Consider the following 72089-nt stretch of genomic DNA (forward strand, 5'->3'; position numbering starts at 1 on the left):
ACATAATAATGACAAACTACAAATAACACTAATAAAAAAAAAACAGAAAACACACTCCTCCACTATTACTACACACAACACATCAAACACACACACACACACACACACACACACACACACACTCACAAACAATGACAATAGACTGTAACTAAAATGCACAAACACTAAAAATGACACAAACTTTAAAGAGACTACACAACAATTATCACAAGACTACTTACACACACTATACAGCACTCAACAATCGCAAGAAACCTCCAAAACCGACCAACAAATCACCAACTCCAAAACACCAACTTCCTCTCACCTCTCCACTAGCTAAACCCACGAGGTGCGGCTGGTTGGGGGCGTTTTTATACTAATGAGCACAGACACTCATCCATGACAAACACAACCAATCACGGACTAGTGACGAAAACGAAAGTTAGAAAATAACGCGGCCGGGAAGGGACAAAAACACTGCCGTGGAAATTTAATTTACGAATCCGTAAAAAATCCACCAAAATATGACTTCAAATACAAGATTCGGCTGCATTCACATAAAAAAATATACGAATGACATCGACATCGAAAAATACGAAAACACAAAATACGAAAGCTTAGTAAATGAGTCGTAAAAAAAGTTGCAAATTAACACTACCGATGTCAGTCATGTTTAAACTTCAACCAAATTCTGAACATTACAAATCTTAGTAAATATACCCCTGTATGTTATAATGTGAATTGGGGGTGCTGTGTTGCATCAAGTGTACTGACAACCCACACCTTTGGCAAACTCTGACACTATTACATATGCCCCAGTGTGAGATAGGACACTACTGGTGCATTAATGGTTCATAAAATAAACTGGGGCATAAAATTAACAGCTGCTGCGGAGAGGTGTCTCTCTACAAGCATTGGGAAAGGGGCCCCTTCAAGATGTTGCTATTGGGACACAAAGTTTTGTCTACGCCCCTGGGGGAGGCCATACATTATTTACATTTTTTTAACACTTTTATTGCTTTTAAACCTATTGAAGCCTTCAAAGATCATAGTTATCTGTGCAGTGCTTCTTCCAAACTTGCCTGCCACAGACAGGTCTATTGGTGGGTTGGGTCTCCCATCATTTTTTTGTTGGTGTTTGGTCGGTTGAAAACTGACCTTTAGCAAATCTGTGGATCCTATTCTTTTCTATGTTTACAAATGGTCTGATATTCTAAAGTGTTCTACAGTTAGGGGTTTTGGTTGGTTTTCCATCACTTTTGACTTTAGTAAATGGTCAGTTTAAAGGGCCTAAGTTCCTCCCAGTAGCCTGGAGACAAGTTGGAGTTTGTTGCCGCCCCCTTAAAAAAAAAGGAAAAACAAGTGTAATAAAGTCTGAGTTCAGCAGCCGTGCGGGATGCCTGCTGAACCTGAATGTTTTTTTAAAAGGGCAGTCATTTACAAGGCTAAGCCATGCGTTGTAAATGATTACCCCTTAAAAAAAACATCTATCTATCTATCTATCTATCTATCTGTCTGTCTGTCTGTCTGTCTGTCTGTCTGTCTGTCTAGATAGATAGATAGATAGATAGATATTGGTTTTGACTCTTTTTCTCCTTCATGTTTTGGAACTAGATTTTTTTTTAAATAATAAACACAGCTAAAATCACAGAATTTGGGCCTATTTTTGATCCTACACTATTACTAACCTCAATAACATTTATTTAAAGTCAGCCCCTCTCTATTCTGACTATTTCAAAGCTTACAATTTTAATTTCATCCAGTTTAAGCCAAATGGTTGTTTTGAGCTAGCTGGCTGACTAAGCTAAGCAACAGCAGTTGGCATGAATAACGTGGACGTTAACAATGTTTTTTGATACTGTAATAATCTGTTAAAATTATTTTCAGCTTTAACAAGGAACTGAACAACTTTTCTCAAGTTGTTTAGTTCCTGATAAACATTTTTGACCAGAAGAAATTTTGCTAATCACCTGTTAAAATTATTTCAACCTCAATGTAGGATCAAGTTGTTCAATTCCTGAAAGACATCTTTGACCTGGAGAAGGTACACTGTTCAAGTGTGGAGAATTTGGCAGAAGATATTCTTCAGTGTTTGTACCATTGCACAGAGATGTTTGGGGCATATATGGGAGCAGGCTCACTGAAACCCACTTGTGTCCAATCCTATGTGAACAAAGTTCAACCAACCATCTTAAATCTGATCATCTAAGTGAAATCTACAGAGCACCTGTCACTAACACATAGTGCGTACAGACATTTTGTGCCACATCCTTCTGAATATTGATACCCATAGGGATTAGACCATAAATTGCAGCACCCAGGGGCCCAAGGGAAGTAGAGTATGTATGTTTGTATGTATGTATGTATGTATGTATGTATATATGTATATATGTATGTATGTATGTATGTATGTATGTATGTATGTAGTGGAAGGAATAATTGATTATTCATTTAATTTAATTTGATTCTTAACATTTTAATTAATCATTTGATGATGGCCTTTATTGCATAGTCAAAAAATTTTATTGTTTAGTGCAATAATCTGACTATTACTAATTTGCAACACATTTTTCATAACTAAAAAAGAATACAATTTTTATAGGCAAACATACCTGACAAGGCTTACAAAGCCAAGAAAAAGAATAGCTGCACAACAGAGCTGCAAATATTCCAAAATTCACCAAAAAACAGCCCATAATTCAAAGGAAGGTGCTGCAAAATGGAATTGTCTTTGGGCCCTCCCACCCACCCTTATGTTGTACATATGAAACAGGATATGCAGAGTTTAACAAACCAATCACTTCAGTGACAGGGACTGCCACTTGTGGCCAAAATTATTGGTTTAGGCCCCCATAAAACAAGCTGCCAATGCACAGTGGACAATGGTGGCAAAGATCTCTGCATACACAAACTGGCTCTACATTTGCAAGATGTCATCATTGTCATCATCATCCCCATCAGTGTGTACATCCTCTTCTTCACACAATATTAATTTGTCCCCACAGGAATCCACCATTAAAGGTGCCTCTGTATTTTTTTTATGCAATTGTCAATAAAGGTCTTCCTCTGGAAATTTTTATTTAATTTTGATCAACATCATCTTTTCCACATTTTGGAGAAGTAACCTCCTATGCCAATCACTGACAAGGTTCCCAGCTGCACTGAAGATGCCTATTTGGATGCTATCAGTAAAATAATCATTCACCATTCTTTGAATGGTTACCATATCAGATGGAGTGACATATACATGTCACTAATTGTAGGCAGTTCTTTTAGACCCGACCAGATGTCAGAATGTTTTGCTGACTGATCTGCATCACCACCAGTGTGTCTCTAAGGAAAATTTAGTTTTTTCCTAGCAGCCACAGTTGACGGAGAAACTGAAGGAGGAGATGTTGCCGTGTCACATGCCACATGTGCTGACAATTTGTTCACCAACAGCTGTTTGCACCTCTTCAGATTTGTACCCATTGGAAAGAAAGATACAACACATGACTTAAGCCCAGAATCAAGTATTGTTGCCAAAATATAATGATCTGATTTTAAGATATTGACTACACTTGGATCCTGGTTAAGTAAATGAAGGGCTTGATCTACAAGTCTGACATACTTAATGGAATCTCTATTTCCACTCCTCCTTAAGTTTCTCAAGCTGTTTTTCCAAAATTCTAATATGTGGAATGACCTGACTCAAGCTGGCAGTGTCTGAGATCACATCACATGTGGCAGCTTCGAAGGGTTTGAGAACCTTGCACAAGATGGAAAGTATTCTCCACTGTGCTTGAAGTAAAATCTAGATGGGATTTGGTGGCGGAGACACAGGACCTCAGTTGCCTGTCTAAAACCCACTGCATTAATGGGCAATACTGGATGCACTTCTAATACCAGCAATGCTGTTATGGCTTCAGTAATCCACTGTACTGAGTGACTGCTCCCCCTTGAAAAGGACTGTTTAACAGTTAATTGTTTTGTTAAACTACTACAAGTAGTCTTCCTGATCCCCTTCTGGGTTGAAGATCCACTCACAGCAGCAGCAGTAACAGGCATAGCACTCAAGGATCCTTTTCAGGAATCCCGCATAGTAGCGTTGTCATTCATGCTTATGAAATTGGATGCAGGACTACTGTACTTCTGATCACGATTGAGGATGTTGATAATGAAGGTATTGGTGGTGGAGATTGCAGGCACCTGGATCTAACAGAGAGAAGGGAGCTAGGTGATGCTGAACTGATTTTTACATTTTTAGTCAAAGTTTCTGAATGTGACAAAAACATTTGGTGAATACACTGCAAGTGATGTAACGGAGGAAGTTACAGATGGCTAAGGTCCCTACCTCTACTTACTATTGCTTTACAAATGGTACAGATGGCTTGAGAATTGTTGTCTGGATTTGGGTAAAAATAATTCCACACATAAAGATGGCTTTTTTTATGTTTTTTGCCCCGGCATGACAATGGGCTTTTTCATATTATGGGCAACAACTGTTTCCACCGATTTACACAATCAACATCCTTGGCATCAACATCACCATCCACATCATTATCATTATCATCATCATCATCATCATCATCAAAATCCTCATCATCCTTATTAGCACAAGCTATAAAAATATACTCCTCTTCCTGGTTTATACAATCATTCTGGTGATCACTGGATACAGGAAATCCCTACCACACAGAAATCCGGACGAGGTGGTAATACATAACTTTAGAAGCACAGGCTATGTCTGAAGAATGATGGGTCCAGCCATATAGGGTTTTAGCAGATGAATGCGGGCCTAGATATGACCGTGAGGTTGTTGCTCCAGTCATACAGGGTTCTGGCAGATGTCAGCAGGCCAGGATTATAGTATATGACTGTGAGGTTGCAGCTCCAGCAGCAGAAAATTTTGATTGGCTTCCTCACCATTTATCTAGCAGCACCACAGGGACACACCATCTTTACATGTGGCCATGCTTACGTTCCTGTTTTGTACCAGTTTCCTACTCTGCGATGTTGGATGATATATTTCACAATTCTTGGACTTCCTGCAATAGCATTTTGTTTCAACTCAATTGACATTCTGTATTTAAAAGATACCATATCTTTTCTCAACCTATTTAAAACTCATGTGGACCTCCATTCAGAAACCATTATGTGTGTCTTGGATGTAAAAAGCCTGTACACCTGTATCTACCACATATGTGGATGATAGCCATGTGCAATCTCTTACAGAGTGTATCTCAGGAATTCACATTTGACAAAAACCTATACCTCCTTCTTCTTGAACTAAAACTTACAGTACAAGAAATTACTTTCTTTTTGACGAGGCATATTATTTTCAAGTTTCTGGATGTGCCATGGGGTAAGCAGTAGCACCCTCTTATGCTAACATATTCACATTTCAGCAAGAAAATCTACTATTTTTTCATAATCCAGATATTGCTAAACATATTGGAATGTACACGATAGATGATTTATTTGTTCTCTGGTATGGAGGGGTCAAGGCATTTGAAGATTTCATGGTCTCAATTAACAGCTAACCTTCACCAATTAAATTCACTTTAAGATATAGTTTCAGTGAAGTGGAATTCTTGTATGGTTCTATACAGTTGAAGGATGACCAATTAGTGATATCTCTATACAAAAACATGACACAGATAGAAATACACTTCTTTCAGCCAACAGCCAGCATCCACCTCCTCTGAAACATGGATTGCCATTAAGATCTTAGGCATCAATTCGATCACGGTGATTATGCCTCAGCAAATTGGGATAGGAATTTGGAGGATGCTGCCAAGAAGGTGGAGGCCTGGAGAAAATGCAAGCTTTCTCAGAAGGAAAGGGTTGACTTATGTAAGACTTATCTGATTCCAATATTTTTATATGTCAGTTATGTATGTTTTTTGCTGCAATCAAGGTGGTTTTAAAATATGTTTCTTGTTTTTCATGTTGTTATGGGGGAACAAGATGAACATAGTAAAGAGAGGCATAACCTACAAACCGAGGGAGGAAGGGGGACTCGGGATGATAAATCCTGTGGTTTTCTTCATAACAACCTTTTTGAAAATGCATTTTGGAGGTCTCTTTTTAGGGACCCCCCCTCGGTGGGTATCTGGTTTCAGGAAATGGGGGTCCCATTTCTTTGGACCATGGCTGGATGGAGGTCATTTGAAAAGTCTTCGGGCTAGAAATGGCTACCTCCTGATCTATGTGATTCAGTGCCTGAAAGTAATAGGGCAGTGGGGCTTGGGAGTGGGGGAGCTAAGAGACCTTGGGAGGACAGAGTTGGAAAGAGGATCTTGCAAACCCATTTTCATGTTCTGCTGGCCTTGAGGGATTGTCCAGGTGATGTTTGTTCAGAGGGAATCTCTCTGATCATTTCAAAAATAATTCCGCTAAAATTCAGGGACATTGCATGGCTCTCCTTTCAGAGGAAGCTCTATGTTGGGGAGAACGTAAGATTTAGAAGTTCCTATGAACGCAGGTGTCCGCGGGAGGAATGTCTCGGAGAAGAAGAGAACATGGACCACTTCTTGCTGTCCCTTTAACAGAAATTTATGAGGAGGTTTTAAAAGCTTTAGGTATCCCTTGCCTATCGGGGCTTAATTACCCAGAATGGGTTTATGGGCCATTCAAATGGTATGAGGCTTGAGCACTATTTTTTTTAGTTAGTTTAGCGGTCAGGTATCACATATGGCTTGCATGGTGTCAGGTATCTCTTCTAAAGGCAAAGTCCTTCCCTGAAGAGAGTTGATGGTTTTAATTCTGCATGAGGTGAGATGAATGATGGAGTTGGAGAGGGGGAGGTCATACATTGTCAACTTGTCCCATTTGTGGGGCCAGTTAAAGCCCCATTAGTGGGTGGCGGATGACTTCCCTCTCTTCAGCCTTTGGCTAAGCTTTCTTTTACTAGAATCTGTAGCTTTAGATTTGGCATGGTTTGTTTTGTGAAATGGTTTACATGCGTCTGAAGTGCTACAAAAATCCCTTGTTCTTTCTTGTCAAATGTCGGTAGTCCTGGTTTGAGTGAGGGATGTTTGGGACTGTGTGGGACAGTGGCTGGAGTATGGATAGGTGTGAATGGGGAGGGATGTTTGGTGGTGGAGAAGGTATGAATAGCTGTGAGTTTAAGTATGTCTGGGCTCCTATAAGATAAGGGACAGGAAGATGATGCTTTAAAGGTTATAAGAGGGAACTTGTTTGAGTAAAGAATTTTTATTTTTTTACTTGGTTTGGAAATACCACAGAAATAAATGGAGAGGGTTCTGTCATTGCAATATTTTCTTTGTTGATTATGTATTTTTATTTTTAATTAATTTATTGTAAAAATGTATATATGTATAATTTGATGCAATTTTATAATAAAAACATACTCACAAATGCTCAGAGTATCTTGCATCAATAGCAACCCATTGAATTTGCCTTTCCAATTGAACAGGATCATACACAAATGAGTCGTACCTCAGTGCCTCATTAGTCAAATTGTGGAGTTTTTTTGTTTCACCTTTTTGCTTAGTAAATAAGTATATTACCACAAGGTGGCACTCATAATGTTTTTTTACACCATTAAGCACTTTAGCACTTTTTTTGCATGCAAGCACAGAGTCACTTTATATTATGAAGTGCACTTTATTGATACATTGTCTTCATCCTCTACTTATGTGAAATATCATACAACGTCTGAATGACTGTGAGTGGAGTAGGTCACTAAGGAAGATTTTACAAAGACACTACTACAAGTTAATATTCTTCTTCTGTCCGGTACGCATATCTGATTGCCACTGCTGGATAGTATGAACAGTCACTTTTTTTGATTTGTAAACACTGAAGGTGCGGCTGATTTACCACCAAAGTACATGTGTATATATATATATATATATATATACCCCTTCACAAATCACGGCACTGGAGACAGGTTTCAAATGCAATAAAAAGCTTGTAATATCGGTAGACGCACGTTTGAGAGCTTCCGCTCCGTCCTCAGTACCATACAAGATAAACACAACTTGACAATACACACATTTAAATACCTGTGTAGGTCCCGCCGAGCACCGCCGCCGTCCCCCTGGTTCCCGTTCACCGCCGCTGCTCTCACTTCCGCTTCCGCTCCCGACCTCATGTTGCCAGGCAACGCTCTGCTTGCGCGTCCCCAGCCCCACAGTCTGTAGAGCGGGACGTCACTGATGTTGCAGCTCCGGAACTGGTTCCCCCGGGGTCTGCAGCACAAGCCTGACAGACACTAAAAGAGAAAAACATTACATTAAACATACATACTTATCATACCCAGAAGCATCTTCCCACTACTAAATGCGGATCAATATATATGCATATACTTGTATATCCTATGGCTAGATACCACTACTACTGGGCTATCAACTATAAAGAACAGCACTATTCCCCAATCGATCACCCCCACAAAGAACAATATAACCCCAGTGCGTCCTACACTAGGGGCATGTCATCCCTCAGTCATCCAGTACTATACTCACTGCCACCCCATCTACATAACATTCCAGTTGATCTTGTCATTTAGACCAAAGGGGGTGAATGTGTTTAGCCTCATGATCCACCTTGATTCCTTTTCCAGCAAGCATTTAGCCCTGTCACCTCCCCGCAATGTGAGTGGTACGTGGTCAATGCCAAAGTAGCTCAGATCACTTAATTTATGGCCAGCTTGTTTAAAGTGGCGCGCAACTGGTTGGTCCACTGTCTTACCCTCGAGCATCAACTTAATGGCTGACCGATGGGCTGCCATCCTTTCACTAAGCTTGCGCACCGTCTGGCCTATATAGTAAAGGCCACAGGGGCAGACTATGACATATACCACGAAAGAAGTGTTGCATGTAATTACATATCTAATGCCGTACTTTTTATCATTATTATGTGGGTGCTTAAAATCTTTGCACACCACCGTATAACGGCATGTGGTACATTTCGGGCATCTATAACAACCAGGGGCCTTGCGATAGACATTGGGTGCGTCTCCCTTGCCCATGCCTGTAATATCTGTACGCACCAGATGGTCCCTCAAGTTCCGACCTCTCCTAAACGCTGCAACAGGTCTGATCTCCTTGAGCCCAGGAAGTTCAGGATCTGATGCCACGATGGGCCAAAGAGCCTTAGAGGCCCTGTGTATAATAGGACTAGCTACCGAGTAATCACTACTCCAAGGTAAAATGGTACTCTCTTTGTTCCTATTAGATGTGAGCAAGTCACCACGGGACATACCCAATACTTTCTGTTTTTGTGTCTGAAGGAGCTGCCTATCATACCCTCGGTGCTCAAATTTGGAAATCATTTCATCCAAAAGTTGAGGTACTTTAGTCTGATCGCTGGTAATGCGGGCAACTCGCATCATTTGTGATGTCGGTAAACCCCTCTTTAATGCGGGAGGGTGGTGGCTGGAAGCCATCAACAATGTGTTGCGATCAGTAGGTTTAGAGTATATTTCTGACTGTAAGACCCCATCCACTAACATCACTTTGACATCCAAAAAGTTAGCTACATTGTTGTCACATGAATATGTGAACTTAATCGGAGATGTTGAGTTGTTAATCTCCAACATTAAGGCCTCAAAGGTTTCTAGGTCACCCCCCCATAATAGGAACACGTCGTCAATATATTGAGTGTACATAAGTAACTTACTTCTCACCGCAGGGTTATTAAAGAACATTTTCTGTTCTTGATCGAACATATAAACATTAGCATACGAGGGTGCTACCGATGATCCCATCGCGCACCCTCGCAGCTGTAGGTAAAATTCCCCATCGAACAAGAAGTAGTTGCGATATAAAGTAAGCTCTAACAGGGTCAGGAAAAAATCATGATTGAATACACTGGAAGCAAGGTTCCTGTCTAGAAATGCTTTCATGGCCCGCATTCCCTCATGGTGCGGAATTGAAGTATAGAGGCTCTGAACGTCAAGACAACATAGCCACGTATTAGGAGGAATGTCCCGAAGAGCTTCCAGCTTGAGTAGAAATGAGGTGGTGTCTTTTAGAAACGTCTCTTGGGTCAGCAATAGAGGTTGCAGGATGCTATCCAGCAATTGTGCCACTGGCTGGTACAAAGAATCCCTTGCGGAAATTATCGGTCTGCCGGGCGGCTGGGTGTCATGTTTATGAAGTTTGGGCAGTGTGTACAGCACTGGATTCTTGGGATGATTTATACATAGTGCTTTATACACTTTATCAGGAAGTAAGCCTTCATCTTTTGCTCTTACTAAGATATCCATCAGCTCTTTCTGATATTCCAGGACCGGGTTGCTTCTGAGTTTTTGATAAACTCCTACCTCCGCCAGTTGTGCTTGAATTTCCTTTCTATAGTAGTCCAAGTCTAGAATCACTATAGCCCCGCCTTTATCGGCGGGCCTGATCACAATGTCCTGATACGAAGATAGCTGATTGATCGCTTCACGTTCAGCTCTAGTGAGATTAAATTTGATTCTAGCAGGTGCTGCCAGGTATCTGTTGACTGAATCGTCCATCAAACGGCTATACGTTCTGATGGAGGCGTTATGAGATGGAGGATCAAATCTAGACCTGAACCTACTATGAAGGAATGCATCGAAGACAGACTCTGATGTTACCGATTTTGAGTTCTGGAAATATTCTTTGAGCCGCAATTTTCGCGAGAAATTGTGTAGATCACATGACCAATTAAACGGATCATGATTATTTGTAGGTACAAAACTTAGTCCCTTATTCAGCACTTGAATTTCGGTGGCAGACAAAGATCTTTTTGAAAGATTAAATATCAGGTGTTCTTCTTGAGCGTGACAGCTCTTATTCCTTTTGTTCTGGCCACCCCTGCGGGTGGCAGATTTCCTGAACCCCTGGCCCCATCCTGGGCCCTTTGTCCTAAAGGGGCCCCACTAGGGATGGAATTATCTTCTGACTCTGAAAAGGCGAATTCGCTGTCACTGCTAGAGATTCCACTCTTTTCACCCTTACGTCTAGGGTTCTGCCATGGTCGCCTTCTCGTGGCTGATCTGGAATTCCTATCTGGTTCTGCACCAGTAAGCCATCTATACACCTTATTTTCATCATAATCCTGGTCCACCATTGCCTTCTTGTTCCTTTTAAATTTCAAGAGCTCGCGTCGATATTGGTCACATTGTTTATCAATTTTGGATATCCAATCCTGTGAGGTATCTTTCTCTAGTACTTTCTTATTCTCACGTTCCAGGTTTGCAATTTTAGTGCGTGTTATCTCCAATTCTCTATTCGCCTCTTCAATTACAAGGATCATCAGATCGAAACCACAGCGATTGAGAATACCCAACCATTTTCTGACAAAATCAGGGTTCTGTCTACCTATGGTTGGTACATTCCGTACCCGGAATCCACGAGGGATTTTGTGTTCCTTGTAATATTCAGACAATGAGATACTATGTAGCACAAAGTCAATTTCACGACGTTTCAATCGCATAACCTGAAAAAAATAATCCTCAGCTTTCATGGCTTGATCCTTCATAGGTATGGTTTCTTTAGATAAAATACTTTCTAACTGGGCTGCAGTAAAGCTGAATGTTTCACTAAGATTCACTGACTGCATTACCATGCATCCTGGGGGATCCTGAGATATTTGGGGTTCTTGTTCCATCTTGTTCACAATCTAAGTTGCTGATGAAACCTTCCGTAGGTATTTAGTTAATAATAACCTCAGGTGTTGTTCAAATTGCCCCACAACAGTCTCTATATATTCCACCGAGTGTCAGCTGAATGCTGCTGCAGCCCACAATACTAGAGGAATGGTATGTCCTGCACGACTCTCCACAGCGTCTGAAGTGCGCTTCTTTGTTCACAGATATTTGCACAAATTACTCAATGATAGTAGGTGCCTTGCCAACAGCTGCTCATGACGAGCCTGCATACATATTTGTCCATAGCAGCCGGCACTCTGGAGTTCAACCAGCAATGGGTCCCCGTGCCAGTGTAAATCAGTATACACCCCTTCACAAATCACGGCACTGGAGACAGGTTTCAAATGCAATAAAAAGCTTGTAATATCGGTAGACGCACGTTTCAGAGCTTCCGCTCCATCCTCAGTACCATACAAGATAAACACAACTTGACAATACACACATTTAAATACCTGTGTAGGTCCCGCCGAGCACCGCCGCCGTCCCCCTGGTTCCCGTTCACCGCCGCTGCTCTCACTTCCGCTTCCACTCCCGACCTCATGTTGCCAGGCAACGCTCAGCTTGCGCGTCACCAGCCCCACAGTCTGTAGAGCGGGACGTCACTGTTGTTGCAGCTCCGGAACTGGTTCCCCCGGGGTCTGCAGCACAAGCCTGACAGGGACCTGTAACAAAGACAACACATAATACAGACTCTAAAAGAGAAAAACATTACATTAAACATACATACTTATCATACCCAGAAGCATCTTCCCACTACTAAATGCGGATCAATATTTATGCATATACTTGTATATCCTATGGCTAGATACCACTACTACTGGGCTATCAACTATAAAGATTTACACTGGCACGGGGACCCATTGCTGGTTGAACTCCAGAGTGCCGGCTGCTATGGACAAATATATATATATATATATTTAGATATACAGTCCATACCTCGCCAAGTCCACAAGGGACAAACACAATTAGAGCACACCACCAAGTAGAAAAATGGAAAAACAGTTTTAATGCAAAATTTGCATATTTAAGCCTTTAGCACTGAAAACTTTTATACTTCTAAGTATATATCCTCTTTATATCGTTATCATTTTTTTTTTAAATCCTCTTTATACCACATTTATGTCATACTTGCCTACTCTCCCGGAATGGCCGGGAGGCTCCCGAAAATCGGGTGACCCTTCTGCCCCCCCGGAAGAGCAGGCAAGTCTCCTGATTTCAGGGGTCTCCTTCTCCTTGGCCGCCCACTTAGCAAGTAAAGTGGGCGGTCCAGGCAGGCGATGACGTGATTCTTGTTGAATTGCGTCATCATAGCCACGCCCCCTGCTGTATAATGCAGGTAATAGCAGCATTATACAGCGGGGGCGCGGCTTACATGGTGCGATCATACGGCCACGCCCCCATTCCACCTCTGCCACACCCCCGGCCTGCCTCTGGTCCACCCCCCTCTGCATGCACGTCAATGCCTGCCCCCCTGCTGAGCACACCTGGTTGCTCTCTCCCGGAGAGAGCAGCCTTAAAGTCGGCAAGTATGATTTATGTGCTCAACCTAAGAGCTTGCTGCCATTCAGCCACAATACCCCTCATTAAATAACATAGTTCAATGCCACACCAAGGACTTAAAACCACAACCAGCTGCATCCCAATCAAACACCCCACCCACTTAGCCACTTGATCCCGCATAAAAACTATGAGATTTCTAACTATATGAAGCTACCTGTACCCCTTAATAAAGCAAAACAAACACCATAAGTAAACAGATCCCTTCAGTGGCAGCCACACATCCAATCCCTTGCAGCCACACATTACATAGATCTGCCCGGCCACAACGCTGATCATCCCTTTATAAAGTACAAGGTACACTTCAAATAGTTAAAACTCTCTAATTTGGAATTCTCTAGCTTTCTATGCAAGGGCAGATAGCTCAATGAATACAGTGACCAACTGCAATGTCATAGGCAACGGGTTCCAATCCTGGACACATCAGCATCCTGAAATGTAATAAAGACAGTGCGACTGAACAACAAAGAGCTCTCAAGTCAAGTCCATGAATGTTGTATAGGTATTAGCAAAATACAGGGAGGGGGTAGGAGACAGGGACAGTCAGGAGATGCTAGGCTTCAAAAAGGGGTGAAGCTGCATGTGAAAGTAATTAGATAATTCATAATTAACAAGTGCTGCCAAAAGCACCCCATACCCTGCAGCGCAATGTGCAGAGCACACTCTGCACACACCTAGTTACAGCCCCTGGTTTGCCTTACATAGGCGCAATGATATATGCACTTCAAATTTGAGTTATGTGGTATGTGATTTAGTTACATTTATATTATTTAAAAGGAGTACATACACACTCCACTTTTTTTGTATAGTGTCTTTGGAATATGCAATTAACACGTGATAGTGATTTATTGCTGGAACTATCCTAGACTATTATAAGACTTAGGGGTGTTAAGAGTTTTTCAGCCGTAGTTCTCTCCCATATATTAAGGTCTGCATTATAATAGGAAAAAGCTTAACTCTGCTATATTTCGCCACATGTATAACATTTTAAGCGTCATACTAATCTACATTTGATGTAATAATAATTTTAAATATACCATTTGGTACATTAGCATTTTGCCGATATATACTGTATATAATGATCATTGCTATGATCATCTTAACTTATATTAGTTCAATATTGCCTAGAAGTTTTAAGTGTAATAAAAAGCTACATTTTGACCGTATTTAATATATATCAATTTATCAAGTGTGCCCCAGAATAGACTTTTAGCCTGCTATTCTTTGCCTCTCAGCAAAGACCTTAAGATATACAGATTTTTTAACTATTTTTTTCTGGGGCACCACCAACCTTGTGCTGCCAGAATTTTTGATGTAGTCTATATGTTGGTTCTACTACTGTAATGGGCCCTACACACTTACAGATCTCACTGCACGATATGAATGTTTGAACGTTCTTGTTCATATTGTGCAGTGTGTAGGCACCAATGATTAATGATGCACGGCCCAGCGCTCGTTAATCGTTGGAGCCGGGTTGCTTATGCATGCAGGCCAATATGGACAATCTTGTCCATATTAGCATGCACTGCTATGGAGCCGGGTGACAGGGGGAGTGAAGAAACTTCACTCCCCCGTCACCTCCCCCGCCACTGGGTCGCCCGTCGGCGTATCAGCCATCAGGCAGCTCGGCGGCGGATTGCAGAGTATGTAGGGCTCATTACTGAAATATCTTTTTCTCTTGTGCAGATTCAAAACTCCCCACTCTTGTCATAAACAAAATGTGCAGAATAACTCACAGATTAATCAGTACACCAGTCTCATAAAATTATAAAGACTTAAAAAATATGATAATCATGTTAGGTGTGTTATCTCCTTTCTTTGACTTTTAGTGCAGTAACCAGCTGTCATAATATTTTATTAACTTTTTAATTAAAAAAACAGCAGATTTTGACAAATTTGTTGGTTAATTTGTATAAAATAAAACACCCTTTACAATAATGTAGGACGTGAAATTTCAGTATGTTGGTATGAAGGTTTGGAGGAAAGTGTTGAAAAAAAGTAGAGCCCAATATTACTTAAAACTATACTGTATCAGTGCTCCCCAAATTCCACAATTAGGTTTTTATGAAGACATTTATTTAGTTAAAAAGGAATATTTTTCTTTTTTATGCTGCAGCAGATCCAACTTAAGCCTTTATCTTGTTCAGAGAAGATTGCTTTCTTTTTGAACTAAGGGAAAAATTCATGTACCGCACCGCACAAAGATTTCCGATTATCTGTAATCTGTTTCCGCACAAGGTCCATTCTGAGCATGCTTTGTGATGTCGCCCATAGTTCCCCTCTGCTATTGCCTGATTGACATGCAGTGGTGTTGAGGGGTTGGGGGAGACCTGCATTCCTGGAAACAAGGATGTGTTGCCACTGTTTTTAGGGTTGTAGAGCCAAGGGTCTGACTTCCTGGCCTTGCAGACCCTGCTTCTGTTCGTCAGCTGTGTAAGCTGAGGTTTACTCAAATGGGGGTCTGTGTGACCATGGCTGCGATGTTGGATCCCAACTTGCAATGTTGGTTGCAGTGCTAGGATCACAGCTACATGCAGGAGATGTCTCTTCTACTGCATGCTCCCTCCTTCAAATCAGATGGTAATTCTAAGCTTGTTACAAGCGGCATTGAATTTCCATCCATCTCTGAATCAGACCCTAAGTGTTAGGTCATGCAGGATATAAACACTACCTAAGTACACTGCATTATAATGAAGATGTGCTAGATGCTGAGCACAATTACAGCTAATTAATTGTTTTGCAAATTATTTATGTAAATGCCCTAAAAATATATTGTCAATTTTTAAGAAATAATTTTGTACTTATATGAATTTAATATATGTAGTCATTTTTCTGGGGAATAATGTTGCAATTATGTAAAATTAAAATTAAAATAGATACCAATGAGCAATCTCACTTATATTGAAAGTGTTCCCTTTATTTGGAATGAGTTTATTAATGAATTTCCAGATGCCTTATTTGACGTAATGTAAAACTATGAACATTGTAGTAAGGTCCAAAATAGTACAATTGTCACAACATCATGATGCTGGTTATGATTGTGCTATAATAAACAAGTTACATGTGCATTTTTTTTACTATATATTGTTTTAACATTAAGATGTAAGTAAATTAGCCTTGATGAGACAATCTTCTGCTCAAAGTTTAGACGTCTACAGTATTCTTATTTGCATTTAGTTGGATGAAAGCTCAGAACAATCACCACTGCAAATAATACATTTAAATGCATGAAATATACCAGACAGCAATTAAGTAATTATATTAATCAACAAAGCTCTACATAGGGAGTGTAAGGTGACCTTGGCTTGTATTTAACAATGACAAAATCACATTCTTCAGCATCTTTCATTTTTGGTGATTTTAATATGAATGTTCTTCTTTCTGCAAATAGGGGAAAAAAATCAGAGATATAATACATATTGACAAGAGCATGATAGCCTCATGGTTTATTTAAGCTGCTTATTAACATTGCTATTGATGTACTGCTTGTAGGACTGGAAAGGTTAATCTAACAAAAGCCAGGTGCTGATTTTCTCATAACCTTTTGAAACCTTTCCTTATCACTTCTAGCTAGAAGTAATCTTCATGAAAAGAAAAACAAAACACTTGGAAAGAAATATGTGTGGCTAGTTTTATGTATGAAAGATGGGTCTATTACTGCTCTTGTGCCATTTGTGTATGTAATATATCTATATATCTATATGGAGTGGCTAAGATCACAGGACATCTGCAGGTTTAACTACTGTAAATAGCAATTCATCTGTATTTAATATAGGTCTGGGCACATGTACCCAAAATAGTTTGCTAATCATAGATTAGGAAATACATAAACATTTATAGACTTGTAGCTTTCCACAGTGTAACATAATTGACATATGCAGCTGTGAGGAGTTATTGCTAGGAATTTTATACATTATAATATAAAACAACTTACCAGCATAATATACACAGCTTGTGTTCCCATAAAAGCAGCACTCCTCCCTGTTACCCGATTAATGCCCAGATTTATCAAGCCTTGGGTAGTGATAAATTTCACGGTAATAAAGTCCCAACCAATCAGCTCCGTACTGCCCTGTTACAGGCTGTGTTTGAAAAATGACAGTTAGGAGCTAATTGGTTGATACTTTGTCAACGTGCAATTTATCACTTTCCAAGGCCTGATAAATCTGGGCCATAATTACAAACAATTTATTACCCATAATTAAAGGACTTCTCACTGCACACTGCATCTAGTGCATCTCATCCATTTTAATGTATTTAACAGAATGGAGGGTCTGGAGGTTGTCTCTTCTTATAATACTGTAAAGTATATATCACTTCATATTTTCCTTGATTTTATTAATGTATGCTGTTTATAGTACCACTTCTTAATCTGTACTGTTTATTTTATCACTTTAAATGTATTAAGTATTTTAAGAACAACATAGTATTATGACTGTATCCAGTGTGCCTGTCATGTTATTAGATTGATTGTCATCTATACAGTAATCTACTAAGGTTTGTCCCATATCCACCATGTATGCAGAGCCTTCCGTGGCTCCCACTGCAGTGTGAAGCATCACAGATCTTAGCCATAGGACCGATCTGTGCCAGCAAGGGGTACATTTCCACACTGTGATTTGGGGCAGGACAGAGAAGGGGCAGGATGAGGTAGAGCAGTGGGGTCAGTACAGCACAGAGCAGCTGGCAGACCAAGGTGATCCAGCATTTATTGGGTTCCGATATACTAGCATCTATAAAACAAATTATCTGGCAATAAAATTAGGTAATTCCAATGGCATGTATTGACAGTTGGTAAGACCTCTGGATCAGTCAGGGTCTGGTGATAGAGACTGTGGAGGAGGAAGAAGGAGAGGCAGGGAGAAGGTGTTGGGATGGGGAAGAAAGACAAAGCGGGGAAGGAGGAGAAAAAGTGTGGGTGGGGGAGAAGTTGGACATTTCAAAGAAAGAGAAGGGGGGAAGGTTGTGTTGAAGACACAGAAATAAAATAAATAAATAAAAGCCAGGTAACATTGTGCATTACAGTTGGGTGGGTATATAAGAATACAGTAGGGTATATATAATAGGGTCAGAGTTTGACGAATGTGTGGGATGCCGGCTGATCTCAGAGTTTTTTTTAATGTGGCAATCATTTACATGGCAAAACCATTCCTTGTACATGATTGGCGCTTTAAATAAACCTCCGAGTTCATCCGGCATCACACACCTCCAGCAAACCCTAATACATACGATCCAATATATTTGTATTGTTATCATATCTAACTATCATAACATGCTGGGTAGGTATACTGTAAAACTCTTGTACTGTATAAGATGCTGTGGAAATGCGTTATAATAATAATATTGTAACAAAGCGACCTTCCACCAGACAAGATGCTGACACAGTTGTATTGGGAAAGCAGTCTGTTTACTTCCACAGCACAGCAAACAGGTTTTTATCACGGCAAGTTTACTGGGTACCTTAACCAGGCACCGGTCCACAAACAGCATGTACTCAAATCTCAGGCTCCCTGTCTCTAACCCACTGGAGCACCCTCTATCGCTTGGCCACTTGTTGGCATCAGGAGCCCTGAGCCCTTGCCTTAATGAGCTTTATAAAAATGTGGCACAGGTGTGCCTGATTGCTGGGATTGTCAGCTCCAAAACCTGAACCGGACCTGCATGGATGGGAGCCCGCCCACTCTCTCTCTCCTTTACAAACCCCAGAGACCCAAAACCGGCCATGCTAAGGCCGAATGACAACCTGCTGTGTTCCAACACCTTAGCAAAAAGAAAATAAATCTGCACAGGATATAACAATTTCAATTTAGTGAATTTAATGCTATGATATATTAAACCAACATGAAGGCCTACTTGTAATAATAAATTCAGCAAGTAGTTGGTGGTGCTCCAGGAAGATAGTTATGACAACTATGAAAGAGAAAGGTATGGACCTTTGGAGAGAGCAAAGGACCAAAAAAAGAAAACTATAGGCCTTTTCCTGGGCACACTTGAAAATTTTTTTTTTGAAATGATGAAATTATTAAAAATTAACTTTTATTGATATATACTTAAGAAAAAGCGAGAGCTGGCATAAGTGTTTTGAAAGAGCATAAGTGTTTGCCAGCACCAATGTGCCTGGTTAGGCTACACTAAGTGAGAGATATATATAGCTACTCATATTTATATTCATATATTTATATTTTTATGATCATTATGCTCAATCTCTTTCTTTTTGGTGCATAACTACTGGGTAAGGGTGGAGATGGATTACCCCTCTCACAAAGGGACATTTGTATTTTGCAATTTCTATATATGCCTTAATTAAATATTTCTGACATTAACCTTACTATAGACACAACATACATATATATCTTTCTGCCCTGATTTTTTCAGAAAGGGTAATTTCAAACCCTCTTGCCTGAGTCTTTATCATTCCATCACTGTGGGCACCACCAAGCCCTCTCGCTGCCCAGGCTAATTGGGAGCATTTTTTCTGTTTGACAGTATCTATCTCAGGACTGCACAGTTAGCATCATATAACCTGATATCCGATTGATCTTGGGTCCCAACATATTCGGAAAACGGTGTGCCTAGGAGACATACTTACCTACGGTCAGACCGCACTGAGTATGCCCAAACTCGTCTGATCTTGGAAGCCAAGCACTGCAGGGCCTGGTCAGTACCTGGATGGGGAACCACCAGGGAATACTAGGTACCGTAGGTATTTTACTCTCCAACAGCCAAAGCTATTTGGGACTCATTATATCAATCTGATCACAGGTCTATAGTATCTGTCAGATTATATCGGAATCGACGTAGTGACCTCATTCATCCAAACTCCTATGTATGGAGGATATGTATGAATTTCCTTGTGGATGAGGGATCATTTATTTTCGCTTACCCATGATACAACTTTGCCCATAACAGGCACATTGGTGCTGGCAAACACTTATGCTCTTTCAAAACACTTATGCCAGCTCTCGCTTTTTCTTAAGTATATATCAATAAAAGTTAATTTTTAATAATTTCATCATTTCAAAAAAATGTTTTTCAAGTGTGCCCAGGAAAAGGCCTATAGTTTCCTTTTTTTGGTCCTTTGCTCTCTTCAAAGGTCCATACCTTTCTCTTTCATAGTGTTCCAACACCTCCCTGGAGCTTCCTCTTGGTCCATTCCTAAACCCAGGTCGTTTTGGCATACGAACTGTTGTGCCCTGTCCTGCAAACACCTGGGGTGGCATTCGGACTGGACTGCCACACTATCCAGTGCTTAGATCCGTTTGAGTAATGTATAAGCATGTGTTTTTTCCTCTATAGATTATAATGGTATTATGAATAAATCCATTAGTCATGTCATGTTTTATCACAATATAATACAATTTAGTTATAATCTTGTCCAATGGTTATTATGTGTAATGTTCTCGCTGTATTTTGTTGTGCTTAAAATAAACACTGGACATATTCATCTGTCAAATAGTAAAATCTACTTGGAAATAGTTTTCAATTGTTAGTAAATATGATATACAGTATATGTCTTAGCACATTGAAATTGATTGATGTCATGCTGCTGGAGGGAGCTAGTGTTATTACATATTGATCATGCAAGTTCAAGTCTCACTCCTTACTTTTGCCAAAACTAACTTTATGAAAGTTGCTCTCTGGTGTTGAATAATATGACTCACTGTGCAGACTTGACATTTTATAAGTAAATATCTTGCCTCATATACAATAAGACAAATACATGCAACCCCAATTATCCAAAAGGAAATACAAGAGAACAGATAAATGAGAAATATGATATTATTGACAGGCAGGAAAGAGTCCAAGAAGAGTTTTGTAAGGCACATACTTTATTATATGCTAGTCTTTATATATTGTACTGTATATTATACTTTCATTACTTTTTTTGATCTGGCCAAGTGTGAATCATAGCAACAGGAATAAGGGACCATTTTATATACCAGCATTACTCAATTTATGACTAACAAATGGCTACTGTAAGCAGAACATCATGCAATATTGAACTTACCGGTTTTCCATACATAGCACACATTCATTGTCATATGTATGTTGATCATTACCACACACAGGATCGTAATTTCGTGGGCATCTTGCTGTACCTATGTCACAGTTGGGCTGTAAAGTATTTTTACAGTTACTATAATTTTTTTCATGTCTTTATTAACAAGATACATTTGTTTTCTCTCTAACATTACATTATTACATAACAATTTCTAATAATAGAGCGGCTGCATTTCTTTTCCAGATGCAGTATAATCTGTGTTACATTTTGCTCAGAGAAAATGTGTAAGGGATTCTTAAGATGTGGGTCAGGACATAAAAACATCAGATATATGTAGTACAGTAACAATAATTTGTGTAAACAACTAACAATTCTACTATATTTTAATAAAAAATAATATATTTAATGTGGAGCCAATGTTCAGAAAAAAATAATGTTTCAAATCTGAACCACAGGCATAGCTGACTCAGACATAATATAAAAGTAAACAACAGATATTTGTAATCCACATATAATTACATTAAAGTTAAGTAGGAAAACTCTGTTTAAAATCAAAAAAGGTAACAACTGTTCTATAAGGTCCATTTCAAATCTACGCAAATACATCCAACCAAAATTATTCTCTTTTTGCACTTGTGTAAATCATTGTCCTCCAAGCTTTTATGCCAAATTTCTTTAGTGTTTAGCTTGCCCACAGAGGGGAAACCCCCGGTGAGCCCCATTGCCTACAGACCCTTCCTCTGGAGGTCAGGTCAGGTTCCATATCATGCACTCAAATTATGCATTGTTACTCTACTAGAGGGTCAATAACATGGTTGAGTAGGACCATGCATGAAGTTAGGTGCTTGGTTTGTTTCAATGGTACTTATACTAATTTTAGCCCTCCTAAAAATCAAATTAGGCTGTCCTGACACATCCCATTTCCTCTTTTGTAAAGCGGCTCTGTTCTGTGCAATCTAATTATAACATCTCTAATAGATGTCCAAGTTCCTATGAGGTTGCCTCTGCCAGAGCCATCACTAGGTGTTGGCAGACGGTGCATTGCACACAGCGCATTTGTTCTGTGGGCGCACTGTCCACCTTTTTGAATTTATTGAGAGCTGCAGTGTTGGCCATTGTAGCAGGCAGAGTCTATCCCTTGTGTGCTCTGCCCCCTCCAAGTGTGAAGAGACGACCGTGACACTAAAGAAATGTAAGTGACCTGTTGCTGCAGACACACACACACACACACAGGAGTTTACAGCCACGGGTAGTATTACCCTTCTCTGAAGCTCAGCCGCTGGTAGTATTACCCTCCCTACCTCTGGAGCTCAGCCGCAGGTAGTATTACCCTCCCCTCCCCTGGAGCTCAGCCGCAGGTAGTATTACCCTCCCCTCCCCTCCCCTGGAGCTCAGCTGCAGGTAGTATTATCTGAACCCTCCCCTCCCCTGGAGCTCAGAAGCAAGAAGTGTTTCCCTGCCCTCCCCTGGAGCTCAGCTGCAGGTAGTATTACCAAAACCTCCTCCCTCCCCCAGAACTTGCAGCCACGAGATAAGGGCTGGACTGCACACACAGTGCACTGCCGTCTGTCAGTGTAGCTTCAAGCCATGATGAACTTGGAGCTGTTGGCACAGAACCACTTCCGGATCTCTGCAAGTAGGTACCAGGGATGGGGGGGGGGAGTGGCAGAGTGCATCTTGGCAATACACCCCGGAGAGCAGCGCAGTCAACTGGAGAACAATGTCTAACCACCTGCCCTGTGCCAACCGCACCTCCACCCACTTCTTTTTTTTTTTTTTTTTACTTTTTATAGGGTATAACCTAGTCAAGTTTCTCATTTGCAAAAAAAACAGTAATCTGCAAGGAAAGTAAAAGGGTATGTGTTTCTGGTTCTAGTAAATTATATTATTGTAATATGGATGTGAAATCATATTTATAGCAGCCATTTATATGCAAAATCAGTGCCTGCCGTAATGTGTCAAAAGGGGACGCTGTCTGCCGTAATGTGTAAAAAGGGAGACTCTGCCTGCCTTAATGTTTAAAAAGGGGGACTCTACCTGGCAAAATGTGTGATAGTGGCTCTGCCTGGAGTAATGTGTAAAATGGGGCTATACCTGGCGTAATGTGTGACAAGGGCTCTACCTGGTATAATGTGTGTAAGTTGTGCTACTGTGTGGCATAATTTGAATAATGGAGACTACTGTTCAGCGTAATATGAATTGGTATTATTTTGTGGCCAAGCCCCTATATTTTTGTTGCGCGCTATTTTAAATATGGGGGGGCAATGCTGTTTCTTGCACACAGCGCTAAAATGTCTAGTTACGGCACTGGCCTCTGCCTTTAAGATTGAGCTTCTACCACTACATTCTCCATTGGGCCCTTCAATATACACCATGGGGTATATTTACTAAAAGTTGATTTAAGTCGATTTTGATCAATGTTTAGTAAATTTTTGATTGATTTTGTATTTCATGGTCTAAATCAGTGGTTCTCAACCGCTGTACTCAAGTACCCCCAACAGTTCATGTTTTCCAGGTCTCCTCACAGGATTGCAAGTGAAATAATTTGCTCTACCTGTGGGTCTTTTAAAATGTGTCAGTGAGTAATGAATACTAGAGATGAGCGCCTGAAATTTTTCGGGTTTTGTGTTTTGGTTTTGGGTTCGGTTCCGCGGCCGTGTTTTGGGTTCGAACGCGTTTTGGCAAAACCTAACCGAATTTTTTTTGTCGGATTCGGGTGTGTTTTGGATTCGGGTGTTTTTTTCAAAAAACACTAAAAAACAGCTTAAATCATAGAATTTGGGGGTCATTTTGATCCCAAAGTATTATTAACCTCAAAAACCATAATTTACACTCATTTTCAGTCTATTCTGAATACCTCACACCTCACAATATTATTTTTAGTCCTAAAATTTGCACCGAGGTCGCTGTGTGAGTAAGATAAGCGACCCTAGTGGCCGACACAAACACCGGGCCCATCTAGGAGTGGCACTGCAGTGTCACGCAGGATGTCCCTTCCAAAAAACCCTCCCCAAACAGCACATGACGCAAAGAAAAAAAGAGGCGCAATGAGGTAGCTGTGTGAGTAAGATTAGCGACCCTAGTGGCCGACACAAACACCGGGCCCATCTAGGAGTGGCACTGCAGTGTCACGCAGGATGGCCCTTCCAAAAAACCCTCCCCAAACAGCACATGACGCAAAGAAAAAAAGAGGCGCAATGAGGTAGCTGTGTGAGTAAGATTAGCGACCCTAGTGGCCGACACAAACACCGGGCCCATCTAGGAGTGGCACTGCAGTGGGTGGGTGGGGTGGTTTGCGTGAGCTTGGTTACAAGAGGAAGGGATTTACTGGTCAGTGGACTGCTTCCGCTGTCACCCAAAGTTTTTGAACTTGTCACTGACTTATTATGAATGCGCTGCAGGTGACGTATAAGGGAGGATGTACCCCTACTTATTACAGCTTGACAAAGGGAACACACGGCTTGACACCTGTTGTCCGCATTTCTGGTGAAATACCTCCACACCGAAGAGCTGATTTTTTTGGTATTTTCACCTGGCATGTCAACGGCCATATTCCTCCCACGGACAACAGGTGTCTCCCCGGGTGCCTGACTTAAACAAACCACCTCACCATCAGAATCCTCCTGGTCAATTTCCTCCCCAGCGCCAGCAACACCCATATCCTCCTCATCCTGGTGTACCTCAACACTGACATCTTCAATCTGACTATCAGGAACTGGACTGCGGGTGCTCCTTCCAGCACTTGCAGGGGGCGTGCAAATGGTGGAAGGCGCATGCTCTTCACGTCCAGTGTTGGGAAGGTCAGGCATCGCAACCGACACAATTGGACTCTCCTTGTGGATTTGGGATTTCGAAGAACGCACAGTTCTTTGCGGTGCTACTGCTTTTGCCAGCTTGAGTCTTTTCATTTTTCTAGCGAGAGGCTGAGTGCCTCCATCCTCATGTGAAGCTGAACCACTAGCCATGAACATAGGCCAGGGCCTCAGCCGTTCCTTGCCACTCCGTGTGGTAAATGGCATATTGGCAAGTTTACGCTTCTCCTCCGACAATTTTATTTTAGGTTTTGGAGTCCTTTTTTTACTGATATTTGGTGTTTTGGATTTGACATGCTCTGTACTATGACATTGGGCATCGGCCTTGGCAGACGACGTTGCTGGCATTTCATCGTCTCGGCCATGACTAGTGGCAGCAGCTTCAGCACGAGGTGGAAGTGGATCTTGATCTTTCCCTAATTTTGGAACCTCAACATTTTTGTTCTCCATATTTTAATAGGCACAACTAAAAGGCACCTCAGGTAAACAATGGAGATGGATGGATTGGATACTAGTATACAATTATGGACGGGCTGCCGAGTGCCGACACAGAGGTAGCCACAGCCGTGAACTACCGCACTGTACTGTGTCTGCTGCTAATATATAGACTGGTTGATAAAGAGATAGTATACTCGTAACTAGTATGTATGTATAAAGAAAGAAAAAAAAACCACGGTTAGGTGGTATATACAATTATGGACGGGCTGCCGAGTGCCGACACAGAGGTAGCCACAGCCGTGAACTACCGCACTGTACTGTGTCTGCTGCTAATATATAGACTGGTTGATAAAGAGATAGTATACTCATAACTAGTATGTATGTATAAAGAAAGAAAAAAAAACCACGGTTAGGTGGTATATACAATTATGGACGGGCTGCCGAGTGCCGACACAGAGGTAGCCACAGCCGTGAACTACCGCACTGTACTGTGTCTGCTGCTAATATAGACTGGTTGATAAAGAGATAGTATACTACTAATATTATATATACTGGTGGTCAGGTCACTGGTCACTAGTCACACTGGCAGTGGCACTCCTGCAGCAAAAGTGTGCACTGTTTAATTTTAATATAATATTATGTACTCCTGGCTCCTGCTATAACCTATAACTGGCACTGCAGTAGTGCTCCCCAGTCTCCCCCACAATTATAAGCTGTGTGAGCTGAGCAGTCAGACAGATATATAATATATATAGATGATGCAGCACACTGGCCTGAGCCTGAGCAGTGCACACAGATATGGTATGTGACTGACTGAGTCACTGTGTGTATCGCTTTTTTCAGGCAGAGAACGGATATATTAAATAAACTGCACTGTGTGTCTGGTGGTCACTCACTATATAATATATTATGTACTCCTGGCTCCTGCTATAACCTATAACTGGCACTGCAGTAGTGCTCCCCAGTCTCCCCCACAATTATAAGCTGTGTGAGCTGAGCAGTCAGACAGATATATATATAATATTATATATAGATAATAGATGATGCAGCACACTGGCCTGAGCCTGAGCAGTGCACACAGATATGGTATGTGACTGAGTCACTGTGTGCTGTGTATCGCTTTTTTCAGGCAGAGAACGGATTATAAAGTAAACTGCACTGTCCTCACTAGTAAACTCTCTCCACTCAGTCTCTACACTTCTACAGTAACAGTACTCCTCCTAGTCAGCTCCAGTAAATCTCTCTCAGTCTCTTATAATCTAAATGGAGAGGACGCCAGCCACGTCCTCTCCCTATCAATCTCAATGCACGTGTGAAAATGGCGGCGACGCGCGGCTCCTTATATAGAATCCGAGTCTCGCGATAGAATCCGAGCCTCGCGAGAATCCGACAGCGTCATGATGACGTTCGGGCGCGCTCGGGTTAACCGAGCAAGGCGGGAAGATCCGAGTCGCTCGGACCCGTGAAAAAAAACATGAAGTTCAGGCGGGTTCGGATTCAGAGAAACCGAACCCGCTCATCTCTAATGAATACACCTGTTCAACTGCTCGGTGACCTGGAAAACATGAACTGTTGGGGGTACTTGTGGACCAAGGTTGAGAACCACTGGTCTAAATCACACATTTATCAACAGATGATTTTTTTATATCCTTTTACAGAAAATATGTCAAAAATAATTTTTTAGTAAATGTGGGATTTAGGGGTATATTTACTAAAAGTCGATCTTGGTTGATGTTTGGTAAATTTTGTATTTTAGGGTCTAAATTCCACATTTACTAACAGATGATTTTTACATATGTTTTTTAAACAATTTCAAAAATCATCTGTTAGTAAATGTGGGATTTAGGGGCATGTTCATCCTAAAAAAGAGAAGTTTTAGTTATCAATTCTTATTGAATTCTCACAAAAAAAAAAATCAGTATTCATCATGCTCATATCTTAAAATTATCACTTCCATAAAACTGGTCTTTTTGTGAAGACAGTTTTTCGGAAAAGTGATAATTTTCACCATTATCTGAGCTTCCCCCTTACAGGGAGGGAGAGCAGCTCCACTACCCGTCTGCTTTCCCTCCCTGCATTCTCACCCCTGGGTGTCTGCTTTCCTCCCCGCAGCCTCTCATTAGTGTTCCCGTATCCTCCCCCCCCCCACAGCCTCCCCCCCAACCCCCATGCTCACCCAGCACCCGGAGCAGGCGATATCACCTTCCCCTCCCTGCATCTCCCACATCCTCATCCACAAAGAAAAGGGCAGCGGGCATTGGAGGTCACAGCAGCGGGCAGCAGGGGTCACAGCAGTGGGCAGCAGTGGTCACAGCAGCATAGTTTACTGAGGTGGATGTTGGCTTCTGTCGTGTCTCCGCTCCCTGCAGCATCCATCCACAGCCTCTGCCCCTGTGCCTGCTGTGGATCTTCTCCCCGCCGGGACATCAGCTGTAACCTCCGCCTCCCCTGCCCCCACTGCCAGCACCTTAGTACCAGGGATGCCCAGCTGGAGAGATCACTTTTTCAGAGTATGATGAATGTCACAATTTCTTCATCCCCTGGGGAGTGAAGAAATTGTTACTTTTAAAAGATGATGAATACGCCCCTTAGACCATGAAATACAAAATTGATCAAACATTGACCAAACTTCGAGAAAGAATTGATCAAAGTCGACCCAAATTGACTTTTAGTAAATAAACCCCCACATGTCTAATTCCCATTCATTGAAAGCAACTTAATAAAATCAGAGCTTATATTTATATGAATGAGAATATTCTGGAAAAGGTTCATGGTTGAAATGGTAATTTAAAAGTCCAACCTAATTCAACCTCAGCATCACCCTTTTATCATTTAAAATTATATTCAGTATCTCTCCTATAAACTTATTACTTTAGCCTCATCCATGCAGTGTTTTTTATCTATGAAAAAATAAAAACACTACGCAGAAAAAATGTGCTTGTACGCACCTACAGTAAAGTTATAAGTTTATACAGGATTTAGGGGTAGCTGTACCAAGCTATAAAAAAGTGGAGAAGTGAGCCTGTGGAGAAGTTGCCCATGGCAACCAATCAGCTGCTCTGTATAATTTTATAATATGCAAATTTAAAATTTTACTTTACTGCTGATTGGTTGCCATGGACAACTTCTCCACTTGCTCATTTCTCCAATATTTTCACTGCTTAGTACATCTCCCCCTTAGTGTAGCTTCCATACTGTAGACAAGACGCTTATCTTATTCCTATTTTAAATTATTTAATTTGCTTTTTTTCATGTTTTTTGAACCAGTTGCTTTGCTACTTTTTCCTTCATTGTGCTACTTTGTTCTCAATTTTGCAAATAGTCTAATAGGTACTTAGGATTAGTGTTTTTGCCTTAACAAAATTGATGCATGGCAAGGGTCACTCAGATCTGACCAGTCATTCGCCGGTTTAAACTGGTTTGTAAGGGCATATTTACTAGAGATGAGCGGGTTCGGTTTCTCTGAAACCGAACCCGCACGAACTTCATGTTTTTTTCACGGGTCCGAGCAGACTCGGATCCTCCCGCCTTGCTCGGTTAACCCGAGCGCGCCCGAACGTCATCATGACGCTGTCGGATTCTCGCGAGACTCGGATTCTATATAAGGAGCCGCGCGTCGCCGCCATTTTCACACGTGCATTGAGATTGATAGGGAGAGGACGTGGCTGGCGTCCTCTCCATTAGAAATTAGATTAGAAGAGAGAGAGAGATTGTGCAGAGTCAGACAGAGTTTACCACAGTGACCAGTGCAGTTGTTGTTAGTTAACTTTTATTTATTTTAATATATATCCGTTCTCTGCTATATCCGTTCTCTGCCTGAAAAAAACGATACACAGCAGCAGCCAGTCACACAGTGTGACTCAGTCTGTGTGCACTCAGCTCAGCCCAGTGTGCTGCACATCAATGTATAAAAGGCAAAGCTTATAATAATTGTGGGGGAGACTGGGGAGCACTGCAGGTTGTTATAGCAGGAGCCCCCAGGAGTACATAATATTATATTAATTTAAAATTAAACAGTGCACACTTTTGCTGCAGGAGTGCCACTGCCAGTGTGACTAGTGGTGACCAGTGCCTGACCACCAGTATAGTAGTATATTCATTGTTGTATGTATTGTATACTATCTCTTTATCAACCAGTCTATATTAGCAGCAGACACAGTACAGTGCGGTAGTTCACGGCTGTGGCTACCTCTGTGTCGGCAGTCGGAACTCGGCAGGCAGTCCGTCCATCCATAATTGTATTACAATATATACCACCTAACCGTGGTATTTTTTTTTCTTTCTTTATACCGTCATAGTGTCATACTAGTTGTTACGAGTATACTACTATCTCTTTATCAACCAGTGTACAGTGCGGTAGTTCACGGCTGTGGCTACCTCTGTGTCGGCAGTCGGCAGGCAGTCCGTCCATCCATAATTGTATTATTATTATAATATATACCACCTAACCGTGGTTTTTTTTCCATTCTTTATACCGTCGTCATAGTGTCATACTAGTTGTTACGAGTATACTACTATCTCTTTATCAACCAGTGTACAGTGCGGTAGTTCACGGCTGTGGCTACCTCTGTGTCGGCAGTCGGCAGGCAGTCCGTCCATCCATAATTGTATTATTATTATAATATATACCACCTAACCGTGTTTTTTTTTCCATTCTTTATACCGTCGTCATAGTGTCATACTAGTTGTTACGAGTATACTACTATCTCTTTATCAACCAGTGTACAGTGCGGTAGTTCACGGCTGTGGCTACCTCTGTGTCGGCAGTCGGCAGGCAGTCCGTCCATCCATAATTGTATTATTATTATAATATATACCACCTAACCGTGGTTTTTTTTCCATTCTTTATACCGTCGTCATAGTGTCATACTAGTTGTTACGAGTATACTACTATCTCTTTATCAACCAGTGTACAGTGCGGTAGTTCACGGCTGTGGCTACCTCTGTGTCGGCAGTCGGCAGGCAGTCCGTCCATCCATAATTGTATTATTATTATAATATATACCACCTAACCGTGGTTTTTTTTCTATTCTTTATACCGTCGTCATAGTGTCATACTAGTTGTTACGAGTATACTACTATCTCTTTATCAACCAGTGTACAGTGCGGTAGTTCACGGCTGTGGCTACCTCTGTGTCGGCAGTCGGCAGGCAGTCCGTCCATCCATAATTGTATTATTATTATAATATATACCACCTAACCGTGGTTTTTTTTCCATTCTTTATACCGTCGTCATAGTGTCATACTAGTTGTTACGAGTATACTACTATCTCTTTATCAACCAGTGTACAGTGCGGTAGTTCACGGCTGTGGCTACCTCTGTGTCGGCAGTCGGCAGGCAGTCCGTCCATCCATAATTGTATTATTATTATAATATATACCACCTAACCGTGGTTTTTTTTCCATTCTTTATACCGTCGTCATAGTGTCATACTAGTTGTTACGAGTATACTACTATCTCTTTATCAACCAGTGTACAGTGCGGTAGTTCACGGCTGTGGCTACCTCTGTGTCGGCAGTCGGCAGGCAGTCCGTCCATCCATAATTGTATTATTATTATAATATATACCACCTAACCGTGGTTTTTTTTCCATTCTTTATACCGTCGTCATAGTGTCATACTAGTTGTTACGAGTATACTACTATCTCTTTATCAACCAGTGTACAGTGCGGTAGTTCACGGCTGTGGCTACCTCTGTGTCGGCAGTCGGCAGGCAGTCCGTCCATCCATAATTGTATTATTATTATAATATATACCACCTAACCGTGGTTTTTTTTCCATTCTTTATACCGTCGTCATAGTGTCATACTAGTTGTTACGAGTATACTACTATCTCTTTATCAACCAGTGTACAGTGCGGTAGTTCACGGCTGTGGCTACCTCTGTGTCGGCAGTCGGCAGGCAGTCCGTCCATCCATAATTGTATTATTATTATAATATATACCACCTAACCGTGGTTTTTTTTCCATTCTTTATACCGTCGTCATAGTGTCATACTAGTTGTTACGAGTATACTACTATCTCTTTATCAACCAGTGTACAGTGCGGTAGTTCACGGCTGTGGCTACCTCTGTGTCGGCAGTCGGCAGGCAGTCCGTCCATCCATAATTGTATTATTATTATAATATATACCACCTAACCGTGGTTTTTTTTCCATTCTTTATACCGTCGTCATAGTGTCATACTAGTTGTTACGAGTATACTACTATCTCTTTATCAACCAGTGTACAGTGCGGTAGTTCACGGCTGTGGCTACCTCTGTGTCGGCAGTCGGCAGGCAGTCCGTCCATCCATAATTGTATTATTATTATAATATATACCACCTAACCGTGGTTTTTTTTTTCCATTCTTTATACCGTCGTCATAGTGTCATACTAGTTGTTACGAGTATACTACTATCTCTTTATCAACCAGTGTACAGTGCGGTAGTTCACGGCTGTGGCTACCTCTGTGTCGGCAGTCGGCAGGCAGTCCGTCCATCCATAATTGTATTATTATTATAATATATACCACCTAACCGTGGTTTTTTTTCCATTCTTTATACCGTCGTCATAGTGTCATACTAGTTGTTACGAGTATACTACTATCTCTTTATCAACCAGTGTACAGTGCGGTAGTTCACGGCTGTGGCTACCTCTGTGTCGGCAGTCGGCAGGCAGTCCGTCCATCCATAATTGTATTATTATTATAATATATACCACCTAACCGTGGTTTTTTTTCCATTCTTTATACCGTCGTCATAGTGTCATACTAGTTGTTACGAGTATACTACTATCTCTTTATCAACCAGTGTACAGTGCGGTAGTTCACGGCTGTGGCTACCTCTGTGTCGGCAGTCGGCAGGCAGTCCGTCCATCCATAATTGTATTATTATTATAATATATACCACCTAACCGTGGTTTTTTTTCCATTCTTTATACCGTCGTCATAGTGTCATACTAGTTGTTACGAGTATACTACTATCTCTTTATCAACCAGTGTACAGTGCGGTAGTTCACGGCTGTGGCTACCTCTGTGTCGGCAGTCGGCAGGCAGTCCGTCCATCCATAATTGTATTATTATTATAATATATACCACCTAACCGTGGTTTTTTTATACCACCTAACCGTGGCAGTCCGTCCATAATTGTATACTAGTAAACTATCCAATCCATCCATCTCCATTGTTTACCTGAGGTGCCTTTTAGTTCTGCCTATAAAATATGGAGAACAAAAAAGTTGAGGTTCCAAAATTAGGGAAAGATCAAGATCCACTTCCACCTCGTGCTGAAGCTGCTGCCACTAGTCATGGCCGAGACGATGAAATGCCAGCAACGTCGTCTGCCAAGGCCGATGCCCAATGTCATAGTACAGAGCATGTCAAATCCAAAACACCAAATATCAGAAAAAAAAGGACTCCAAAACCTAAAATAAAATTGTCGGAGGAGAAGCGTAAACTTGCCAATATGCCATTTACCACACGGAGTGGCAAGGAACGGCTGAGGCCCTGGCCTATGTTCATGGCTAGTGGTTCAGCTTCACATGAGGATGGAAGCACTCAGCCTCTCGCTAGAAAACTGAAAAGACTCAAGCTGGCAAAAGCACCGCAAAGAACTGTGCGTTCTTTGAAATCCCAAATCCACAAGGAGAGTCCAATTGTGTCGTTTGCGATGCCTGACCTTCCCAACACTGGACGTGAAGAGCATGCGCCTTCCACTATTTGCATGCCCCCTGCAAGTGCTGGAAGGAGCACCCGCAGTCCAGTTCCTGATAGTCAGATTGAAGATGTCAGTGTTGAAGTACACCAGGATGAGGAGGATATGGGTGTTGCTGGCGCTGGGGAGGAAATTGACCAGGAGGATTCTGATGGTGAGGTGGTTTGTTTAAGTCAGGCACCCGGGGAGACACCTGTTGTCCGTGGGAGGAATATGGCCGTTGACATGCCAGGTGAAAATACCAAAAAAATCAGCTCTTCGGTGTGGAGGTATTTCACCAGAAATGCGGACAACAGGTGTCAAGCCGTGTGTTCCCTTTGTCAAGCTGTAATAAGTAGGGGTAAGGACGTTAACCACCTCGGAACATCCTCCCTTATACGTCACCTGCAGCGCATTCATAATAAGTCAGTGACAAGTTCAAAAACTTTGGGTGACAGCGGAAGCAGTCCACTGACCAGTAAATCCCTTCCTCTTGTAACCAAGCTCACGCAAACCACCCCACCAACTCCCTCAGTGTCAATTTCCTCCTTCCCCAGGAATGCCAATAGTCCTGCAGGCCATGTCACTGGCAAGTCTGACGAGTCCTCTCCTGCCTGGGATTCCTCCGATGCATCCTTGCGTGTAACGCCTACTGCTGCTGGCGCTGCTGTTGTTGCCGCTGGGAGTCGATGGTCATCCCAGAGGGGAAGTCTTAAGCCCACTTGTACTACTTCCAGTAAGCAATTGACTGTTCAACAGTCCTTTGCGAGGAAGATGAAATATCACAGCAGTCATCCTACTGCAAAGCGGATAACTGAGTCCTTGACAACTATGTTGGTGTTAGACGTGCGTCCGGTATCCGCCGTTAGTTCACAGGGAACTAGACAATTTATTGAGGCAGTGTGCCCCCGTTACCAAATACCATCTAGGTTCCACTTCTCTAGGCAGGCGATACCGAGAATGTACACGGACGTCAGAAAAAGACTCACCAGTGTCCTAAAAAATGCAGTTGTACCCAATGTCCACTTAACCACGGACATGTGGACAAGTGGAGCAGGGCAGGGTCAGGACTATATGACTGTGACAGCCCACTGGGTAGATGTATGGACTCCCGCCGCAAGAACAGCAGCGGCGGCACCAGTAGCAGCATCTCGCAAACGCCAACTCTTTCCTAGGCAGGCTACGCTTTGTATCACCGCTTTCCAGAATACGCACACAGCTGAAAACCTCTTACGGCAACTGAGGAAGATCATCGCGGAATGGCTTACCCCAATTGGACTCTCCTGTGGATTTGTGGCATCGGACAACGCCAGCAATATTGTGTGTGCATTAAATATGGGCAAATTCCAGCACGTCCCATGTTTTGCACATACCTTGAATTTGGTGGTGCAGAATTTTTTTAAAAACGACAGGGGCGTGCAAGAGATGCTGTCGGTGGCCAGAAAAATTGCGGGACACTTTCGGCGTACAGGCACCACGTACAGAAGACTGGAGCACCACCAAAAACTACTGAACCTGCCCTGCCATCATCTGAAGCAAGAAGTGGTAACGAGGTGGAATTCAACCCTCTATATGCTTCAGAGGTTGGAGGAGCAGCAAAAGGCCATTCAAGCCTATACAATTGAGCACGATATAGGAGATGGAATGCACCTGTCTCAAGTGCAGTGGAGAATGATTTCAACGTTGTGCAAGGTTCTGATGCCCTTTGAACTTGCCACACGTGAAGTCAGTTCAGACACTGCCAGCCTGAGTCAGGTCATTCCCCTCATCAGGCTTTTGCAGAAGAAGCTGGAGGCATTGAAGAAGGAGCTAACACGGAGCGATTCCGCTAGGCATGTGGGACTTGTGGATGCAGCCCTTAATTCGCTTAACAAGGATTCACGGGTGGTCAATCTGTTGAAATCAGAGCACTACATTTTGGCCACCGTGCTCGATCCTAGATTTAAAGCCTACCTTGGATCTCTCTTTCCGGCAGACACAGGTCTGCTGGGGTTGAAAGACCTGCTGGTGACAAAATTGTCAAGTCAAGCGGAACGCGACCTGTCAACATCTCCTCCTTCACATTCTCCCGCAACTGGGGGTGCGAGGAAAAGGCTCAGAATTCCGAGCCCACCCGCTGGCGGTGATGCAGGGCAGTCTGGAGCGACTGCTGATGCTGACATCTGGTCCGGACTGAAGGACCTGACAACGATTACGGACATGTCGTCTACTGTCACTGCATATGATTCTCTCAACATTGATAGAATGGTGGAGGATTATATGAGTGACCGCATCCAAGTAGGCACGTCACACAGTCCGTACTTATACTGGCAGGAAAAAGAGGCAATTTGGAGGCCCTTGCACAAACTGGCTTTATTCTACCTAAGTTGCCCTCCCACAAGTGTGTACTCCGAAAGAGTGTTTAGTGCCGCCGCTCACCTTGTCAGCAATCGGCGTACGAGGTTACATCCAGAAAATGTGGAGAAGATGATGTTCATTAAAATGAATTATAATCAATTCCTCCGCGGAGACATTGACCAGCAGCAATTGCCTCCACAAAGTACACAGGGAGCTGAGATGGTGGATTCCAGTGGGGACGAATTGATAATCTGTGAGGAGGGGGATGTACACGGTGATATATCGGAGGGTGAAGATGAGGTGGACATCTTGCCTCTGTAGAGCCAGTTTGTGCAAGGAGAGATTAATTGCTTCTTTTTTGGGGGGGGTCCAAACCAACCCGTCATATCAGTCACAGTCGTGTGGCAGACCCTGTCACTGAAATGATGGGTTGGTTAAAGTGTGCATGTCCTGTTTTGTTTATACAACATAAGGGTGGGTGGGAGGGCCCAAGGATAATTCCATCTTGCACCTCTTTTTTCTTTTCTTTTTCTTTGCATCATGTGCTGATTGGGGAGGGTTTTTTGGAAGGGACATCCTGCGTGACACTGCAGTGCCACTCCTAGATGGGCCCGGTGTTTGTGTCGGCCACTAGGGTCGCTAATCTTACTCACACAGCTACCTCATTGCGCCTCTTTTTTTCTTTGCGTCATGTGCTGTTTGGGGAGGGTTTTTTGGAAGGGACATCCTGCGTGACACTGCAGTGCCACTCCTAGATGTGCCCGGTGTTTGTGTCGGCCACTAGGGTCGCTAATCTTACTCACACAGTCAGCTACCTCATTGCGCCTCTTTTTTTCTTTGCGTCATGTGCTGTTTGGGGAGGGTTTTTTGGAAGGGACATCCTGCGTGACACTGCAGTGCCACTCCTAGATGGGCCCGGTGTTTGTGTCGGCCACTAGGGTCGCTAATCTTACTCACACAGCTACCTCATTGCGCCTCTTTTTTTCTTTGCGTCATGTGCTGTTTGGGGAGGGTTTTTTGGAAGGGACATCCTGCGTGACACTGCAGTGCCACTCCTAGATGGGCCCGGTGTTTGTGTCGGCCACTAGGGTCGCTAATCTTACTCACACAGCTACCTCATTGCGCCTCTTTTTTTCTTTGCGTCATGTGCTGTTTGGGGAGGGTTTTTTGGAAGGGACATCCTGCGTGACACTGCAGTGCCACTCCTAGATGGGCCCGGTGTTTGTGTCGGCCACTAGGGTCGCTAATCTTACTCACACAGTCAGCTACCTCATTGCGCCTCTTTTTTTCTTTGCGTCATGTGCTGTTTGGGGAGGGTTTTTTGGAAGGGACATCCTGCGTGACACTGCAGTGCCACTCCTAGATGGGCCCGGTGTTTGTGTCGGCCACTAGGGTCGCTAATCTTACTCACACAGCTACCTCATTGCGCCTCTTTTTTTCTTTGCGTCATGTGCTGTTTGGGGAGTGTTTTTTGGAAGGGACATCCTGCGTGACACTGCAGTGCCACTCCTAGATGGGCCCGGTGTTTGTGTCGGCCACTAGGGTCGCTAATCTTACTCACACAGCTACCTCATTGCGCCTCTTTTTTTCTTTGCGTCATGTGCTGTTTGGGGAGGGTTTTTTGGAAGGGACATCCTGCGTGACACTGCAGTGCCACTCCTAGATGGGCCCGGTGTTTGTGTCGGCCACTAGGGTCGCTTATCTTACTCACACAGCGACCTCGGTGCAAATTTTAGGACTAAAAATAATATTGTGAGGTGTGATGTGTTCAGAATAGGCTGAAAATGAGTGTAAATTATGTTTTTTGAGGTTAATAATACTTTGGGATCAAAATTACCCCCAAATTCTATGATTTAAGCTGTTTTTTAGGGTTTTTTGAAAAAAACACCCGAATCCAAAACACACCCGAATCCGACAAAAATAATTCGGTGAGGTTTTGCCAAAACGCGTTCGAACCCAAAACACGGCCGCGGAACCGAACCCAAAACCAAAACACAAAACCCGAAAAATTTCAGGCGCTCATCTCTAATATTTACTAATTATTGGGTCCCATACTTTTTTTTTAAAGACTGTTTATTGAAGAGTTTTAGCAAAATACAATATATAAACAGTTGGAGGGAGGGAGGACTAGAGAGAAGGGAAAAGGGAGGGAGGGGAACAGAAGGAAGTGCAGCATTAAACAATGAAATAATGAACCCAGAATCAAGCAGTGGTGAATTCAGATCATCATAGTATAGAACAGCTAGTGCCATCATAATGGTCCCAGACCTTCTAAGTATAATTTCTTATTGTCACTTCGCATCATTAAAAAATTAAGTACCACCGAAATGTACTTTTGTACACATACTGCGGTCCCCTGTTGATAGATTTAGGGGATACTTACAATCCTAATCCTAAACCTAACCCTCCCCCTAGTGTCTAACCCTAATGCTCCCCCTGTTCCCTAGCCCTAATCCCCACACTGTTGCTTAACCCTTACTGCCCCCTTCCACAGCCTAACCATAACCCTCCCCCAAGTGCCTAACCCTAACTGTCCTCTTCAGCAGTCTAACCCTAACCCTCCCCCAAGTGCCTAACCCTAATTGTCCCCTTCAGCAGTCTAACCCTAACCCTGCCCCAAGTACCAAACCCTAATCCCAGCCCTAACCCTCATCCTAATCCTAAAAATCTTGACAAATTTTGTGTCAAAATTCTGTGTTGAATTTTTGAACCTGTTGACCTGTTGACTGTTGACCATCTGGTGTCTATTTACTGTCTATCTTCTATCCAATTACCCAGACACCACCATTTTAACCCACAAATACATTCTTCTGTGTATAAAAAGAGGTGCTTTCTTACATAAGTGAGCAACTGACATCACTGAAGAACATTTGCACTATGCTATGACATGTTTGTAAATGACCCATAATATGTCATCTCTATCACTGAAATAATAGTCAATACATGACACTAGCATGATTTGCCAAATAGAGACAGGATTTTGGTGGCTCTCTATAAATTTTTACAGCTCTGAAAAGTTTCCCCCTTGAGCTTCTGCACAGGGCTACATGAGTCTAGAGGGTTATTATAAAAGGAACAAAGATGTTTCATCTCTTCCTGAAACCCAACAAGCCCTGTACAGTATAAACAGTACATGCAATAACCAACACCGATAAAGTGTCACTATTTACAGTACAGTTATATTTACTTTACCTCTCTTCCTTCAGCAGAAGCAGCATTGGTCTTTGCAGTATCTGTAATGGAATATAAATAATACAGATGACTTATACTAGGAATAATTCTGTTGTAAGCCAAGACTCCTTTATCATTCTGCTTTAGTTATTCATTGGAAGAACCACATTTCTAATTATCATTAGTTTACTAGCCCAACATTAGATTACTTAGCAATCAAAACTCAAACTTAAGAATGACAGAAGCGTTTTAGGACACAGTTGTGTTATATAGTGCAGTCAGCAGCGCTTATGTTACTGTTTATGGTGAATCGTAAATTATCCTGCAACTTGTGCTTGGAAATTAAAGTTATTGGTTTACATTTTCTAAAATTCAAAATAGCAAACATTGTATATTACATGATACTGTATAGTATAATATAATATAATATAATATAATAGGTTACTTACTTGCGAGAAGACAGAGAACAATCATTGTTGTCACTGATAAAGTAACAATAAACTTCATATTTGAAGGTACTGTAGATGGTCTTTCTCAAATATAAAAACTGCTCAGTTACTGAATATGTATTTGAAATAACTCACAGATATCTAGAGTATAGTCCATCATTTATAGCACATCATATTTGCTTACAAGTTATTCAAGTTATCCATTAACAGAAAAAAACAACAACTACGTACGGTAATTAACATTGCTGTGTATTGCACACTGGGAAAGTACAGGTTGCACAGAAGTATGAAGGAAAGCAAATACTGATATGTAACAGTGAGATCATACTGTAGGGAAAAATAGAAAATGACTGATGTATCTTTTTTTAAGACAATATTTTGTATTTTTTTAAGTAAATGTCTCTTTAAATGAGAAGAAAAGCATTACACGCTGGTAGTTAAGTTTATTAGGTACACCTGTCCTTCCCATGTACTTTACTGTTCATTGGCAGTGCAGCCAATGATATTTACAACAGATGGCCAAATACCAATTATATGTTTGTGTGCAGTTCTGACCTAGGCATAACAGTTAGCAAAGTTGTGCAATTCCAGGGGTAGGTGTGTTTTTCTAATAGACAGAAGTAGAATGGAATGATTTATATGTGTGTGCAAGGATTGCCAGAGAGTGGGGCCAGTAAAAAGTACATAGGCACACCTTATCGACTGGCTGTAATACTTAGGTGGGGATAGGTCTGTGATTGAGGAATAGTCACTGCATGGATTAATAGCTTGTGATTTGCCATACACCCCTTGTTGCTCACACAAAATGTGCTTTGTAAAGCTTTGTGCAATTTCGGGTTTGGTTAGCACATGTCTGTGGGGAAGTCCCTATAAGTAGCAGCTGTGGAGCCCACAAAACCTTTCAGTGTCCAGTTGTGTGTGAGACAGACACACACTTGAGGTTGTGTTCCAACAAAACCCACCCACTCTCTCCCCTTGTTTCTCTGTGGTTTTGTGAGGCTGAACCCTTTTACTCAGTCAACTCGAACAGTGGAGCCCGAACATTACCTAGATGACACCTGTCCCCTACTGCACACCTGGAAGCCCAAGACTGTACAAGGTACATACCTGGGATACAGGCCATTCAGCAGGCTTTATTGGAGAAGCTTGGGGGTGATTGAATATATAAATAGGACTCTACCTTGATCTGCTTAGAGGGGCAGTGGGTGAAGGTTGCTTGGTAATCATTTGCTTTATACAGTAAAAACAAAGTTTTTGAAAGACATACATTTTATCAATATACTTTATTGCACATTTAGGTGCTGATTCTGAATTGAATGCAAAGTGTCTGTAGCTGCAGGCAGTTGAGGAGGCCTTATTTATTACTTTATGCTAATGCGATCGTCAGACTGTGCATGTGCTGTGGTCACAATGCACATGTGCAAAAGCACCACAGCGATCTCACTCACAATGAGGATTTCATGGAAAAGTGAAAGATAGGAATTTACCATTTTGAGTTGTTAATGGGGAGTTTATGAGGAGTGTGTCATATACTGTCATACATGCAAAAACATGGCATCTGAGTTGCTACTTCTGTGTCCAGTCTTTGTAGCCATAGGGCTACCCTTAGCCTTGATGTTCCCCGTATTTGCATATAGTCTGCCAATGTGGATATATATTATATTTTAAATGTACCCTAATCCCTTTTGTTTAGACCTCTTCTCATGTTGGAGTCTGCTGAAAATAGAAGGACAAGATAGAAAAATAGCATCACTCATGGGATCAGAATCCTCACTTCTAATATAACATACAGTATATCAGAAGAGCCGAAGATATAAAAATGTGCATTTGACATACAGACATTAAATACAAACAATATACACATCAATGAAAAAATAAATTATAAAAAAGTCTCATGAGTCTCTGGCTTGTTATTTTTAACCCATTTTCTCTTTTTTAATTTTTGATTGTTGTTGATATCAACTTTTTTATTACTTTTTTTCATGGATGTGAATATTAGGGGTAATTCCAAGTTGATCGCAGCAGGAATTTAGTTAGCAATTGGGCAAAACCATGTGCACTGCAGGGGAGACAGATATAACATGTGCAGAGAGAGTTAGATTTGGGTGTGGTGTGTTCAATCTGCAATCTAATTTGCAGTGTAAAAATAAAGCAGCCAGTATGTACCCTGCACAGAAACAATATAACCCACCCATATGTAACTCTCTCTGCAAATGTTACATCTGCCTCCCCTGCAGTGCACATGGTTTTGCCCAACTGCTAACAAAATTCCTGCTGCGATCAACTTGGAATTACCCCCATAGTTTGTATTTAATGTCTGTATGTCAAATGCACATTTTTATATCTTCGGCACTTCTTACATATGTTATATTAGAAGTGAGGTTTCTGATCCCATGAGCACCGCTATTTTTCTATCTTGCCTATTCTATCTAAATTTGGGGTAAAACACAGCACCTTCATAGAGGCAAACATGGGACCATAACTACACTCTAATTCTCTATTTAAAAGAGACATTATTGTGATTAGACACAGGCACTTCAAATCCGTCTTTGAAAATAGAAGGGCCAGTGAATTTGTTTGTGAAAATATATTTTTACATGCCTACAGTACATTATATAAAAAGCATTTATTTGTGTACAACTGATGAGCTGCGGATATTTTTATGCTGGCTACACACTAGACAGCTTTTCATTTAACCATCCAACTTGTCTGCTCAGGTAAAATGGTGCTCCACACACCTAACCAACCTTTTCATCATACCTTCCAAACCACTAACTTTTCCAGCACACCAGCCAACTTGTGATATCACAAAAGTAGGCGGACACTGTCTGCCTATTTCTACATGTTTTAATAAAATAAACATCAGTGTGTAAATAAACAAAATGTTTTATATATATATATTTATTACTATTAAACTGAAGGATTTTGTAATTAATCAATATAGAATTTGTTAAAAATATGTAGGAGTCTCCCCAAATTAGTATCCAGCACTTTTACTTTCAACCCAGTGCTGGTTACCCCACAATCAGGGTGGCGAATGACATGGTGCCAGAACCAGATCCATAGTGGGGCTCCCTCAAGCATGGGTTTGATCGGTAATAACCCTGGGACCATCATTGTAAAGTAAGGGGCAATATTAATGATAGGAAAGTAGTTTTGTATGCTCCCATCAGGAAGTACTTTTCCTATTTCAGCTGCTGTTAAGTGGTCAATCTTTTTTTGTCATTTTAATTTGACAGTGGCCCTAGACTACTTCAGGACAACAAGACCATGTAAGTATAAAATAGAAGAAGGATGAAGTTAAAATGCATTTTGACTTTCTGTAGTAAAATGTTTTTACATTAAACTGAGGGGGTAATTCAATTAGGCATGAGGTTTAGCCCGCAAAAACGTATGACCTCACACCCAATTTTGGATTACCATGGGTATGGCCACTCCCAATGCCTCTGTTATCCAATTGAAAAAATGCATGCTGGGTTTTCAGCTCTGAAAACTCTGTGGCATGTGAATAAAAAAATATACTTACTTGTCCTGTGGTCTCAGGTGGTCTCCGATGGTCTCCGCGCCACCTGGTGGTCTCCTCTCCATCTTCGCACTGGGAGGGGGCTGCTGGGGGTGAGATGGCTGCTGGGAAGGGAGGTGGATACTGGGATATGTAGTTCTAACACACACTCATACTCACACATTCGCACATACTTGCACACACTCACATTTTACAGTCACTGCTGCTGCGGGAGACTGGATCCTGATGAAGAAGACACCACTTCGGAATGTTAGTATTCACTAAATAAGCTAACTGGAAACTTCCAATTGCTTAATTAGTCATTATGGGACAGCTACAAGGGTGCCAGAGCAAGTCTCAATGATTTTTCCTAAAAACAATGATTTTACGAAAAATCAGACTTGCACTTGGGGAGCTTGAAATCACTGCATCTTATTTCTCTCCTTTAATTGAATAACAAAACCCTGAGGCTGAGAGGAAAACCCTGTCCTGCTGTTTTTAAAAAAATGTCCCGCTCTAAATTGAATTCCCCTCTGTATGTGCGTATTTGCTTTTATTGTACCAATGAAAGCTGGCACTTATGGTTCTACAATTGACAAGCCTTACTGGGACCTGCAGTTCCCAAAAGTTAAATTGCATTTTTATAATACATTTTCTCTCTATTCAGCAGTTCTGATTATACAAATTCTCAGCTAGATGTTTGTAGTTTAGTTAGAAGGGGCCAGTTTGATGGCCCATTCACTTATAGTTACAAGCCTGTGCAGGCAGTTGATAATCTGGATATTATAATGTTGTAGCATGGTTTCACCCTCCCCTTGGGCCATCAAGCATGAAGACTAGTTTCAATTATTGGTTTGTATATGTCTTCCTACAAAATGTACAACATATATTGCTTAAACTTTCTGACTTTTTTTTGTTTTGGGGGGGGGGAGACCTTTAAGGTCTCATATAATTTATTCAGCAAGTATTTGTTTCCTTTGAATATGACACAGCTCAGTGCATCAAATATAATTGCAGATGAAAATCAGTTCTGTGTCACATGGAAGAGCAACAATAGCAGGAATTAGTGGTTCACATTTCTTCATAACCTATGTATACAGTATGTGAGGCATGTTTCTATTCAGTATACAAAAAAGTCAAGAATAGTAAAAATTCCTGTCATTTTTTTTCTTTCCTAAATGTGCATTTATGGGAGCTGAAAAAATAGGATTTTAATACCTACCGGTAAATCCTTTTCTCTTAGTCCGTAGAGGATGCTGGGGATGCTTCAAGAACCATGGCGGGTATAGACGGGATCCGCAGGAGACATGGGCACTTTAAGACTTTAAATGGGTGTGAACTGGCTCCTCCCTCTATGCCCCTCCTCCAGACTCCAGTTATAGCAACTGTGCCCAGGGAGACGGACATTTCGAGGAAAAGGATTTATTGTTAAACTAAGGGTGAGATACACACCAGCTCACACCACAAACATGCCGTACAACATGGCATTAGCAAAAAGTCCAGTCAACAGCATGAACAAAATCAGCAACAGGCTGTAACTATTAAAAAAGTACTGCAGATAGTGTCCGCACAGGGACGGGCGCCCAGCATCCTCTACGGACTAAGAAAAAAGGATTTACCGGTAGGTATTAACATCCTATTTTCTCATATGTCCTAGAGGATGCTGGGGATGCTTCAAGAACCATGGGGTTTATACCAAAGCTCCAGAACAGGCGGGAGAGTGCGGATGACTCTGCAGCACCGATTGACCAAACAAAAGGTCCTCCTCAGCCAGGGTATCAAGCTTGTAAAACTTTGCAAAGGTGTTTGATCCTGACCAAGTAGCAGCTCAGCAAAGCTGTAATGCCGAGACCCCTCGGGCAGCCGCCCAGGATGAGCCCACCTTTCTGGTAGAATGGGCCTTCACCGATTTTGGTAATGGCAATCCCGCCGTAGAATGAGCCTGTTGAATCATATTACAGATCCAGCGTGCAATAGGCTGCTTGGAAGCAGGAGCCCCAATCTTGTTGGGAGCCCACAGGACAAACAGAGCCTCTGTTTTTCTAATCTGAGCCATTCTGGCGACAGATTTTCATAGCTCTGACCACATCAAGAGACTTTGATTCCGCCAAGGCGTCAGTAGCCACAGGCACCACAATAGGCTGGTTTACGTGAAACGATGAAACCACTTTTGGCAGAAATTGCTGACGAGTTCTCAACTCCGCTCTATCCGCATGGAAGATTAAATAGGGGCTTTTGTGAGACAAAGCCGCCAATTCAGACACCGCCTTGTGGATGCCAAGGCCAACAGCATGACTACTTTCCAAGTAAGGAATTTCAACCCAACCTTACGTAAAGGTTCAAACCAATGAGATTGCAGGAACTGCAACACCACATTAAGATCCCATGGTGCCACTGGGGGCACAAAGGGAGGTTGGATGTGCAGCACTCCTTTTTATGAAGGTCTAAACTTCTGGAAAGGAGGCCAATTCTTTCTGAAAGAAAATTGATAAGGCTGAAATTTGTACTTTAATGGAGCCTAACTTTAGGCCCGCATCCACACCTGCTTGCAAAAAATGGAGCAAACGCCCCAGCTGAAATTCTTCCATAGGAGCCTTCTTGGATTCACATCAAGACACATATTTTCTCCAAGTATGGTGGTAATGCTTCGCCGTTACTGCTTTTCTAGCCTGAAGTAGTGTGGGAGTGACTTCACTGGGAATACCCTTTCGGGCTAGGATTTGGTGTGGTAAGTCTTGATACACGCACGGTCCCTGCTGTAACAGGTCCTCTCGTAGAGGAAGAGGGCAGGGATCTTCTATGAGTAAGTCTTGAAGATCTGGATACCAGGCTCTCCTTGGCCAGTCCGGAACAATGAGTATCGCCTGAACCCTTGTTCTTCTTATAATCTTTATCGCCTTTGGAATGAGTGGAAGCGGAGGGAACACATAGACCGACTGAAACACCGCCGGTGTCACCAGGGCGTCCACCGCTATTGCTTGAGGGTCTCTCGACCTGGAACAATATCTCTGAAGTTTCTTGTTGAGGCGAGACGCCATCATGTCTATTTGAGGAATTCCCCAACAACTTGTCACTTCTGCAAAGACCTCTTGATGAAGACCCCACTCTCCTGGATGGAGATCGTGTCTTCTGAGGAAGTCTGCTTCCCAGTTGTCCACTCCTGGAATGAAGACTGCTGACAGTGCACTTGCATGTTTCTCCGTTCAGCAAAGAACTTTCGTGGCCTCTGCCATCGCCGCTCTGCTCTTTGTTCCACCGTGGCGGTTTATATACGCCACTGCTGTTATGTTGTCTGACTGAATCAAGACGGGCAGACCGCGAAGAAGATGTCCCGCTTGCAGAAGGCCATTGTAAATGGCCCTTAATTCCAGAATGTTTATGTGCAGACAAGCTTCCTGGCTTGACCATTTTCCCTGGAAACTTTCCCCCTGTGTGACTGCTCCCCAGCCTCGGAGACTTGCATCTGTGGTCACCAGGATCCAATCCTGAATCCCGAACCTGTGTCCCTCTAGGAGGTGAGAACTGTGCAGCCACCACAGGAGAGAGATTCTGGTCCTGGAATATAGTATTATTTTCCGGTGCATGTGCAGGTGAGACCCGGACCACTTCTCCAACAGGTCCCACTGAAATACCCTGGCATGGAACCTGCCAAACTGAATGGCCTCGTAGGCCGCCACCATCTTCCCCAGCAACCGAGTGCATTGAAGAATCAACACTCTTGCCGGTTTCAGAATCTGTTTGACCATGTTCTGTAATTCCAGAGCCTTTTCCACTGGAAGAAAAACTCTCTGTAATTCTGTATCCAGAATCATACCCAAGAATGACAGCCGTGTTGTCGGAACCAACTGTGATTTTGGCTAGTTTAGGAGCCAACCATGTTGTTGCAGAATTGTCAGGGAGAGCGTAACATTTTTCAGTAATTGCTCCTTGGATCTCGCCTTTATCAGGAGATCGTCTAAGTACGGAATAATTGTGATTCCCTGCTTGCGCAGGAGAACCATAATTTCTGCCATAACCTTGGTGAAAATCCTCGGAGCCGTGGACAGACCAAACAGCAACGTCTGAAACTGGTAATGACAATCCTGAACAGCAAACCTCAGATAAGCCTGATGTGGAGGATATATGGGGACGTGTAAGTAGGCATCCTTTATGCCGACCGACACCATAAAATCCCCTTCCTCCAGACTGGAGATCACTGCTCTTAGAGATTCCATCTTGAATTTGAATTCAAGATGAAGAGTCGGAGACGTGCCCCCACTGGTGTGGACTCCCGCAGAGGAGCCCCAGCGTCATGTGGTGGATTTGGTAGAAGCCAGGGAGGACTTCTGCTCTTGGGAACTTGCCACAGCCTGTGACCTTTTTCCCCTTCCTCTTCCTCTTGTAGCAAGGAAGGAAGAACCTCATCCTTTTTTGTATTTATTGGGCCGAAAGGACTGCATCTGATAGTGTGGCAGTTTCTTTTGTTGTGCAGGGACATAAGGTAAAAACGATGATTTTCCCGTGGTAGCCGTAGATACCAGGTCAGCAAGACCGTCACCAAAAAAGACACCACCTTTATACGGCAGAGACTCCATAACCTTCTTAGAGTCAGCATCAGCATTCCATTGATGAATCCACAATGCCCTTCTAGCCGAGACTGCCATGGCATTGGCCCTTGATCCCAAAAGGCCAATATCCCTTGCAGCTTCCTTTAGATAGACTGCAGCATCCCTGATATGACCCAGTGTCAGAAGAACGCTATCCCTGTCCAGGTAATCTATATCAGATGACAAGTTATCTGCCCACTTTTCAATAGCGCTACTCACCCATGCCGATGCAACGGCAGGCCTGAGCAGCGCACCTGTAGCGACATAAATTGATTTTAGTGTATTTTCCTGCTTACGATCCACAGGATCCTTTAGGGCTGCCGTGTCAGGAGACGGAAGCGTCACCATTTTGGACAGACATGATAGAGCTTTGTCCACCGTGGGGGTTGACTCCCACTTTTCCCTGTCCCCAGAGGGGAACGGATATGCCACCAGAATTCTCCTGGGAACCTGTAATTTCTTGTCAGGATTTTCCCAAGCTTTTTCAAAAAGAGCGTTCAGTTCATGAGAGGGAGGAAACGTCACCTCAGGTTTCTTTCCCTTAAACATACAGACCCTAGTATCAGGAACAGCAGTGTCTTCTGTGATATGTAATACGTCTTTTATCGCCACAATCATGTACTGAACGCTCTTAGCCAGTTTAGGACTCAATCTGGCATCACTATAGTCGACACTGGATTCAGAGTCCATGTCGGTATCTGTATCCGCTATGACAATGCCTATTCTATGCCTTGTATAAAACACGCTAAAAGGTTAAAGAACACAGTACGCAATTGGCGTATGGAATACCGTAAGAGTACGCACGTAGTGTAACGAACGCTTAGCCGTGGATGAGACGCACAAGCGGCACGTTCGCTCACGGCTTAGTGCGTACAGGCAAGCACGCTATGGGCTGCCGACTAACGTAATGATACGCTATCAGCGTAGCGGACGCTCGGGACCACGAGGAGATCACAAGCGGCGCTGACGCTCACAGTGTTAAACCTTTATAACTATACCATAAACAATGTACTTATACTGTAAACCCTTGTGCAGTGATAAGGTGTAAATGCAACACAGTGTAACCTTGTTAGTTTAAAAGGTGTATGAGCGTATGTGACGCTCAGAGAACCCCTTTGCAATATAATAAACAGTCAAATACCGGTCTAAGGGTCTAACGCCTTTTAAGGAAATGAATGAACGTTCAATTGCAAAAGAATAATACAATACAAGTTATACACTACCAAGATAACATAAAATACCTAACCGGATAAGTACACATAAAATACAATACAGATACAATTACATTTAAAGGGGGAAAGGAGAGAGAGAGAGAATGGCTTAGAACATTAAATAAGAGACAATATGGTTGCAGAGAACTTACGCACCAGTGGAAACAATCGCAAGCGCCTTTCTGGATTATCCAGCTCCCGATTATCAGCAATGAGAACCGTTGAAGAGAGTAGAGAGCTGGCCCAGATCGGCTTGTCTTTATATACACTTACAAACAGTACAGTACAATGGTCCCTACATTCTTATTGTTCATTGGACACAGGAATTCGTCTTCGCATTATAACAAAAGGTCATAGGTTGGTTCATACAGGTGGGCTGTGACTATTTCAAACTGCTCAGGTGGGAGGGAAACTGGGTTTCCCGCCGCATGGGTAATAAAGTGCAAATATAGTAAATGTCCATAAACTTCTTATGTCCATAACTATACGCACAAGCGATTAATCCGCTTCAAACCAACACCGGAATATTGCTAATTATATTCTCTTCCGATGGATACTAAACACCACTGTGTAACCCCTGTCTAACCCTTCGTATCAAACAAAGAGGGATCTCTTTGTCTCTGAACATACTACATTAAATAAACTTTCAGATTCTATCAAAGGGACCATAATCTACAAAATACATTATATGAATAAAATATGTTACGATTGAGTCGCCCGCTAGATGAACATAAACTCTACCGTAAATGCGCATACCGTGCGCCTGCGGGTGCACGCAACTGAGAGTATGCGCACGCACGGGAGGGCTCATGCACACGCAGCAGGCACTCGCATGAGGTGCATATATGGCAGTGTGTAGCGTGATATTTTTCTGACTTTGACAGTCCACCCTTTGGCAGTCACCAATAACTGCCACTTCCTAAAACATTTCAAAAAGAGAAAAATATATGTCATGTATAATACATTTCTATGATTGGGTAGGGGAGGAGAGGAGAAGGTAGGAAAAAGGTATGACCTAGTGAGATAGCAGAAGCATGTGTGTATGAATCCATGTTTGGGGGGTCATGTATCATCGTGCCGTACGTGTTTTAAATCAAGCTTCGAGGTATTGCGAAGTATACATTAGAATTCCTTCTTATCCCGTGGTACGGGTCTGTGGATGGGCTGTCAAACTTTACCTAGCTCTCTTCGGCTCTTGGTTGCAACAAAATGGGGGAGCACATTTTAGTTGATGATACATGAATGGGGGAATATGTGAGTGCTGATATCTGTGCCTATATTCCCTATCGACTATGTGTGTTATTACCTGAAGGTTGTAGAGATGAAGATAAAGAACAATTATGGTAAATGCAGTGATAAACTATGTGAGTTTAATATACATTTGCCGATTGAGGTCTTGTCTTGTGTCTTGTCTTGTCTTGTCTTGTCTCGATGTACATGTTGACTGTAGTCTCCCGATGCTTTTGCCAACAATGCGAGCAAAGCTTTTCAATGTCCATAGACTTACAAAAAGTGTTGGGCTAGCGTAAAATTTAAAGTACTAGGGATATGGGGGTCTATGGCATAGTCCATCAATTGTCTGTGTAAAAGGTTGTCAAATTCTTCTTCCAAGCAGATGTCTTTTTACCTTGGAGGAAAACAAAGGAGAAACGGGTGAAAGAAACGGACCGTGGAATCACATTTTCATCACAACATTGTCTCTATCGTTGGGTCATAAACCAAATCAGTCGTTGTTATTACAGTATCTTCACTTCTTAAACTCATCACTCGGGCGCTACGTTTACACTTTGTTAAAACCCGAACACATCTAAATATCAGACCGACCAATATGATGACACCCAGAATACACAAAAGAAATTTCCCTACATCCATGATAATTCCTTGAGTCCATTCTCCTAAACCAGAGAACCAATTTCGTGGGTTCAACCATGACACCCAACTGGTCAGCTCATTACCCACAGCGGCAAGGGTGAGATTGTGTTTCCTTCGGAACTCCCATTTTAATTGCAAAATGTCATCCATCTTTTTGTCTATGACCTCGACCGGGTTCTCGGTGCTGTTGGTAATATATGTGCAGCACTTTATTCCATACTGAGTTGCTAGGGTAACACAATACCCACCCGTCACAGCTGTGAGATAATTGAGAATCATCCTATGCTGAACCAGTTCTGTTTTATAAGCTTGGAGCTCCCTTCCAGTATACCTGAATGTGTCATCATACATTTCAGTGATGTTGTCTAATAAATTTGCAAGCGCAGATATATATTTATAATTTATCACTCCTCTGGTGGTGCGAGTGATATCTAACGCGATTAGGAATTGAATCCCGGTGGATTCATTGATCAGGTCAGAGGCCGGATGCTCTGTTCTTTCTATTAGGTGCCGTTTAACGATGTGTTCGTAATGAGTGTGAGTATAAGGAGCTTGGGCACTGCGGTGAATATCCTTCATTTTAGTGTGGGATACAGTCATTACCTCAGGCAGTACTTTTACAATATAACATAACCATTCTGAGTTTGGGGCAAGCCACTTATACGCCTTCCTCCCGCATATGAAATATGCATCATCGGGGAGAACATATGGGACGGAGTAGGACATTACCATATTACACATTTTCCATATGAAATCTCCTAACCCTAATTCTCCCATCTGTTTAGTACACGTATCAGTTTGTACGATATGTGCACAGTATCCTGGTGATACCTCTCCAACTCTCATGGTCCTACTTCCTAGGGTATACCTATATCGGAAATATTTTCCACTACCGGCTATGTGGCGTATAAGTTCTGTATCTGTAGGCATTCTATCGGCTCTGTATGAAAAGGTCATGGTTTGGTTATTCCATGACACTTCCCAATTTCCTGGCTTTCGGGGATTGGAAATGTTAAAACATACTAGGGATCTATCCACATGATATTGGTGGAGCTTCAAACTAGGAGGACTGGAGATATTAAACCTCCTGTCCACCGGCCTCCCACCACTTAGCTCAAGTACCTCCCCAATAGTTAAAGGGAAGGGCACTAATCCTGATTTGCTATGGCCTTGAGGTACTTGAGAGCATACCCAACAATCTGTCTGATTTAACACTTTACCCACTAATGAGTGATAGTCACTCAATGGATGCCGGTCCATGTGGATATTAAAACTGGACTGACATTTCTTGATACACCCATCCTCAACTACACTGTCACAGAGTCTACAGATACAGTTCTCTTCAGCTAACAATCCTTCACAATTTCTTCTATTGTCAATGCTACCAGATCATTTTCTGATACTCGCCTTTACTCGGTGATTATGTTGTTCTTGGAAATCTACGCCTCCATCTCTGTCATCAAAACCCATTCCAGAACCTCTCTCGACCTCCATGGTACTCTCGCCGGAACAGACTGCTCTGGTCAACATCATGGTCAACCGGAAAATCCGGATCACAGTCTCTTGGGGCAAGTCCATCTTATAGGAGGAAATGGAGAAAAATGAGAAGGGGGAAAGAAACAATTGAGGGAGATGGGATGGGAAGTGGAGAAAAACAATAAAAGGGAACAGGGAATCGACAACTGCCTCCGATCTTATTATTCTTGACAATGCTAAATTCCTTGTCGTATAAACAACCCTTTATGAAGCTAAGAACACTGTACGCTGTTTACTTAAGAAGTACCGTAATGGTACGCTATTGGCGTAGCGATCGCTCAGCCGTAGGCGAGACGCTCAAGCGTCACGTTCGCTCACGGCCCAGTGATCACAGGACACGTTATTGGTTATGTCTAGGGGAATGATTCGCTATGGCGTAGCATACGCTCGAGACCACGAGGAGGTCACCAGCGATGCAGACGCTCACAACACTATACCTTTATGTTAAAACCTTATACCATTGAAATACACTGAATACCTTAATGTGAATACAGGGTGTAAGTGCAACCTTGTGTAACCTGACTAACTACAAAGCTGCTTGAGCGTCACCGACGCTCAAGTGAACACTTAACACTATAGGAAATACACAGATACTGGTTTAGGTTCCAAAGCCTATTAACTGTATTGTATCTAATATACTTGAAAAAGGGGATAACAGTACAAATGATACACTACAATATAACAGAGACTTCCTAACCACAGAACTAAACAATAAATACAAAAAGACAATGCTACACTGACCTAAATGCAATACAGTACAATACTATAATACTATGAGAGATATAAGAGAAAAGAGGAGAGAGAGAGATAGAGAGAGAGAGAGAGAGAAATTGGCTCACAGAAAGACAATGATTACGGAGAGAAACTTACGCACAAAGGGTATGATCGCCTGCGCCTCGATATCCAGCTCCCGGCTATCAGCAGATAACCGTTGATGAGAGAGTGAGAGCTGGATGTGGTCGGCCTGCCTATTTATACCCCACACACAATGCAATCTCATGGTCCTACAATCCCATTGTCCATTGGCCGAAGGAATTCGGCCCTGCATCATAACAAAAGGTCATAGGGTGATTCATACAGGTGGGCTGTGACGATTTCCAACAGCTCAGGTGGGTGGGAAACTGGGTTTCCCGCCGCATACCTGAGTATGTGTAAATAATAGAAATGGACATAAACTTCTTATGTCCATAACTATTCGCACGAGCGATTAATACGCTCCAAACCAACACCGGAATATTGCTAATTAAATACTCTTCCGATGGGTACCAAACACTGCTGTATGATTCCTGTTAGACCCTTCGTACGATATAAAGAGGGATTCCTCAGCTCTGGGACATTGTATTTTAACCAAACTTTCAGAATCTATCAAAGGGACCATGATCTATAAACTACATTAATTGTGAAAATATGTAACGAATGAGTCGCACGCTACGACCACATAAACTCTACCGTAAATACGCATACCGCGCCTGCGAGTGCACGCTATTGCGGGTATGCACTTCCACGGGAGAGTGTACGCACGCGCAGCGTGGACCAGTGTGCGGTGCAAATATGGCAACGTGCATTGAGACATTTTTCTGACTTTGACAGTCCACCCTTTGGCAGTCAATAATAACTGCCACAAAACATTTAAGGAGAAAAATGTAAGTCAGGGGTTAATTGATTTCCATGGTTGGGTAAGGAAGAAGAGAGGAGTAGGTGTGAAAAGGGTATGACCTAGTGAGAAAGTAGAAGCATGTGTGTATGAGTCCATGTTTGGAGGGTCATGTATCATCGTGCCATACGTGTGGTAAATCAAGCTTCGAGGTATTGCGAAGTATACATTTGAATTCCTTCTTATCCTGTGGTACAGGTCTGTGGATGGGCTGTCAAACTCTACCGAGCTCATTTCGGCTGTGGTTGTAACAAAATGGGGATGCACATTTTAGTTGATGATACATGAATGGGGGAGGTATGTGTTTGCTGATATCTGTGCCTGTATTCCCTATCGTCTATGTGTGTCGTTACCTGGGGGTTGTAGAGATGAAGATAAAGAACACTTACGAAAAATGCAATGATATTCTATGTCAGGGAAATGTACATCTGTTGTTGAAGTTGTGTTCGGTATCTGTTGAGAGTCGTCTTCTTTGCGCTGTATTGCTCCTTGGGCATGAGCAAATAGCTTTGTCTGAGCCATCGGATTTACAAAAATGTTGGGCTAGCGTGAGTTTAAAAATACTAGGGAAACTGGGGATCCATGGCAAAGTTCATCAAGTGTCCATATTTAAAGTTGTCAAATCTTCTTCTTTGGTCAATCCGTTGTCTGTATACATCTCGTCTCGTCAGCTTCCTCGTCCAAGGGGGTCTTTGTATCTTGGAGAAAAGCAGAAAAACAGGTGAAAGAAACGGACCGTATAATCGCATTTTCATCACATTCTGGTTTCTATCATTGGGTCATAAATCAAATCCAGGTTAATTACAGTTTCCTCGCTCCTCAAGCTCATCACTTTTGTACTTTGTTTGCACCTCATTAAAGCCTGCCCGCATCTAAATATCAATCCAATCGATATAACAACACCCAAGATACATAGGAGAAACTTTCCAACATCCATTATGACTCCTTGAGCCCAGTCTCCTAAACCGGAGAACCAATTTCGCGGGTTCAACCATGACACCCAACTAGTCAGCTCATTACCTACAGCAGCAAGGGTGAGATTGTGTTTTCGACGAAATTCCCACTTTAATTGCAGAATATCATCCATCTTTTGGTCTATGACCTCTACCGGATCCTCGGTGCTATTTGTGATATACGTGCAACACTTTATGCCGTACTGTGTTGCCAATGTAACACAATATCCGCCTGTTACTGCTGTAAGATAATTAAGAACCATCCTATGCTGAACTAGTTCTGTTTTATAAGCTTGAAGTTCTCTTCCAGTGTATCTAAACGTGTCATCATACATTTCAGTGATATTATCTAACAAATTGGCGAGTGCGGAAATGTATCTATAATTCATCACACCTCGAGCGGTGCGAGTGAAATCTAACGCTACCAGAACCTGAATCCCGGTGGATTCATGGATAAGATCAGAGGCCGGATGCTCTAACCTTTCTGACAGTTGTCTTTTAACTCGGTGCTCGTAATGAGTGTGAGTATAAGGAGCTTGGGCACCACGGTGTATGTCCTTCATTTTGTCATGTGTAACAGTCATCACTTCAGGCAATACTTTTCCAATATAACACAATCCTTCAGAGTTTGGGGCAAGCCACTTGTACGCCTTTCTCCCGCATATGAAATATGCATCATCGGGGAGAACATATGGGACGGAGAAGGACATGACCATGTTACAAACCTTCCAGGTGAAATCTCCTGACCCTAATTCTTCCATCTGCCTAATGCACGTATCGGTTTGTACGATATGTGCACAGTATCCTGGTGATACCTCTCCAACTCTAGTAATCCTATTTCCTAAGGTATATCGATACCGGAAAGATTTTCCTCTACTGGCTATGTGGCGTACGAGCTCTGTATCTGTAGGCATTCTATCTGCTCTGTGTGAAAAGGTCATGGTAAGGTTGCTCCATGACACTTCCCAATTTCCCGGTTTTCTGGGATTGGAGATGTTAAAACATATGAGGGACCTATCCACATGGTATTGGTGGAGCTTCAAACTAGGAGGGCTGGAGATGTTAAACCTCCGGTCCACCGGTCTCCCACCACTTAGCTCAAGTACCTCCCCTAACGTTAAAGGAAATGGTACTAGCCCTGATTTACTGTGACCCTGAGGTACTTGAGAGCATACCCAACAATCTGTTTGGTTTAACACGTTACCCACTAGAGAGTGATAGTCACTCAATGGATGCCGGTCCATATGGATATTAAAACTAGATTGGCATTTCTTTATGCATCCATCTTCAACCAGATTATCACAGAGCCTACAGATACAATTTTCTTCAGCTAACAATCCATCACAATTTCTTCTATCGGATCGTTTTCTGATACTCGCCTTTGCTTGTTGGTTTGGTTGATCTTGGAAAACTACGCCTCCATCATCATAATCGGAACCCATTCCAGAACCTCTCTCGACCTCTATGGTACTCTCGCCGGAACAGACTGCTCTGGTCAACATCATGGTTAACATCAAAATCCGGATCACAGTCTCTTGGGGCAAGTCCATCTTTGAGGAGGAAATAGAGAAGAATGAGAAGGGGGAAAAAGAAATTTTAAGGGAGAGGGGATGGGAAGTGGAGAAAACAATAAAAGGGAGAGGGGAGTCGACAGCTGCTTTCGATCTTCAAGGCTCAGGTGCCGCCTCAGTCCTCCTGGAACAGACACTCCAGTGATACAACCTCTACCGTCTGTTCCTTGTCACGGGACTTCTCGGGATCAGCAACCTTCTTGCAGTGGGATGAATGGACCCAAGTCTCTCTCTCAGCAACCTTCAATGCTGTGGTGCTGGTCAATAAGACCTGGTATGGTCCTTCCCATCTATCAATAAGACAACCTGAGCGTAGAAAATTTCGTATCATTACATAATCCCCAGGTTCAATGTCATGACAATTACTACCTGGTAAATCAGGAATCACCAACTTCAGATTATCATTTTGATTCCTCAACTGTTTACTCATGTTAATCAAGTACTTTACAGTTACTTCATTGTTACATTTCAAATCATCCTGAGGGTTAATCATGACATGCGGTTGTCGACCAAACAGAATTTCAAAAGGAGACAGATTAAGAGGGGACCTGGGAGTGGTTCTGATGCTATACAAAACAATGGGTAAAGCTTCTGGCCACGTCAATCCTGTCTCTGCCATTACTTTACTCAATTTATTTTTAATAGTGCTGTTCACTCTTTCGACCTTCGCACTCGCCTGTGGACGGTACGGAGTGTGCAGCTTGCTATCAATTCCCATCAACTTACACATTCCTTGAAAGACATCACCTGTAAAATGGGTACCCCTATCACTTTCAATGATTCTAGGGATACCATATCTACATACAAATTCCTGCACAATTTTCTTAGCTGTAAACATAGCGGTATTTGTAGCTGCTGGAAAAGCTTCGACCCAATTCGAGAAAACATCTATACAAACAAGTACATATTTCAAATTTCTACATGGGGGTAATTGAATGAAGTCAATTTGTATTACTTGGAAAGGGCCGCCGGCAGGTGGGATATGGGATGGTTCTGTAGGTATTGCTTTTCCAATATTCTTTCTCAGACAGGTAAGGCATGACATTGCTTTCTTACTCGCATGAGAGGAGAATCCTGGGGCGCACCAGTATGCTCTTACCAATTTGCACATCCCCTCCTTGCCTAGATGAGTCAGCCCGTGAGCTGCTTCAGCCAGACATGGAAGGTATGCCCTGGGGGCCACTGGTTTACCATGTCCATCCGTCCAGAGCCCTGAGGACTCCTGGCCATATCCCTTTGCCTTCCAGACTGCTCTTTCCTGTGTGGAACACAAATTCTGCATCTCACACAACTTCTGTGTGTTGATGGTATTAAATACCATCAACTGTGTGGTGTCTGTCCGTGTGGGGGTAGCAGCTGCAAGCTTTGCGGCTTCGTCTGCTCGGCTGTTACCAAGTGACACTGGGTCTTGACTATATGTATGTGCTTTACATTTGATAACAGCCACTCTGTCGGGTTCCTGTATCGCTGTTAGAAGCCTTTTTATGTGAGCTGCATGCGCTATCGGTGTACCAGCCGCCGTCATGAAATTTCTGAGCCGCCATAGCGCTCCGAAATCATGTACTACCCCGAACGCGTATCTAGAATCGGTGTAGATATTGGCAGACTTACCCTTAGCCAATTCACATGCTCTGGTTAGGGCGACCAGTTCAGCAACCTGGGCTGAGTGAGGTGGGCCTAGCGGTTCCGCTTCTATGGTGTCTTGGTCATCTACGACTGCGTATCCAGTACACAAGTCTCCCGAGTCTGATTGTCTGTGACAACTACCGTCCGTGTAGAACGTGAGTTCTGCATCTTCTAGTGGATTGTCACTGATGTCAGGCCTTGCGGTAAAATTTTGGGTCAAATATTCCATACAATCATGTGCATCTTCCTTTGCATTAAATCCTCCTTCCCCATCACTCTCACCTTCCACCCTTTGTGCCTGACCAGGCACACCTGGGAGAAATGTTGCAGGATTTAATGCACTGCATCTCCTTATGGTGATGTTCACTGGGGCCATTAATGCCAATTCCCATCTTGTAAACCTTGCTGATGAGACGTGTCTGGTTTGGGCAGAATTCAATAAGGCAGATACCGCATGCGGTGTATGGATTGTGAGATTGTGGCCTAGCACGACATCTTCGCTTTTCGTCACTAGCAATGCTATCGCCGCAACGCTACGCAAGCATGTGGGGAGGGATCGCGCTACCGTGTCTAGCTGAGCGCTGTAGTATGCAATTGGCCTGCTGGCATCACCGTGTTTTTGTGTTAGTACACCTGCTGCGCACCCAGCACTTTCTGTTCCGTATAGTTCAAAGGGTTTCCCATAGTCTGGCATACCTAGTGCTGGTGCCTGCGTTAGACACTGTTTGAGTCTCTCAAATGCTGTTTCAGATTCGTCTGTATGCGAAATCCGATCAGGTTTGTTTGAAGAGACCATTTCCTGCAAAGGTAGCGCCAATATGGAAAACCCTGGGATCCAATTACGGCAATACCCACACATTCCTAGAAACGTCCTGATCTGTTGTTGGGTTTGTGGCAGTGTCATGTCTCTAATGGCTTGGATTCTATCAGCGGTCAGGTGTCTCAGTCCTTGTGTTAGACAGTGTCCCAAATATTTTACCTTAGCTTGGCATAATTGCAACTTGTCTTTGGACACCTTGTGACCTGTGTCTGAAAGATGAAACAGGAGCTGTTTCGTATCCTTCAGGGATGCCTCCAATGAATCAGAACACAGTAGTAGATCATCCACGTACTGTATCAACACTGATCCACTCTCCGGTTGGAAAGACTGTAAACAATCATGCAAAGCTTGAGAAAATATACTTGGACTGTCTATGAAACCTTGGGGTAACCGAGTCCACGTGTATTGGACTCCTCTGTATGTGAATGCAAACAAATATTGGCTGTCAGGGTGCAGAGGTACCGAAAAGAAAGTGGAGCAGAGGTCAATAACAGTGAAAAATTTGGCAGTGGGAGGAATTTGCATTAGGATGACAGCTGGATTAGGCACTACGGGGAACTGACTCTCAACTATTTTGTTAATCCCCCTTAGATCCTGCACTAGCCTGTAACCCCTCCCCCCACTCTTTTTAACAGGGAAGATGGGACTATTTGCTGTGCTGGACGTTCTTACTAGAATGCCCTGTTGTAGCAAGCGCTCTATTACGGGAAAAACTCCTAGCTCCACCTCTGGCTTCAGAGGATACTGTGGGATTTTTGGAGCTATCCTACCATCTTTTACTTGCACAACTACTGGAGCTACGTTTGCCATTAATCCAGTGTCCTGTCCATCTTTTGTCCAAAGCGACTCTGGTATCTGAGATGTCATCTCTTCTACTTGGGATGGATTCCTATTTGTCATAATGGAATGTGACATTAATTTTGATGGGGAGTCTAACATGTCTCGTACTTCCTGAGCGTGATTCTCAGGAATGTCCAAGAATACACCTTCAGGAGTACAATAAATGACGCAACCCATTTTACATAGTAAGTCTCTACCCAGGAGATTAGTTGGTGCCGATGCAGCCAGCAAAAAGGAATGCTTGGTATGCAAAGGCCCTATTGTAATCTCGGCTGGTTTGCTAACAGGGTAGTGCTGGACTACTCCTGTTACTCCCATGGCTGGAATTGTCCTACCAGTGGTTCTCATGCCCACTGTCGAATTTATCACTGACTTGGCCGCCCCTGTGTCTACAAGAAAGTTTAAAGTTTTACCAGCCACATTGATTGCAATCTCTGGTTCGCTTCCAAGACTGGCAATCAACTTAACTGGCTGCAGATTAAAGGTATGGCCACACCCCTATTGGGTATGCTGACCTCCCTGAATCCCATTGGCAGCAACTACTTGTGGGGGAGTTAGCTGGGAACTACCAGAGGCATGCCAATCTCTGTTTGGGGGATATCTTTTTGTTTCCCCTGTATGTGGCTCAAAACTCCGCCTCTGTGGACCCTGCTCCCAATGTCGTGTGTTGTGTTGTTGTCTAGGGGGTTGAAAAGATCTTTGTACATTCTTTGTTCTACATTCTCGTGCATAGTGTCCCGGTCTGTTACAAGAAAAACATGTTATTACACTTGCCTTACCCACAGGATTCGGTGGTACATACGCAGGCTGCCTTGTGGTCAGCGCCTGTATACTTACGGACATCAACTTATCACTTTGCGATTCCCTGTGCCTAGTGATGTTTCTGTCGTGATCAATAGCAGCCTCTCTCAAGCCGGACACTGACAGACCTCGCCAGCATGGTTGCGTGGTCTGAACCCTAGTCTTTAATGTTTCCTTTAAACCATCCATCAGTACAGATACTGCTACTTCTCGATGGTTTGGGTTGGTCTTAATGTCTTCTATACCAGTGTACTTTGCCATTTCTAATAGTGCCCGGTGAAAATATTCTATTGCCGTTTCGGACTCCTTTTGCTTAATGGAAAATATTTTATTCCATTTAACAACGGCTGGGAAATACTCTTTTAGCTGTAAATTTATCCTTTTTACATTATCCTTGTTGTACACGTCTGTAAGCGGTACATCTTTATCCAATGCACAATCAGCTAAAAACTGAGTTGCATCAACATTGGAAGGTAAACAAGCTCTTAGCAGTATCTGCCAATCCTTGTTGTTGGGTTCTACAGTGTTACCTAAATCCCTGATGTATTTTTGGCTAGCAACTAAATCCTTCCTGGGGTCAGGAAATTCGGACACTATTGTTCTTAATTCCATTCGGGAAAATGGAGTGTACATGGCAATGTTCCTTATGGGAGTGGCTCCAGACACATCTGTTTTTCCATTGGGAACTGCTATTACCCTTACAGGAGCAATTCTAACAGCCTCTTCCTGTGTAGATTCTACTGCTTGTTGTGGTACAATTGTTTCAGTGTAGTGCATGGTGCCGTACTTACCCGTTGACACGACCTCACCTATCCCTCCGCTAGGGGCTTTCACTAATCTCGTGGGTGTCGCTGTGCCTACTGTGGTCTCTGCTATGGTGGCCGCAAGAGAGAGAGCTGAAATTGTTGCTGAATCGTCTTCTTGATCACACTCCTGAGGAAGGTTCAAAACAGGGTACATCTTGCACGGGTTAATACTTGCATGAGTTATTTGGTTAACATCATTAACATTTACAGTGTTACTAAGAGTTTTTGTTTTACAACCCAGTGCGTTTCTCTCCGCAATCAACTTCTCTCCTGCAATGTATGGTGGAGGAGGAGCTGTGGCAATCAACTTCCTGACTGCCCCAGATCCCGCCGCCAGAGCCAAACCTCTCTGTATCTCACCTTCCTGGTGCCATAACTGTAAACAATCATGATGCTGAATTCGTCTCTTTGTTGATTTTACGAGACATATCCTCCTCCTTAAATTTTGTAACACTTCTGGACTGAAGCTACCTATTCTTGGGAATTTGTCCCTGTCTTGTACAGTCATTCTCTCCCATTCATCACATAAAACCTCTGTGTGACTACCGTATTTTTCACACATTACATATCGTGCCGACCCAACTGGTCGGTTCTCTGAATCAACCCGAACCGAGGTTGATCGCCCCCTACCTGAACAAATGGCCCCCATAATCTGCAGGCGTTGCTTATTCCTCCTTGGATCTTTATCTCAAGGTTTTCAGCGAACCCTTACAAACAAACCAAGATGTCCTTGGGCAGGCCGGCGGTGGTGGTTTATCAAGTACCCCACTTACTTCTCGCCCACGTTGGCCAGTACTGCAATCACTGTAACCAGAGCTGCGGTACCCAACCCAGGGCCCCTGTGAACCTTTATTTACTGGGGCGCGTTCCCCAGCAAGTATCGGTTGTTGGATAGTTCCTGAGTGACCAGCGAACTTCCCTTCCAAAAATAAAAAATTACACAAATCACGTCAGAATGTACAAATAGCGTTTGTGACCACTTTACTCTAATGGTATTAGGTCAGATTACTAACTACTGCACACAATTACGTGCGGTCCAATCGTTCAGTACACGAGCACTACTTGTCATGTACTGAAAGATCAATGGAATCGATGTTTCCGGCCGCGATTCCTTCAGCAAGAGCTTATGGCCTATATGGGTTCTGCACCAACACCCCAGGCGTTGTGCCACTGGACTTTTATAGCGGACCTCTTTGTCTATTTTACCTGTTACCTTATGACCTCCTGGTCTGTTACCTTATGACCTCCTACCTTATGACCTCCTGGTCTTGTTCCTTATGACCTCCTGGTCTTGTTACCTTATGGTCCGCTATACTCTAATGCTCAAATATTATTTAACCAGGGATGCCTCCCTAGCCACCGTATATGTCACTTACACGTATGTCCCTTCACGAGTACCCGGCTTTCCTTTTGGTTCCACCTTAAAGTTATATAAACTTTTGTATACAAAACACACTCACTCAACACATGTACACTTTGTTTCTATATCTATTTCTGCGCAGAAATTGTCTTTAGGCCAAAAGTGTTACCAATTAGGAGCAGGATCTGTTAAACTAAATTTCAGATTTTTCCAAAAATAGATTTGCGTTATTTACCGCGTCGCGTTATCTACCGCTGTGCGTTAATTATCGCCTTTGCGTTACTTCACTTTATCACAACTTGAGCTACGTGGGCGTAACCGGACGCTACGTTGCGTAATGAACGCTGCGTGCGTCTGCCTTTTGGATTGCGTACGCTAGTCTTTGTTAGCGACACGTGTACGCAATGCAAAGATCCACCGTAACACAATATATATACTTTTATCAATGTAAATGATCCCTGATCATCTACCGCAATCCACACTGACTGCCTTGTATCTCAGACAAACCGTGTGTTTGTTCTATACTTTAACTATTACCTCTACTATGAAATAACAGCAAATCTCTTTTTAGCACTTTCTATCAACTATAAAAATTGGCAAACAGGAATAGTGATATACGAAATTGAAAAAGAAATGCAGATATATGCGTGCGTACGCAAGACAAGAGAAAAATAAACAGTTTTAAAAAGACACAAGCGTTTTGTTCTTACTTCCGGTTACCGGATTCCTTCAGCACTCTTTATCTAAGCGAAGCAGACGCTTATCCCGCCAGCACTATGAGACAATCTCCCACCCTTTGCTGGGGGATAATGTCTGCTGATCTACCTAGTGCAGATATGAGAAGGATAGGACGAGTCCCCAATTGACAATGCTAAATTCCTTGTCGTATAAACAACCCTTTATGAAGCTAAGAACACTGTACGCTGTTTACTTAAGAAGTACCGTAATGGTACGCTATTGGCGTAGCGATCGCTCAGCCGTAGGCGAGACGCTCAAGCGTCACGTTCGCTCACGGCCCAGTGATCACAGGACACGTTATTGGTTATGTCTAGGGGAATGATTCGCTATGGCGTAGCATACGCTCGAGACCACGAGGAGGTCACCAGCGATGCAGACGCTCACAACACTATACCTTTATGTTAAAACCTTATACCATTGAAATACACTGAATACCTTAATGTGAATACAGGGTGTAAGTGCAACCTTGTGTAACCTGACTAACTACAAAGCTGCTTGAGCGTCACCGACGCTCAAGTGAACACTTAACACTATAGGAAATACACAGATACTGGTTTAGGTTCCAAAGCCTATTAACTGTATTGTATCTAATATACTTGAAAAAGGGGATAACAGTACAAATGATACACTACAATATAACAGAGACTTCCTAACCACAGAACTAAACAATAAATACAAAAAGACAATGCTACACTGACCTAAATGCAATACAGTACAATACTATAATACTATGAGAGATATAAGAGAAAAGAGGAGAGAGAGAGATAGAGAGAGAGAGAGAGAAATTGGCTCACAGAAAGACAATGATTACGGAGAGAAACTTACGCACAAAGGGTATGATCGCCTGCGCCTCGATATCCAGCTCCCGGCTATCAGCAGATAACCGTTGATGAGAGAGTGAGAGCTGGATGTGGTCGGCCTGCCTATTTATACCCCACACACAATGCAATCTCATGGTCCTACAATCCCATTGTCCATTGGCCGAAGGAATTCGGCCCTGCATCATAACAAAAGGTCATAGGGTGATTCATACAGGTGGGCTGTGACGATTTCCAACAGCTCAGGTGGGTGGGAAACTGGGTTTCCCGCCGCATACCTGAGTATGTGTAAATAATAGAAATGGACATAAACTTCTTATGTCCATAACTATTCGCACGAGCGATTAATACGCTCCAAACCAACACCGGAATATTGCTAATTAAATACTCTTCCGATGGGTACCAAACACTGCTGTATGATTCCTGTTAGACCCTTCGTACGATATAAAGAGGGATTCCTCAGCTCTGGGACATTGTATTTTAACCAAACTTTCAGAATCTATCAAAGGGACCATGATCTATAAACTACATTAATTGTGAAAATATGTAACGAATGAGTCGCACGCTACGACCACATAAACTCTACCGTAAATACGCATACCGCGCCTGCGAGTGCACGCTATTGCGGGTATGCGCTTCCACGGGAGAGTGTACGCACGCGCAGCGCGGACCAGTGTGCGGTGCAAATATGGCAACGTGCATTGAGACATTTTTCTGACTTTGACAGAAATGCTCAGGTGCCGTCTCAGTCCTCCTGATACAACTTCCTCTACCGTCTGTTCTTTATCACGGGACCTCTCTGGATCAGCAACCTTCTTACAATGGGACGAATGAACCCAAGTCTCTCTCTCGGCAACCTTCAATGCTGTCGTGCTAATCAATAAGACTTGGTATGGTCCTTCCCATCTGTCAATAAGGCAACCTGAGCGTAGAAAATTCCGTATCATTACATAATCCCCAGGTTCAATGTCATGACAATTACTATCTGGCAGATCAGGAATCACTAACTTTTATCATTCTGATTCTTTAGCTGTTTACTCATCTTAACCAAATACTTTACAGTCACTTCATTGTTACACTTCAAATCATCCTGAGGGTTAATCATGACATGCGGTTGTCGACCAAACAGAATTTCAAAAGGGGACAGATTAAGAGGGGACCTGGGAGTGGTTCTGATGCTGTATAATACAAGGGGCAAAGCTTCTGGCCATGTCAATCCTGTTTCCGCCATAACTTTGCTCAATTTATTTTTAATAGTGCTGTTCACTCTTTCTACCTTCGCACTCGCCTGGGGGCGGTACGGAGTGTGCAGCTTACTATCAATTCCCATCAACTTACACATTCCTTGGAAGACATCACCTGTAAAATGGGTACACCTATCACTTTCAATTATTCTAGGGATACCATATCTACACACAAATTCCTGTACAATTTTCTTAGCAGTAAACATTGCGGTATTTGTGGCCGCAGGAAATGCTTCGACCCAATTTGAAAACACATCTATACAAACTAGTACATACTTCAAATTTTGACAAGGGGGTAATTGTATAAAATCAATTTGTATTACCTGAAAAGGGCCGCCTGTAGGTGGGATATGAGATGGTTCTGTTGGTATTGCCTTTCCGATATTCTTCCTCAAGCAGGTGAGGCATGACATTGCTCTCTTTCCCGCATGGGAAGAAAATCCTGGGGGGCACCAATATGCTCTTACCGACTTGCACATCCCTTCCTTGCCTAGATGAGTCAGCCCATGTGCTGCTTCAGCCAAACTTGGAAGGTATGCTCTGGGTGCCACTGGTTTACCCTGTCCATCTGTCCAAAGTCCTGAGGACTCCTGGCCATATCCCTTTGCCCTCCAAACTGCCTTTTCCTGTGTGGAACACAAATTTTGCATGTCACACAATTTCTGTGTGTTGACGGTATTAAATACCATCAGTTGTGTGGTGTCTGTCTGTCTGGGGGTACCAGCTGCTAACTTAGCAGCTTCGTCTGCTCGGCTGTTACCAAGTGATACTGGGTCTTGGCTATATGTATGTGCTTTACACTTGATAACAGCCACTCTGTCGGGTTCCTGTATCGCTGTTAGAAGCCTTTTGATGTGAGCTGCATGCGCTACCGGTGTACCAGCTGCCGTCATGAAATTTCTGAGGCGCCATAGGGCTCCGAAATCATGGACTACCCCGAAGGCGTATCTAGAATTGGTGTAGATATTGGCTGACTTGCCCTTAGCCAATTCACATGCTCTGGTCAGGGCAACCAGTTCAGCAACCTGGGCTGAGTGAGGTGGGCCTAGCGGTTTTGCTTCTATGGTGCCTTGGTCATCTACGACTGCGTATCCAGTACACAAGTCTCCCGAGTCCGTCTGTCTGTGACAACTACCGTCAGTGTAGAAAGTAAGATCTACATCTTCCAGTGGGTTGTCACTGATGTCAGGCCTTGCCGTGAAATTTTGGGTCAAATACTCCATACAATCATGCATGTCATCTCCTGTATTAAATCCTCCTTCCCCATCACTCTCATCCTCCACCCTTTGTGCCTGTGCAGGCACACCTGGGAGATACGTTGCAGGATTTAATGCACTGCATCTCTTTATGGTGATGTTTACGGGGGCCATTAATGCCAATTCCCATCTTGTAAACCGCGCTGATGAGACGTGCCTGGTTTGGGCAGAATTTAGCAAGGCTGACACTGCATGCTGTGTATGGATTGTGAGGTTGTGTCCTAGCACTACATCTTCGCTTTTTGTAACTAGCAATGCTATCGCTGCAACACTTCGCAAGCATGTGGGGAGGGATCGAGCTACCGTATCTAGCTGAGCGCTGTAGTATGCTACCGGCCTGCTGGCATCACCGTGCTTTTGGGTTAGGACGCCTGCCGCGCAACCAGCACTTTCTGTTCCGTACAGCTCAAAGGGTTTCCCATAGTCTGGCATACCTAATGCTGGTGCCTGCGTTAGGCACTGTTTAAGTCTCTCAAATGCCATCTCGGATTCGTCTGTATGCGAAATCCGATCAGGTTTGTTTGATGAGACCATCTCCTGCAAAGGTAATGCCTGAATGGAAAAACCTGGGATCCAGTTACGGCAATACCCACACATTCCTAGAAATGTTCTGATCTGTTGCTGGGTTTGTGGCAGAGTCATGTCTCGAATTGCTTGAATTTTATCAGCGGTCAGGTGTCTCAGTCCTTGTGTCAGACAGTGTCCCAGATATTTTACTTTAGTCTGGCATAATTGCAACTTGTCTTTGGAAACCTTGTGTCCTGTGTCTGAAAGATGAAACAGGAGCTGTTTCGTATCTTTCAGGGACGCTTCCAGTGAATCTGAACACAGCAGTAAATCATCCACATACTGTATCAATATTGATCCACTCTCTGGTTGGAAAGACTGTAAACAATCATGCAAAGCCTGTGAAAATATACTTGGGCTGTCTATGAAACCTTGTGGTAATCGAGTCCATGTGTATTGGACTCCTCTGTATGTGAATGCAAACAAATATTGGCTGTCAGGGTGCAGAGGTACCGAGAAGAAGGCGGAGCAGAGGTCAATAACAGTGAAAAATTTCGCAGTGGGAGGGATTTGCATAAGGATGACAGCTGGATTTGGCACTACGGGGAACTGACTCTCAACTATTTTGTTAATCCCCCTTAGATCCTGCACTAGCCTGTAACCCCTCCCCCCACTCTTTTTCACAGGGAAGATGGGACTATTGGCAGTGCTGGATGTTCTTACCAGAATGCCCTGTTGTAGCAAGCGCTCTATTACGGGGTATACTCCTAACTCCACCTCTGGCTTCAGAGGGTATTGTGGGATTTTTGGAGCTATCCTACCATCTTTTACTTGCACAACTACTGGAGCTACGTTTGCCATTAATCCAGTGTCTTGTCCATCTTTAGTCCAAAGTGACTCTGGTATTTGGGATGTCATTTCTTCTACCTGGGATGAACTCCTATTTATCATAAGGGTCTGTGACATTAATTTTGATGGGGAGTCTAGCATGTCTCGTACTTCCTGAGCGTGATTCTCAGGTATGTCTAAGAATACACCTTCAGGAGTACAATAAATGACGCACCCCATTTTACACAATAAATCTCTTCCCAGGAGATTAGTCGGTGCCGATGCAGCCAGCAAAAAGGAATGCTTGGTATGCAAGGGCCCTATTGTAATCTCTGCTGGTTTGCTAACAGGGTAGTGCTGTACTACTCCCGTTACTCCCATGGCTGGAATTGTTTTACCAGTGGTTCTCATGCCCACTGTCGAATTTATCACTGATTTGGCCGCCCCGTATCTACAAGGAAATTTAATGATTTACCAGCTACATCAATTGTGATCTCGGGTTCACTTCCAAGACTTGCAATCAATTTCACTGGCTGCAGATTACAGGTGTGGCCACACCCCTATTGGGTATGGTGACCTCCCTGAATCGCGCTGGCAGCAATTACTTGTGGTGGGGGTAGATGGGAACTATCAGAGATTTGCCAGTCTCTTCTTGGGGGATACCTTTTTGTTTCCCCTGCATGTGGCTCATAGCTCCGCCCTTTTGGTCCTTGATCCCAGTGTCTCATATCAGGTCGTTGTCTATAGGGTTGATATGAATTTTGTATTGGTCTTACTTTACAATCACGTGCTATGTGTCCCTCTCTGTGACAACTATAACATTTTATACCTCTTGACTTACCCACAGGGGTCACAGTTCTGGGCTGAGGTGGCCGGGTAGTGAGGGCCTGTATGCTCACAGCCATTAACTTATCACTCTGTGACTCCCTGTGTCTGATGATATTCCGATCATGCCCAGCAGCAGCCTCTCCCAATGCATCCACCGACATACCTCTCCAATCAGGCCTAGTGGTTTGTATTCTATTCCTTAAAACCTCTTTTAGACCGTCCATCAATACTGAAACCGCTACTTCCCTGTGGTGTACATTTGTTTTAATGTCATCTATACCAGTGTACCTAGCCATATCCTGCAGAGCCCGGTGAAAATACTCTGATGTGGATTCACCTTCTTTTTGTTTTATTGTAAAGATTTTATTCCACTTTACAACTGCAGGAAAATATACTCCTAACTGTAAATTGATTCTCTTTACATTATCCTGATTATACTCATCTGTTAGTGGTACTTCCTCATCTAACTTGCAATCAGCGATAAACTTTAACGGATCAACACTGGGGGGTAAACATGCCCTCAAAACTGTCCTCCAATCTTTGTTATTTGGCTCTGCAGAATTTCCTAGCTCTCTAATATACTTTTGACATGCAGCTAAGTCTTTTCTAGGATCAGGGAATTCAGACATCATTGACCTTAATTCCGTTCGGGAAAAGGGACAGTGCATGGCGATGTTTCTGATCGGGGTTGCCCCTGAAGTATCAGTCTTCCCATTTGGCACTGCTATTACCCTAACGGGATTAAGCCTAATAACATCTGTCTGTGTAGATTCTACAATACTTTGTGAAATGGTTTCAGCGTAGTGCATGGTGCCGTACTTACCAGTCGATACGACCTCACCTGTCCCTCCGCTAGGGGCCTTTGATGCTAATCTTACGGGTTGAGTCGTGCCTACTGCTGTTTCTGATATGGTGGCTGCTAGGGAGAGTGCTGATATTGTTGTGGGCTCATCCTCTTGGTCACAATCCTGGGGAAAGTTCAAAACAGGGTACAACTTGCACGGATTAGTGTTAGCATTAATTACTTTGGTTACATTATCCTTAACTTCTACACATTTAACATGACCCTGAGTGCCATTCTCTGCAACCAATTTATCTCCAGGTATGTATGGTGGTGGGGGAGCAGTGGCTATCAGTTTCCTGATAGGGTTAGATCCAGTGGCTTGCGCCAACCCCCTTTGTATTTCACCTTCCTGTTGCCACAATGTTAAATAATCATAATGTCTAATACGCCTTTTTAAAGACTTAATCAGACAAACTCTTCTCCTTAAATTCTGTAACACTTCTGGGTTAAAACTACCTACCCGGGGAAACTTTTTCCCGTCATGTACAGTCATCCTTTCCCATTCATTGCACAACATTTCTGTGTGATGACCATATTTCTCACACATGATATACCTTGCCGACCCGATTGGTCGGTTTACCAAATCAACCTGAACCTGGGTTGATCGCCCCTTACCTGAACAACTGGCCCCCATCTCTGCAGGTGCTGCTTTCACTACCTCTGACTTCAAATCAGGGTCTCCGGCAACCCTTACAAAAACCAAGATGCTCGGGGTAAGGCTGCGGTGGGGGTTTTGCTCCGAAGTCCGCCCACTTAACTCCCGTCCACGCTGGCCAATACGGCGACCAAAGTTCCCAGAGGTTCCGTACCCAGCCTAGGGCACCTAAGTACGTCTACTTGCTCGGGCGTGTGGGAGTGTCTTACCCTCCCCAGCAAGTGTCAGTCGCTGGAATGTCCCTGAGTGATCAGGCTACTTCCCTTAAAATAAAAAAATTACACAAATCACGTTAACAATGTGCAAGTAGCGTTCTTTTGAATTCAAGACATGCTAATGCACACAATCACATGCGGTACAATCGTATCTGCACACAAGCAACTAATCTTATGTGCGGAACGATCAGTGGAATCAAAAATTTCTGCTGCGAATTCCTTCAGCCTTGAGCTTCTTTAGCCTATATGGGTCTCGCACCAACCCCTCTTCGGTTGTGCTCTCTACTTCTAGTCTGCTGTACCTGAACCTCTTGTTCTGTGACCTCCTGGTCCGTGACCTCCTGGTCTGTGACCTCCTGGTCTTTTATGTACAGCAGACTCTACTGCTCATTAATGTGTCGAGTCTAACAAGGGACGCCTCCCAAGCCACCCCACGATATCACTCTCGCTGGTGTATCTCTTTCTACTGGCCTATGGTTCCCACTTCCGTAATAAAAGAGAAATCTTATATATACACACACTCTTACCACATGTACACTTTAATTTTTATTTCTGAGCAGAAATCCTTCCATTCGGTATTAGCTTAACCCAGAAGAATTGCAACAGAGAAAGTCTTTTTCTTTTAACTTTTAAACTTTTGGATTTAAGATAGATTTGTGTTATTTTCGCGTTATTTCCTTATCGCTTACTAAACTATTGTGCGGTTTGTATCATGTGGGCGTATCCGTACGCTCCGTTGCGTGATACACGCTCCGTGCGTCGACCCTTGCTGCGTACGCCCTGCCCTTGTAAGGACACGTGTTCACAGACCAAGTACGTCCACAGTTACACACTACACGTTTATCAATGTGAATGATCTTTAACAGTAATCATTCACTATACACCACCCAAATCTCCCTTGTATTCTTAGGCGAGACTGTGTGCGTGCCTTTTACAATTATTTCCTTAAATATTACTTTTAACTATTAATAACAACAAATGTCTCAACACGTTATCACTAATGTGTGGCAATCAGGAGAGTGAAATACGGACAAATACTACTAACTCAGGAATACAGGTGTGTATATTTATGCGTGCGTTCGCAAAACAAAAACTAAACAGGTTTTAAAAGACAACAACGTACTGTTCCTACCTTTCGGTTCTGGATTCCTTCAGCACTCCTTACTAAGCGAAGCAGACGCTTATCTGGTCAGCACTACGAGGAATATTACCTCCCGCCTTTTGCTGATCGATAATGTCTGCTGAAATTACCTAGTGCAGATATGTGAAGAGCGGGCGAGTCCCCAATTGACAATGCCTATTCTATACCTTGTATAAAACACGCTAAAAGGTTAAAGAACACAGTACGCAATTGGCGTATGGAATACCGTAAGAGTACGCACGTAGCGTAACGAACGCTTAGCCGTGGATGAGACGCACAAGCGGCACGTTCGCTCACGGCTTAGTGCGTACAGGCAAGCACGCTATGGGCTGCCGACTAACGTAATGATACGCTATCAGCGTAGCGGACGCTCGGGACCACGAGGAGATCACAAGCGGCGCTGACGCTCACAGTGTTAAACCTTTATAACTATACCATAAACAATGTACTTATACTGTAAACCCTTGTGCAGTGATAAGGTGTAAATGCAACACAGTGTAACCTTGTTAGTTTAAAAGCTGTATGAGCGTATGTGACGCTCAGAGAACCCCTTTGCAATATAATAAACAGTCAAATACCGGTCTAAGGGTCTAACGCGCCTGCGGGTGCACGCAACTGAGAGTATGCGCACGCACGGGAGGGCTCATGCACACGCAGCAGGCACTCGCATGAGGTGCATATATGGCAGTGTGTAGCGTGATATTTTTCTGACTTTGACAGCTATCTGGGTAAATGAACACTTCTGTGACCCCGAGGGGGTCTGAACTTGTGATAATGCATCCTCCATGGATTTTCTCCATGTCTGGTTCTGAGACTCAGATTTATCTAAT

General features: G+C 42.9%; 1 protein-coding gene and 1 pseudogene across 1 annotated transcript; one reads left to right on the forward strand and one right to left on the reverse strand.

Annotated features, from left to right (window-relative positions):
- Positions 1 to 16017: 16017 nt before the first annotated feature.
- On the reverse strand, positions 16018 to 39152 carry LOC134935482 (serine protease inhibitor Kazal-type 1-like). Its single transcript, XM_063930530.1, has 4 exons — positions 39048 to 39152; positions 38620 to 38660; positions 21174 to 21280; positions 16018 to 16546 (listed from the first exon to the last, which is right to left on the reverse strand). Exons 1-4 carry the CDS (start codon positions 39103 to 39105, stop codon positions 16501 to 16503), a joined length of 252 nt encoding a protein of 83 aa, XP_063786600.1. The 5' UTR covers positions 39106 to 39152; the 3' UTR covers positions 16018 to 16500.
- On the forward strand, positions 19753 to 19871 carry LOC134939096 (5S ribosomal RNA; annotated as a pseudogene).
- Positions 39153 to 72089: the final 32937 nt, after the last annotated feature.

This window comes from Pseudophryne corroboree, chromosome 6 (assembly GCF_028390025.1).
Source record: "Pseudophryne corroboree isolate aPseCor3 chromosome 6, aPseCor3.hap2, whole genome shotgun sequence".
Classification (NCBI taxonomy): Eukaryota; Metazoa; Chordata; class Amphibia; order Anura; family Myobatrachidae; genus Pseudophryne; species Pseudophryne corroboree.

Bases quoted from the DNA above. Each gene is read 5' to 3' on its own strand.
- LOC134935482 (XM_063930530.1), bottom strand. From the start codon at position 39,105: ATGAAGTTTATTGTTACTTTATCAGTGACAACAATGATTGTTCTCTGT. The intron at 38,661-39,047 runs GTAAGTAACCTA...ATTCCATTACAG, and splicing joins TGTTCTCTGTCTTCTCGCAA to ATACTGCAAAGACCAATGCT. The intron at 21,281-38,619 runs GTAAAGTAAATA...AATACTTTACAG, and splicing joins CTTCTGCTGAAGGAAGAGAG to CCCAACTGTGACATAGGTAC.